Raw genomic sequence first — 72,089 nt, 5'->3', positions numbered from 1 at the left:
ACAGAGAGAGAGAGAGAGAGAGAGAGAGAGAGAGTCTGTCATTATAATCTCTCCATAGGGAGGTGTTGAGATTTGTGACGCTGGTGGTGGTGTGGCTTGTTGGATGCTGTGCTGCTGCTCCATCATGCGCTCTGCTCTAATTCTCTTTTTCATTACAGCCGGACGGACAGCAGCTGCTTCAAGGACATCATGTTTAGAGGGGTCAGACACTCTTTACGCTCTTTATCTCGCCGAGTGTTCAGCATATGGCCTGGCAGGGGGAGAACACAGCACTGTAACAAAGTGACAACTACATCCCAAATCCTGACACAACAAATGAGTCCTAAGCTGAATCCTGGCAGGCAGGTTTCAACTCGAAACTCAAGTCAAAGACTACAGGCAAGTCCCATTCCTGAGTCCTAAGACAGGCAGAGTCAGTACAGGCAGGTTTCAAGTCGAAACTCAATATAGTAAAGTCTCAAACCTGGGTCGGTACCACCAGGTAACAAGTTGAGTCTTGAGACAGTACAGACCAGTCTCAAGTTGAGTCTGTAGTCAGTCGAGGCCAGTCTTGAATCCTAAGTTAGTATTGCCAAGTCTCAATTTGAGTCTTGAGACAGTACAGGCCAGTATTGAGTCCTAAGTCAGCATAGCCAAGTCTCAATTTGAGTCTTGAGACAGTACAGGCCAATCTTAAGTTATACCTCAAATCAGTCAAGGCCAGTCTTGAATCCTTAATCAGTACAGCCAAGTCTCAGTTTGAGACTTGGGTCAGCACAGGGTAGTCTTAAATTGAATCTCAAGTCAGTCGAGGCCAGTCTTGAATCCTAAGTTAGTATAGCCAAGTCTCAAGTTGAGTCTTGAGACAGTACAGACCAGTCTCAAGTTGAGTCTATAGTCAGTCGAGACCAGTCTTAAATCCTAAGTCAGTATATTCAAGCCTCAAGTTGAGTCTTGAAGTCTCAAGTTGAGTCTGTAGTCAGTCGAGGCCAGTCTTGAATCCTTAATCAGTACAACCAAGTCTCAATTTGAGTCTTGAGACAGTACAGACCAGTCTTAAGTTGAATCTCAAGTCAGTCTTGAACCCAAGTCAGTATAATCATGTCTCAATTTGAGTCTTTTGTCAGCACAGGCCAATCTTAAGTTATGTCTCAAATCAGTCAAGGCCAGTCTTGAATCCTTAATCAGTACAACCAAGTCCCAATTTGAATCTTGAGACAGTAAAGACAAGTCTCAATTTGAGTCTATAGTCAGTTGAGGCCAGTCTTAAATCCTAAGTCAGTATAATCAAGCCTCAATTTAAGTCTTGAGTCAGTACAGGCCAGTATCAAGTTGAGTCTATAGTCAGTCGAGACCAGTCTTAAATCCTAAGTCAGTATATTCAAGCCTCAATTTAAGTCTTGAGACAGTAAAGACCCGTCTCAATTTGAGTCTATAGTCAGTTAAGGCCAATCTTGAATGCTTAGTCAGTATAGCCAAGCCTCAATTTGAGTCTTGAGACAGTATACACCAGTCTCAAGGTGAATCTCAAGTCAGTTGAGGCCAGTCTTGAATCCTAAGTCAGTATAGCCAAGTCTCAAGTGGAGTCTTGAGACAGTACAGGCCAGTATCAGTTTGAATCCTGAGTCAATTCTGATTACATGCAGGTCTCAAGTCAAATCGAGATAAAACAAGCAAGTTTAGTCTTAGATCATAATAGGCAAGTCTTAAGCTGAGTCAGCACAAATAAGTCTCAACTTAAGTCAGTACAGGCCAGAGTGAGAGCAAGCCACTCTTAAATGAAGGAAAATAATTCGCTAGTGGAAAGTAGGAGACCATCTGGGTTTTCCTGATGTTCAGACTGTGTTGTCAGTTTACGACTCTTCTGTAATCCTCTTTTCTTATCTGATGTTGTCAGAAGATATTGACTTCAGGAAACATTACTCTGTTAGAGCTCCTGTTCCTTAATTCAGTCCTACCTGCAGTCGTCATGGTGACTAAACAGATATGGTTTGGGAGTTGCTGTAATAAAGCCCCATACTGGTTATTCACTCTGAATAAGAGTATCTTCTAAAGGCTTGGAAGTAGATGTAAATCTGTTGAGTCAAGTGTGACAATAAGCATCTGTTTTCTTTCGGCACACAAAAACATGACTTTGGCGCATTTTATAAAATGAGTTCCATTTGTAACTCTCAGCATAGGCCAATCTGAAGTTACGTCTAAAGTCAGTCAAAACCAGTCTTAAGTCCTGTATCAGTACATCCAAGTCTCAAGTTGAGTCTTGAGTCAGTATAGGCCAGTTTCAATTTAAGTCTCAAGTCAGTCAAAGCCAGTCTTGAGTTATGAGTCAGTACATACAAGTCTCATGTTGAGTCTTGAGTCAATATAAGCCAATCCCAGGTTAAGTCTCAAGTCAGTCGAAGCCAATCTTGGGTCATGTTTTAGTACAGGCCAGTCTCAATTTGAGTCTTGAGTCAGAACAGCAAAGTCTTAAATTGAGTCTTAAGTCAGTCAAAACTATCTTGGGTCATGTTTCAGTAAAAGCCAGTCTCAATTTGAGTCTTGAGTCAGCACAGGCCAGTCTAGGTTAAATGAAATAAAAAGAGGTTGGAGAGGTGGGAAAATCTTCAGTACGTTTTTGGGTGAAATATAATTGAAACTACGGCGCACAAAAACTCATTTGGCCCCAATTTCATGGAAAGAGTCCCCTGTCCTCTACCCCCATAGGGCCGGCAAACAGCAGTCATAAGGTTTGACCTATGGTCACGGTGGAGGGCGGCGTGGGCGATGGGGAGCGGTTGCGACTCTTGAATGCCGAAAGAACTAAATCTAGGTAAAGCGACAGTCTTTACGCTGATCTGGAGTCAGCTGAGAGGAGCAGAAAACCAATCGGAGTGATTTGGTGCTCGCTCGCTGGAGGACGACAGATTTGTAATACAAACACCTGCCGTATGGCAGTACAGGTGTCAGGGAGGAGGTGAAATACTAGCTGAATGAAAAACTGGACCGTGGCTGTAACTCTCTCTCTCTCTCTCCCTGATCAACTAATAAAACCCCACAGGCGGCTGTGCAGTAACTGCCTCACGGTCAGCGCCGAGTCCACCAAGAGCCGAACATCGTTTATCCGCAACAGTGCACTGAAGATCAGCATTCAAACGACTCTCAGGCTGTGATCAGGAACACAAAGCGATGCCTGGGGCTGTTTTTGTGGGGAATGTGCCGCTAGGTCTTCTGATTTTAGACTAGTATGAGGGAGGAACCCTGGAATCTTTTTTTTTATTATTGCTGGAAATTATTCTTATTCCAGTAGGACATCTAGGGTTGAGTCAGAAGTACATTAGTAGATTTATAGTGGAGCCAAAGGTCTAGTAAGAAATGAGGAATGAGTAAAATGGCCTGTAGTGTATATATATATATATATATATATATATATATATATATATATATATATATATATATACTATATAAAATATATACAATGGGAGTGATTATTCAAGACACCTATGGAAAAGGTGGGGCTGGAATCCATTCTGATATCTATGGTTGAAGGTAAGATAGAGATTCAGTAGTTGAACCAAAGTAGAGCTTCATGTCAGAGGTCCATTAATTGATTTACTGTAGAGCCTGAGGTGCAGTAAGACATGTAGGGATGAGTCAAACATCTTATAGGATATTCAACATGGGAGTGATTACTTATTAGGACATTTAGGGCTGTTCCAGAGGTCCAGTTAATGATCTAAGTGGATCAAACAAAACAAAAAAACAACAAAATTGGAGATACTTGTTGTTCATTGGACAGCACTGATATGGTAGTTCAGTTGGACATCTAAGGGAGTTTGAACACCTGTAGTTGGTTTCAATGGTTTCTCCCTCTGTTTGGTTTGGTTTCACACAGGCATAAACCTAAATGCACCAAACCGCACACCAATAAACCACGCGAAGCGCATCGCCTACTCTGATTGGTCAGAGCTGTCTGACACGGGAGCAAGAAAGTAAATCTACTGAGAAGATTCTGTGTTTCAGCTTGTATCTGTGCAATGTGTAGCTGCTTTAACACAGAACTCTTCAAAATATTAACAGTATTTTCAATGGGATGTGCAGCACAGATGTTCACGTAGTAAACGAGTTGCGCGGCTGTGAGCAGTGAACGCTGCACAGGATGCATGTGAGAACAGCATGGAGCAGCAGAGAGAGTATTTGTTCAAAGCTGTGGCTAATCATATTCCAGATTAAACTGCAACTTATCAGCAGTTTAGCAGAAATAAAAAAAGCAGTATATGTGATAGCTGGGTCGGATCGAGACCGGATCACGTTCTCACCACAAGCGAACCGCTTCAGGGGTCGTTTGGGTCTTGGTCCGGTAGTTTTGATCTGCACCAGGTGCGATTACAGTTTCACACCTGCTCAGTTGAACCACATTAATGGTAAAAAATGAACCAGAGTCCGTTTTAACTGGACCAACTGTTGTGAAAACAGCTAGGTCTTGGGTTCTGTAGGTTATCTACAGTGGAGTTGATGATCCAGTACAACAACAAGGGTTGAGTAAGTGGTTCAGTAGGTAATGTTGGTGTAAAATTGGAGAAGGCAGTTCAGTAGGACATCTACTATTCGGTGGGAAGTCCTGTAAGTGATACACGGTCGAGATGGATCTACGGCAGACTGGAACCAATAATTGAGTTGAGTTTCTCAATTCTAGGTCTGTATTGGCAATCTAGTATGGGATCTCTCGGTGATGTTAGTTAGTTAGGGTAGAGTACAGTATGGGTTTAAGTGTTGAGCAAGTCAGGGAAACTGCAGACGATCTGGACCTCCAGTATCCAGTAGGGTCTAGAAAGGGCCAATTCTGCGTTAGAGTTATCAATCACATTCTGTATGATAGAATATGACACTTGTGACTCTAATCGTTCCCAGGAAACGTTGTGATTAGTGAAGGATTTACACTTTTCATGTTTCATAAAGAGATAGAGCTGAACCAGATCAAGAGTCTCTTTCATTCCCATTTAAGCACGACGACCTGATTTCACCAGCTTCTACGCACCTTGACCACCTGAGGATGCGTTATGTTCAAGAGGGACATCCTGGAGTGAGGCTTCACAAGGAGGACGTACGATAAAAGCAGTAGAACTGAGAGAGAGAAAGAGAAAGAGAGAGAGAGAAAGAGAGAGAGGGGCTGTTAGAGCTGTTAGACGGACGACTGTCCACTGGGCATGTTCCTGGAAATGGATGAAGAAAGAAACATCCATTTACACACACTCTCACAGCACAACCGCACAATTATACACACTGGAGAGAGGCTGTGTGTGTGCGCGAGTGTGTGTGTGTGTGTGTGTGTGTGTGTGTGTGTGTGTGTGTGTGTGTGTGTGTGTGTGTGTGAGAGAGAGAGAAAGAGAGAGATGCAGTCACTGAGGGCCATTATGTTCCCCTGGTGACCCGGGAGAACAAATTCATCCATTATAGGTGAGAGACGGTCAAGGTCAAAGCCACACAAACACACACACACACACACTCTAAACAGAAAACACAGCAGGGGTCAGTCCATCAACATTGAGTTAGAGGGGTCTCACACACACACACACACAGTGATTGAGAAATGTGCAGCGATAATAAAGACATTTTTCATAAACACAGTAGTTTTTTTATGGGAGTCCCTCACAAATATTACATCTGTGATGCTATTTGATGGGTTTACATTCACTATACTGGGCATCATACACTTAACTTGGGCTGTATGATTAATTGTATGTACCAGGTGAGCTCTGACTTTGGCACATTCTGGTTTTCATTCAGTCTGGTTTTCGCTCTGTAGAGCCCAATGCACACTGTGCTCCCATAGGAACGGACTCTGACGATTGACTGTTGTCTAGGTTTAGGTTTATTTCAGTCAGTGGTGCACCTGTGTTTTCCATTGCCAAAACATATAGCAACACGCAATACATTTACCTGAACACACCTCACTTCCTGACTTCCTGACCACCACGCCCATCACTGTAGATATATTCCTCAACTCTGATGCTATTTTAACAGCGATTTTGGACAAATGCATGCTCCCAACTTTGCGGGGAAGAGTTTGGGGTTGTCTCCTTCCTGTTCCACCATGACCAGAGCACACCAGTGAACAAAGCAAGGTCTTAAAATACAAGGTTGGTGTGGCACATCAGTGTCTGACCTCATAAACACACTCCTAAACCTTGTGGAGAGCCTTCTTAGATGAGTTAAAACTGTTCTGGCTATACAGTTTAGGCTGACATCAAATTGAACCCTATGGATTCTTATATTGGGGCTCTATCTATATCCCTCTATCTAGCCCTTATCTGGTGCGTTCATTAGAATAGGGGGTGTCTACAAACAATTGGACATTGTGAAAAGTGGATCCCTGTCTCTTTCTTTCTTTCTTTCTTTATTTCTTTCTATCCATCTATCCTTTTTCTCTGTTTCTACCAAATCTCTCTCTTCCATTATGTTGCTCTCTATTATTATCTCTCCTCTACTTACAGTAGATTCTCTTCACCTCTCTCTCTCTCTCTCTCTGTTTTTTTTTCTCTCTCTCTCTAAAAGTGAGTCATTGGCACACACTCCGTATTCATGCGCAAAACAGAATGGAAAAATGAACCAATACAGAGAGAGAGAGAGAGAGAGAGAGAGAGAGGCAGGAAGGGGCGAGAGAGCATTGGTACGAACAGGTTTTGTAAAGAGTGATGGTAATGCCTTTTTCGTTCTGCTCTCGTCTCTGTTCGGCTAAAATGGTAAAAGCATGTGTTTTTTTTTTCCTTCTCTCTCTCTCTTTCTCCATTTGCGTTGATGAAGTGCTTCCCACACCGCGCCTGCCTCTCTATTTCTCTCTCTCTCTTTCTCGTTTCTTTCTTTTTTCCCTTTCTCTCTCAATGCAAAACCCAACGTTCTTTAAAGCCATCAGCTGTAAAAGGGACGATGTTTTAAAGTGCCTCCATTCTTTTTTTATTTCGCCTTCTTTAAGCCACAGTTTGAGTCAGGGAGTCGCTGTGACCCTGCCTCAGACCGGGGGGACGGATAAAGCTCTTCCATTAGCCGCGATGCTGCGAGTGAGGGCCGTCCCCGCACTCCTGTTATTCTCTCTTTCTCTGAAAGGACGTCGTGTTCCTGCAGAAGGAGGGCGAGGCGAGGCGAGACGAGGCGAAGCCCGGTGCCAGGCTCAGGTGCATGAGCGAGATTCAAGAACATTACAGTCCAAACCCATACCAGGAGGTTTTAACCGTGCTGGTTTGGGCGATAATAGGCCCAATTCGGTCAAAATGTCCACGTCCCTGCCTCCAGCTGGACTCTGGATGAGTAATAGCAATAGTCTGGATTTCATTTCCTCTTCGCTCTTTATTAAAGTCGTTATTAAGGGATCACAATTTACTGAGTGGTCTCCTGTAGCAGTGGCTCTCAATCCAGGACCTGGAGTACTTCCCGTTCTCCACAGTTTAGTTTCAGCTCAGTTTAGTGGTTTCCTGCACTAAGGAAGCAAAGCACTTGTTCTTTTGCTGATCATATGGGTCACGCTGTAAAATCAAAGTGCCCTGGTTATTTAAGTAATGAGATAAGTTAATATCATACACTGTAATTTTTCGAGCTTGCAGCCTCTACGTTTTGTCACTCGCTTTGAACACTAGGGCTTATATAATGGTGTGGGAAAAAAAACAAGCGTGTAGATTAATCTAGAGTATTTGCAGCTACTTGACATCAGCGTGAATCGTGCATTTAACCCTCCCATTATGTTCATTTGTCAGGAACAGCAATGGTGTTCCAATTCCAATTTTGAACCATTGCATGGTTAACAATCCAAAAAAAATGGTTTAAAACCAAAAGAATCCTTACAAGCAGTGTAAATATATTTTTTACTAACTCCATTACTATTTATTCTATCAATATTTAGTGCAATGGTGTTCCTTACCTCTAACAGGTAGTGGTTCAAGTAGGATAATTCACTCGTTTTTCATAAAAAGAAAATACATGTTCAAACTTTTTTAATGTTTCACTACTTTATTACTTTAAAAGAAAGACCAACAAAGAAAACAGTAGTGTTACATAACATTGAATCATAACATTGCAATTGTGTTTTAGTTGTATTTTTTGCAGGAGGTGGTTGTTGCGAATACGTGAGACGAACCATTTTCATACACAGCAAAAACAGCTGAGAGTTGATTTTCACTCTCAAAGTGTAATTTTAACTCTTTCAGAGTTAAATGGTGTTCAGTGTTGGAGTTATTTGACAGAGTTAAATATTTCAGTGTTAATCCCACTAAACCCAATAAATAAATCCCTTCCATTGGGTAGTGTGTTATATTTTGTTCAATGGTTGTTTGTCTAGCCAATATATTGTAGGCTATAAGAGCAAGTTACCATCCTTTGTACAGTAAATTGTGATAAAGTGTTGGTAATGTACTAAGAAAGACAATGGAAAATGACATGCTAACCTGTCCTGAATAATAGTTAAATAATAAAAATTGAACACTTGCCTTTTTGCTTTTTATTTTATATGTTGATTACGCTAATTAATGCAAACAGAAGACGTTTCAAACTTAAAAAAAAATACTTTTAACTATTTTCCTAGATCTATAAACTTTAAAAGGAGTTTGCCCCAGTTTGTTCCACATCTGTATTTGATGTACTGGCTTGACGGCACTGTAAATGAGGGTCACTCTCAAGGTACTCTAAGTTTAAATAAAGGTTGAGTGATTGATTACATCTTAGGACTGTAATTAGCAGTGCAGTGGGAAGGTTATTTAGGGTCATTTTTGATATGATGTAAGGGGAAAAGTCCTCCCTAGTCTCATTCCACTTGAGGAAGTTTGAGTTTATGGGCAAAGGCTTGCTTAATGAGTGCCAGTGGTGGTGGTGGTGTTGCTAGGTGGTTTCTATGGTCTACGGTTCTCAAGGGTGGTTGTTCTAAAGTTGGTAAGTGTTTGCCAGGAGGATGTTTTAGAGTTGCTGAGTGGTTCCTATGGTGTTGCTTTACATAATTTGCCCCGATAAATCATTTTTCCACCGTTATTCAAGCTCAAAGTAGCTCCACACCTCCTTGCTAAAATTCAGAGAGCCCTGACATTTAAAACGAGGCATTAATAACTTAAAAAGTGCACAAGAAGCTTATTAAAAACACTGTTTACATTACGTAAAGCTAGATTAACAACAACAGTGGGCCAAGTACAGAGCCTGGTGGTACACCACAGAGAAAAGGCTGCTTATCTGAGACCTTCTGATACAAATCAGCCAAAAACAGTGTAGAGAACCGACTTAACATGCTTCCAAACAGGCCAGCCTGGTTCTTGAGTGATCTGTGAAAGTTCTTATGATCTACTATAATATAAAGAATCTTTAAAGAACCTTATTATGTATGATGTTTTGATGTGTTGTGTTTTGTTGTTTACCAGGTCCCTAGGACAAATTCTCAAAAAAAAAATTATAGAACAATTTACATAAGTATAACATTTAGGTATATAAGGGTAACATTTTAATCAGATACTGAAATTCAAAATGTGAATAAAAGAAAAGTTCAAAGTTCCGCGAAAAAAAAAGGTTCCCAAAAGACGTTCCTCTATTCACCGTAGATTCTGGTTCCGCGTTAACCACGCGTAACGTAACCCCTGCTGTCCACACAAAGGGCCCAAATCCCAAACTCCAGCAGCTGCCACAGCGTCCTCCGACCGTCTCCCTGGAAACCGGGGCGCCGTAGTTTGTTAAAGTGCTTGTTACCTCACTCATTTGCATAATTACACCCTGAACACTGCTGAGGATTGTGGGAAAGGGAACATCTGCTTGGAAACGGCAGCGCAAGCTTTAACTCCCCACCTGTAATTACGAAAGGGATTCATCTCTCTCTCCTCTCTCTCTCTCTCTCTCTCTCTCTTTCTCTCTCACTGATGGAGACTCATTAGAATTGAATGGGAGCTCGTCCAACCGAGCAACAGTAGCTATGCCAGAACACGTTAGTGGGCGGAGCCTGGAGAGAGAAAAGTGGACCTGATAACGGAGAGAGCTCAGAAGTTAGGGTGGTGTTTGATCCACATTACAGAGAGAGAGAGAGAGAGAGAGAGAGAGAGAACAGCACAGTCAATAGACCTGGGAGAGAGAGAGAGAGAGAGAGAGAGAGAGAGAGCATTGGTGCTGATGGCTGATTATTGTTATTGTGAATGGCAGAGGAAATGCAATTTTCTCTCTCTTTCTGTATGTGTGTGTGTGTGTGTGTGTGTGTGTGTGTGCGTGTGTATTTGTGATAGAGAGTGTGTGTGAGCGAGAGAGAGAGAGAAAGAGAGAGAGAGAAAGAGTGAGAGTGTGAGTGTCCACCAAATGATTATAAATACCAATTTACCCCTCTGCTGATAACTACACTGAAGAAAAGGCCTGTCTGCCCATCTGCCAATAACACACACACACACACACACACACACACACACACACACACCGGACATGGGCACACACACACACACACACACACACACACACACACACACACACACACACACACACACACACACACACACACACACACACCTCTGTCTGGGCCTCTTAAGCTAAGGGAAGGGAAGCTCCAGAATAAGCAAGGTCATCTCCTCATTGGCTGAGACAGCACTGACATTTCCATTACAGCGTCCAATCAATACCTTTCTCCAGATAAATAACAGAGAACAGCCTGACTACAGCTTTAACCGAGCCTGACGTTCCAATCCCAATCCCAACACATCCCGAGAATATTCCCTGCTCCAGACTGACCTGATCTGAACTCAGGAACCCAGTTATTAATCTCAACCGAACTGTAGCCTGATATCATTCTATCTACTGTATTTAATCTTTCATTCAAACTAGTTCTATTCCTGATCCATCCCTGTCCCTTCAATATCCATCCCAAACTATTCCCAATTCCTCCCTCTCCCTTCACTATCCATCCCAAACTATTCCTAATTCATCCCTCTCCCTTCACTATCCATCCCAAACTATTCCTAATTCATCCCTCTCCCTTCACCATCCATCCCCATCTATTCCCAATTATCCCTGACAGACTGTAATACACTACACAAAGCATAAGGGGTGCTCTATAATGCTCGATAATGTTCACATGATCCACAAGCTCACTCTGACAGACTGTAATACATTACAGGATGTGAAGAAAGAGCTCTATAATGCTCTATAATGTTCATATGATCCACACTCTCTCATTCTGATAAACTGTTATACACTACAGGATGCATGTTGGGTGCTCTTAAATGCTTTATAATATTCATATAGTCCACATGCTCCTTCTGGCCAACTGTGATACACTATAGGACATGAAGAGGGAGCTCTATAATGCTCTATAATGTTCATATGATCCACACTCTCATTCTGATAAACTGTACTACACTACAGGAAGCACAGCGGGTGACGCATCTTTCTTTTAAAGTGCTTTTAATGATTTTTCATGGTTTACTGTGTTGGAATGTTGCAGCTGTGCTTACTAACAGGAGTCTTCCTCACTTTCTCCCTCTCTCTTTCTCCCTTGTGGAAACATCTGTTGTTTATCAGTTTCCTTCATCCCCCTCTCTCTCTCTCTCTCTCTCTCTCACACTTTCTCTCACTGTGAAGGGTGTGTGTGTGTGGGGGGGTCTCGTCCGGCCGGGCCTGCTGTCACTCACCGCTCACCTGCTGCCGCGTCCCAGAGACAGGATTCGATCCCAGCGGCAACCGCAGCCCGACCAACGGCATGACAACCCCGCCGCACCGGCCGTAATGTATGCGTGAAGAAGATAGATGAGAGAAGGGGCATCCCGGCGGACAAGGGGCGGCACGAGAGAGAGAAAGCGAGAGAGGAGAGACGGGGTGAGGTAGAAAAAGACGAACGACGGGCTGATAATTATGAGGTAGAGGAGCCGGCCTCTCTCTCTCGGAATGCCTGAATCCATTAGCCTGATCTCCACTTCCTTACGAGTCTCTTTGAGAGAGAGAGAGATAGAGAGAGAGAAAGAGAGGGAGAGATCCGGCTTCTCCGCTAAGCCCTCTGTTCATCAGCGCCGTAGCTTAGCGTCCGCCGTCACCGGGAGAGAGGGGAAGATGATTCCAGCCAGACTCATTAACTCTGCCTGAAGATGTAGTGCTACTGTGCCTGTGGATACACTAATGACACCAGCGCTCCCATCCTGCTCCTATTTCCATCCTTTTCCAAACCTACTTTCAGGTAATTTACCTGCCCGAGGACTTTTGGGCCAGTTTGAGCTTCAGCTGAGTGAATGGTAGCAGTTCGTCTGCCAGTTTTTAGGAATATTAGTTTTAGAAACAGCTAAATTTAGCAATATTTGTCGCATTTCTAGTGTAGGTCAGTATTCTTCTATCCTGGAAAATGTACGGCTTTCTGAAGATGTTCAACATTCTTAAAACAACACCCTCGGAGCAGTATGCTTTTCAGCAACACCCTCAGAAAAACATTCTCAAAGCAGTGGCCTCACCAGGTCAGCACCATCAAATCAATACCCTCAGAGGTACCCTCACAACATGCTCAGAGAACACGATTTAGTACTCTGATAAAAACGCCCCAAGAGCAAAATTCTGAGAGCAATACCTACAGAGCAGTAGAGCATCCTGAGAATCGCCCATGAAGCAATACTCTCAGAACAAGACCCCCTAACATCACACTCAAAACAACACCCTCGAAGAAACACCCTTAGAATGACACCCTCAGAACAACACCCTCAGAGGAACGTGCAATAATATACTCTTAAAATCTCACACTCCAAACAACACCACCAAAGCAACACCCTTAAAGCAGTACTGTTTTCAGAGCACTCTCAGAACAACAAACACTATAAGAACACTATTCTCCGAACACTTTCAAAACAATATGCTCAGGGCAATACTTTCAGACGAACACTACAAGAGAAATACTATCTGAGAAATACTCTAAAACAAAAACTATCAGAGCAATACTCTCAGAACAACACTCTCAGGGGAATACACTTAGACAAACACTATAAGAGTAATACCCCCAGAGCACTCTCAGAACAATACACTCAAAGAAATACACTAAGATGAACTCTATAAGAGCAATAGTCTCAGAGAAATATTCTTAGACAAATACTATAAAAACAAGATTCTCAGAACGATACTCTAAGACAAACACTATAAAAGCAACACTCTCAGAACACCCTCAGAACAACACCTTTAGGGGAATACTCTCAGAGAAATACTTTAAGACAAACACTATAAGAGCAATACTCTCAAAACACCCTCAGAACAATACTTTTAGTGCAATACTCTCAGAGATATACTCCAAGACAAACACTATAAGAGCAATACTCTCAGAGAGATACTCTAAGACAAACACTATAAGAGCAACACTCTCAGAAAACCCTCAGAACAACACCTTTAGGGGAATACGCTCAGATAAATACTCTAAGACAAACACTATAAGAGCAATACTCTCAAAACACTCTCAGAACAATACTTTTGGAGTAATACGCTCAGAGAAATACTCTTAGGACAAACACTATAAGAGCAATATTATCAAAACAGCATTCTCAGAGCAATACTCTCAGAGAGATACTCTAAGACAAACACTCTAAGAGCAATACTCTCAAAACACCCTCAGAACATAACGTTTAGGGCAATACTCTCACAGAGAAATGCTCTAAGACAAACAGTATAAGAGCAATACTCTCAAAACACCCTCAGAACAATACTTTTAGAGTAATATGCTCAGAGAAATACTCTTAAGACAAACACTATAAGAGCAATACTCCCAAAACACCCTCAGAAGAATACGTTTAAGGCAATACTCTCAGGGAGAAACTCCAAGACAAACACTCTTAGAGCAATACTCTCAGAGAAATGCTCTTGAACAAACACTATAGGAGCAATACTCTTAGAACAACACTGTTTGAGGAGCACTCTTGGAACTTAGAAGAACACCTTCAGAAATATGCTAGAATAAACGGCACCACTTTAAAATAAGACTACCTTTATAAAGGGTTTATAAATGGTTTACAATTAGTTTATTAATTATCAGTTATAAAACATACGTAGAAAGGGCAACAATGACCTGTTGTTTGCCAAATAGTGAACCCACAGCCATCTATACTGTTGCCCTTTCTAATTATGTGTTATAACTGATTATTAATGATTTTTAAGGCATTTACAACCTAATTAGTAACCATTAATAAATGAATTGTAAACCATTTATAAACCCTTTATAAAGGTAGTCTTATTTAAAAGTGTTAGCGAATAAACTTTAAAGTGGTGTGTTCAGTGTAGTCAGCAGTTACCAAGTTGACCATGACAACACCGAAAGTTCAAACTGGTGTCAGGGACTGACTCAGGAGAAAGGACAACAGGGCAGTGGAAGGGAGAAAAGGTGAATGCTGGGAAGGGTCAGAAAGTGAGAGGAGGAGAGCGAGAGAGATGATGATAAAGAGCAGGAAAGTGTGGTTTGGTGTTTGTTTGGTGAGCTCGGTTCTCCAGGAGCCTTGTGCTGCTGCCGGTCTTCCATTTCCACTGCAACGCTCCTTATTGATTCCCATCTCCACTTAATTGATGTTGTCGTGTTGAAATGGGATGAAAACATCCACTCCCAGCTGCTCGCGTCCGTCCGCGAGAGGAAAGAAAACACAGAAGAGTGAAGCTCTCTTAAGTGTTCCTGGTCGGCTGTATCGATTTTTCCGAGGCGGTGCAGAAAGGCCGGAGAGGGACGGTGCCGGAGTGGCCGCTCGGTGTCCGGCATCCGCCACAGGACCTGATAGGGAACAGCCTTTGTTTGCTTTCACACAAAAACAATCAATCCACTCTCCCCTCAACCCCAAACCAGCAAAAAAAAAAAAATACTGTCCTGAAGGGAACTGGGTTCCACTGTGAACACTGTGGATCAGTTTTAACCCTCTATAACTCTTTATAACACCCATCTGTTTATACCACAGTAATCTATAACAAATACACATTATAATACCTACAGCCAAGCTGTTTAACACCCATTGTATCTACAGTTTAAAACACCTAAAGTTTATAAAACCTATAGTATATATCACACTTCATAACACCCACACATTATAACACTACTGCTATGACTACCTTGTGACAGGTGTAAAATTTCGTAGAGGGGGGATTATGGTGTGTGGTTGTTTTTTTACTAAGTTGGACACTGCCACTCTTAATCTTAATGCAAATCACAGTCTACAATGTTATAACACTACATGTTATAACACCCAAGGATTTTAACACCCATAGTCTATGGTACCCACAGTATGTAGCCTACATTATACCACAGTTAGTTGTAACCCTACAATATGATTGGGTAAGAGGTGTTTTATGAGTGACATTATCAACCGTTAATGCACTGTAATCGAAGCTCTCCGTGTTCTGTATTACTCCGCCACATACAGGTAATCTAGCAACGATGCAGCACTTACAAGCCAAATATAAACCAAATGCGATGTCATTAAACACCACTGGAGAGGTAATCGGTGGCCCACACAAATAAATACGCCCAGTAATTCGGAAATACACATTATTACACACATTATCAGCCACCAATATCGTGTATCGTGCCGCATCACAGCAGTGCCAATATTACATATTATAGTACGAACCTCGAGTGTATTATTGCTTAATTACAACACCACAAGCATGATACCACCAAGTGTAAAGTTTGGCTGAGGGGGGATTATAGTGCGTTTTTCATTAGTGAGTCTATGATACTCACAGTTTATAACTCCCACAGTACTGTATATAACACACACACACACATTATAACACCCACAGTATATACCACACTGAATAAAAAGAGAGAGAGAGTGACAGAAAGAGAGAGTTTGACATCCGTAACTCAAATTTATTTCCTGCCTTTCCCAGGTTTGTAGTGGAAGCCTGTCACCTCAGGACACGGTGGCTGCACACACAGACACACACACACACACACACACAGGGTTGAGTGTTACACAGCCCTTTCAGACAGACACACACCCGCACACACACACACACACACACACTCCGGGGGGTTTGAGGAGTGTTTTGTCCTCAGCAGTGAAACACCTTGGAGATCTCCAGCCTCCCAGCAGCTCTCAGCCTGATCTGACAGGCTTAGCGCAGTGTTAGCATGCGGCTAGCATCCCCTGCTGTCTACCGCCGGAGAACCGTGACTGTTAGAACCCGGCCCCAAGTCCAGGACATTAACGGCACTCCTGAGGACTGCAGAACGAATGGGCGTGGCTAAATGTTATTAGGCTGAATGAGGGAAGAGGCACTACATGGCCCAGATGTTTGTGAACACCCATTCTAATGAATGCATTCGCGCTAGTAGTTTGTCTCAGTAGCTAGCTTTGTAACTCTCCATTCCACCTTAAATGATGCAATTGATAATGAATAATCAATGCTAGTAATGAACTAGAACAGCTCTTTTTTTTTTTCGAATAGGCTGATAATATGGCTGCACACTGTCATATGTTATATTATTAGAATACGGAAAATAGAAAAATGCAGCATTTAAGGTGGAATAGAAAAATGTAAGTTAATAAAGGCGCTTTTTTTCATGACAAACGTAAAAAAAATCGCTAGTACTTCATCTCAGTAGCTAGCTGTCTAACTCTCCCATTCCACCTTAAATGGTTCAATTGATAATGACAGGTCAATGCTAGTAACGAACTAGGATTTTTTTTTTTCGAATAGGCTGATAATATGGTTACACACTGTAATATGTTATATTAACAGAAAAAGGAAAATACAGCATTTAAGGTGGAACAGAAAAATAAAAGTTAACAAAAGCTTTATCTTCATAACAAGCATAAAAAATCACTAGTAGTTTGTATCAGTAGCTAGCTTTGTAACTCTCCCATTCCACCTTAAATGGTGCGATTGATAACAACTGGTCAATGCTAGAAATGAACAGCTCTTTTTTGAATGGGCTGATAATATGGCTACACACTGTAATATGTTACATTAACAGGATAAGGAAATGCAGCATTTAAGGTGGAACAGAAAAATAAAAGTTAATAAAAGCCTTTTCTTCATAACAAGCATAGAAATGTACTTGTAGTTGTTCTTAGTAGCAAGCTATGTAACTCTCCCATTCCACCTTAAATGGTGCAATTGATAATGACTGGTCAATGCTACTAAAGAACTAGAACATTTCTTTTTTCAATTAAGCTGATAATATGGTTACACACTGTAATATGTTACATTAACAGGATAAGGAAATGCAGCATTTAAGGTGGAACAGTATAATAAAAGTTAATAAAAGCTTTATCTTCATAACAAGCCCCCAAATGCCTTAAAACGGCCCTGGGCTGCAGTATTTAAGCTGGAATAGAAAAATAAAAGTTAATAAAAGCTTTATCTTCATAACAAGCATAAAAAATTGCTAGTAGTTTGTATCAGTAGCTAACTTTGTAACTCTCCCATTCCACCTTAAATGGTGCAATTGATAATGACTGGTCAATGCTAAAAACAAACTAGAACATCTATTTTTTCAAATAGGCTGATAATATGGCTGCACACTGTAATATGTTATATTAACAGGATAAGAAAAATGCAGCATTTAAGGTGTAACGGAGGAATAAAAGTTAATAAAAGCTTTTTCTTAAGAACAAGCATAAAAATTGCTAGTAGTTCATCTCAGTAGCTAGAAGGAACACCCTCAGTTTAAACTCTACTTTTGAGACTTTATAAACACCACACCCTAAAAATGGGACATCCTTGAAACTATCATCTTTACAGGGTTAAGATCAAGTCAGGTCACTCACTGTCAGTTCTTACAGGACAAGCCTGAAACACACACTCACACTCACACACACACACACACATACAGTGTCTTCTGTGAGTGTGAAGAACAGCCCTGCTTGGAGGTCAGATGAGCATCACAGCACCACCTTACAGCAGGGTTCAGAGGCCATGGTCAGGGCTATTACACTGACATAAATCAAAACGTGAGAGCACCTGAGCCTCCCTCTGTTTAAATCCTCTCTCTCTCTCTCTCTCTCTCTCTCTCTTTCTCTCGCTCTCTCTCGCTCTTTCTCTCTGTCCATCTGTGAAAAATTCTTTGATTCACACTGACCTGAACTTTCCCACCAAACCTACAGACACATTTCCCTCCACTCTGACTCCAGACTCCTGAAACATCTCACTACATTCAACTGAACTACTCACTTCAGTTTCACTCTAGTATCCTAAATATCTTCAGGCTCTGAAACATCCACCACCTTTAACAACTGACTTAGACCAGAGACATCTCACATCAGTCACCTGAAACATCTCACATCTGTCTCACTTCAACCACCCTTAAACCACTCACTTTAGACTCAACCAAGTCACCTAAAACATCATCCTCCAGTCACCTGAACTACTTACCTCAGTCTTACACTAGTCTCCTGAAACATCTCACCCCATTCACCTAAAGTACTTTATTCAGTGTCACTCTAGTATCCTAAAATATCTCAGCCACCTGAAACATCTCACTTCAGACTCAATCCAACCACCTTCAACTACTCACTTCAGACTCAGTCGATTAACTGACACATCTCACTCTATTCTCACTCCAACCACCTTTAACTACTCACTTCAGACTCAATCCACCCACCTTCAACTACTAACTTCAGACTCAATCCAGCCACCTGAGACATCTCACTTCAGACTCAATCCAACCACCTTCAACTACTCACTTCAGACTCAGTCGATTAACTGACACATCTCACTCTATTCTCACTCCAACCACCTTTAACTACTAACTTCAGACTCAATCCAGCCACCTGAGACATCTCACTTCAGACTCACTCCAACCACCTTTAATCACTCACTTCAGACTCAATCCACCCACCTTCAACTACTAACTTCAGACTCAATCCAGCCACCTGAGACATCTCACTTCAGACTCAATCCAACCACCTTCAACTACTCACTTCAGACTCAGTCGATTAACTGACACATCTCACTCTATTCTCACTCCAACCACCTTTAACTACTCACTTCAGACTCAATCCAGCCACCTGAGACATCTCACTTCAGACTCACTCCAACCACCTTTAATCACTCACTTCAGACTCAGCCAGCTACCTGAAACATCTCACTTTAGACTCAATCCAGCCACCTGAGACATCTCACTTCACACTCACTCCAACCACCTTCAACTACTCACTTTAGACTCAATCCAGCCACCTGAGACAGACTCACTCCAACCACCTTTAATCACTCACTTCAGACTCAGCCAGCTACCTGAAACATCTCACTTTAGACTCAATCCAGCCACCTGAAACATCTCACTCTATTCTCACTCCAACCACCTTCCACTACTCACTTCAGACTCAACCCAGTCACCTGAAACACTCACTTTAGTTACCTGTAACAATCCACTTCTCTCTCAGTCTAATCACGTAAAACAATCTCACTTCTGTCTCACTCCAGTCCACCTTACTAAGTTAAAACATCTCACTCCACACAGAGTACACTCCTCAGTCCATTGAAGTCTGCGTGAGTCACAGGTTCAGTACACACTGGAGAGTTCGGCAGTGTTTAATAGACCTCCACTGGTGAATGTTTAGCTGTGACTCAGCAGCAGGGATGCTAGCTCTCATTTAAACGTATGGAAGTTTACAGTGAAGTAAGTCATCGTGCTAATAGAGGAACCCATTCAGCTTCATTATCGTCCTTCACAAGCTCTCATCACACACACACACACACACATACTGTATACACACTCGTGGAGAGTGAGCAACCGTGCTGGATGGCTCTGTTGGCCACTGTTGGAGCAGTGTGAGGTGTGTGTATGTGAGTATGTGTGTGTGTGTGTGTGTGTGTGTGTGATGAGCTTGGCTGGGCTCAGAGAATTGGATCTTTTAATCTTGCAAAGTGGGAGAAGATGTCTTCAGGCAGAACTGATTGAATTTCTGCTCCTTCTTTTCTCTCAGTCTGAGCAGAACCCAGTCAATAGCAGCGTTCATTACACCCAGTCGAGCACACCCACCTCTCTCTCTCTCTCTCTCTCTCTCTATCTGTTCATTTCATCATCTCACCATCGACAGTCCATCGTCACCACCGATCACTGAGCAGAAATCAAACTGCCCAGTCACTAAAGCTGCAGATTTTTAGAGAGTTTCACCCTGAAATCAAACCGAATTTTTTTCAGGTGATTGGAGTAAGACTAGAGTGAAATTTTTAGAAAACGTCAGTAAGAATGGGGAGAGATTTTCAGGTGATTGGAGTAAAACTAGAGTGAAATTTTTAGAAAACTTCAGTAAGAATGGGGAGAGATTTTCAGGCGATTGGAGTAAAACTAGAGTGACATTTCTAGAAAACTTCAGTAAGAATGGGGAGAGATTTTCAGGTGATTGGAGTAAAACTAAAGTAAAATTTCTAGACAACAGATTTTCAGGTGAGTGGAGGGAAATTGGAGTGATATTTCCAGATGACTGCATTGAGACTCATGTAAATCTTTAAGGGGCAAAAGTGTGAAACTAGAGTGAGATTTTCAGGTGAGTAGATTAAAACTGCAGTGTGAATTTCAGGTGAGTGGATTGAAATGACCGTACTGTAAATGTCGAGTCAGTAATATTTTCTGTTGAGTGGTATTAAAGTGGCATATGATTTCAAGGTAAGTAAAGTGTAACTGAAATGAATTTTTCATGTGTTTTGCTTGTGGTGAAAAGGGCGTTTGTTGCATTTAGGTGTATGCCTGTGTGAAACTAAACCAAACAGAGGGAGAAACACCCCAAGTAAACAAACTCATCAAATGATCTGGATCATAGAAACCAACTACAGGTGTGAAAATGCTCTTTATACTCAGAAAATTAAGTTCTAATTCAGAACTCCTTACAACCAAGCTGAGATGTTTTGTACAGTAAAGTAAATAAAAGTTTCCTCTATCCAATTTGTCATGCATTTCTTATTCAAGCAGCCCACGTTTGTTTAATCTCCCCTCAAACATACATAAGTAAGTATAAACTAGTGTTTTAATTGACACCGCTAATACAAATATAACTGCGTTTTACATTTCTTACATTCATTGTTTTATCTATATTTAAGTATTTTGCATAAAAAAAAACAAGTGTGATTAATCACAGTCAATCACAGAATACTGTGATTGTGAATAATCTGATTCAACTTAGTCCTTCTTGTACAATCACTCAGACACATCCCGGTGTTCTGCCGAATTCAGTACCTCCGCCAGGAAAAGCACCCCCTCTCGGGAGTGAAAAAGCACGTCTTCTTGGCTTTAACTTTTTTAGGAAAATGAAAATACTATGATATTTCCTAAGAAATAATGAAAAAGAGTCATGTCACCTGCAACCTCTCCAGTGAGGGGGTGCTTTTCCTGGCGGGGGTTCTCAATTCAGCAACACAGAAGCCTAGTGCCGAAATCTGCACCCCTGCCATGAAAAGCAGCCCTTATTCTGGTGGGGTGCTGAATTCAGCAACATAGTAGTGCCGAAATCTGCACCCCTGCCATGAAAAGCACCCTCTCTTGGCAGCGCTTACGCACCGCCTTCTTGATAAAAGCGTTTTACCTTTATTTACAAATACGCTCCGCAAGGGGGTGCTTTTCCTGGCGGGGGTGCTGAATTTGGCACAACACCGGCATCAAACAGAACAGCTTCTCTCTCTCTCGCTGCTGTGTGAGTGTGAGGTGTATATGGGATTGTGTGTAATTATCATTAGCTCTCTCTCTGCTCTCCTGTCTAATTAAACTCTCGCTCGTTAGTGTTCTTACGCATAATTAAAACCCTGCTCGGTCCATTCTGGCTGTAATACCATCGCTGTACAGTATAATAACTGAACATGTGCGGAGTGCTGTAGGCTGAATAAATGGGTGGGGCTAAACTGCTGTAGGCTGAATAAACGGGTGGGGCTAAACTGCTGTAGGCTGAATAAATGGGTGGGGCTAAACTGCTGTAGGCTGAATAAATGGGTGGGGCTAAACTGCTGTAGGCTGAATAAATGGGTGGGGCTAAACTGCTGTAGACTGAATAAATGGGTGGGGCTAAACTGCTGTAGACTGAATAAATGGGTGGGGCTAAACTGCTGTAGGCTGAATAAATGGGTGGGGCTAAACTGCTGTAGGCTGAATAAATGGGTGGGGCTATAAACTGCTGTAGACTGAATAAATGGGTGGTACTAAACTGCTGTAGGCTGAATAAATGGGTGGGGCTAAACTGCTGTAGACTGAATGAATAGATGGGACTAAACTGCTGTAGACTGAATAAATGGGTGGGGCTAAACTGCTGTAGACTGAATGAATGGGTGGGGCTAAACTGCTGTAGACTGAAAGGGTGGGGCACCCAACATGGTACTAGAGCCTCATTTCAACTGTACAGTATCCCCCAATATAAACGTATAAATAAATATACTTTTAAATATATACTTACATATATCATTATTGCATTTACACATAAAGATTCATTGTAATAACTCCTTTTGCATCAGTTTAATGTGGGAAAAAATAGTATAAAACCCCCCCACACACACACACAAACACACACACACACAGCCGCTAAAGGCATTTCAGGTGGTCTGGCAATTTCAGGCGAATAATTACACACCATGTCACAGAGCAGCAAATATATCACACACACACACACACACAGTAGGCAGTCTGCAGTGGTAGGAAGGTTTGTATCAGACAGGGTCAGCACCTTGTCCTTCACTGCAGAGAAAAGTGAAAAACACCCCATAACCCACTGAGCTCAACACCACAGTGGACGTTAGCCTGGTCATCAGCTGCTCAGAGGAGAGACAGGGGTTAAAGCCTTACTTCACTAAAGACGTGTCAGTCATTCATTTAATCATATGTGTATGCAGTATGTATTAGTGTAGTATCTATATGTGTGTATGCAGTATGTATTATCACAGTAAAAGTTTGTGTCTAAGCAATATGCATTAGTGTAGAATCTATGTATGTGTGCATGCAACATGTATTAGTGTACTATGTGCATATGCAGTATGTATTAATGTAGTAAAGGTTTAAGTATGTATGCAGTATGTATTAGTGTAGTATCTATATGTGTGTATGCAGTTTGAATTAGTGTAGTATCTGTTTGTTTTTATGCAGTATGAATTAGTGTATTATCTATATGTGTATGCATTATGTATTAGAGTAGTATCTATATGTGTGTATTCAGTATATATTAGTGTAGTATATGTCTGTGTCTATGCAGTATGTATTTGTGTAGTAAAGGTTTATGTGTGTATGCAGTATGAGTTAATGTACCATATGTATGTGTATGCATTATGTATTAGTGTTGTAAAGGTTTATGTGTGCAAGCAATATGCATTAGTGTAGTATATGTATGTGTGTATTCAGTATGTATTAGTGAAGTATCTGTCTGTGTCTATGCAGTATGTATAAGTGTAGCAAATGTTTATGTGTGCAAGCAGTATGTATTAGTGTAGTATTTGTATGTGTATATGCAGTATGTATTAGAATAGTGCCTGTGTATGTGTTTATACAATGTGCATTAGTGTAGAATATATAGGTGTATATGCAGTATGTATTAGTATAAACTATATGTATATATATATATATGTATACTGTAAACATTAGTGTAGTATCTGTATGTATGTGTGCAGTGCTTGTGTATGCGGTATGCATGTGTGTAATATATATGTATACAGTATGTATTAGTGTATTGTGTGTATCCACAATATGTGTTAGTGTACTACAGTATGTGTGTAAACAGCTTTTACCTATCAGCATATTTAATATATACAGTATTATTGTAGTACTTGTATCCTCGGCATGTGTTGGTGTATATATGTGTGTATATATGCAGTATGTATTAGTGTAGTAGGTGGTGCCGTAGACTCCTGTGCCACTCTGTAATTAATTGCCTGGATCTGCGGAGCGTGTAATCTCCTGCTCCGCATCACTGGTGCGCTGCATTGCACCCTGGGAGGTGTAGTCAGAGCAGGACTGATGGGAGCCATATGTAGTCCATTCATCACCAGGCCTGTCTGAGTTACACTCAAAGCAAAAGAGGAGCCTCAGGGCAAAGCCACACACACACACGCGCACACACACACACACGCGCACACACACACACACACACACACGCGCACACACTGACCCACATATTACTTACTCTTGCTGATGTTACAGCGCTTAAGCATGTTCACTGTAATGAACTTGACTGTGTGTGTGTGCGTGTGTGTGTGTGTGTGTGTGTGTGTGTGTGTGTGTGTGTGTGTGTGTGTGTGTGACAGTGCTATAGGAGATGGAGATAAATCACTCAGGGGGGTCGGTTAAAGATAAATGTGTCCATCAGCTGGTCAGAGGCTGAATGTATTAACACTGACCTTTTTAATGCTAAATATAAGCATCAGTCCAGTCAGAGTGAGTAATACCATATATACATTCAAAACTAATACATACCGAACTAATACATACCGAACTAATACATACCAAACTAATACATACTGATCTAATACATACTGAAATTAACAAACTAATACATACTGATGTAAGACTAACTGAAATCAGCCCCTAATAAACTAATACATACTGAACTAATACATACTGAGCTAACACAAACTGAAATAAGCCCTTAAAAGGCTAATACATACTGATCTAATACATACTGAAATAATACATACCGAACTAATACATACCAAACTAATACATACTGAGCTAACACAAACTGAAATAAGCCCTTAAAAGGCTAATACATACTGATCTAATACATACTGAAATAATACATACCGAACTAATACATACCAAACTAATACATACTGATCTAATACATACTGAAATTAACAAACTAATACATACTGACTTAAGACTAACTGAAATCAGCCCCTAATAAACTAATACATACTGAACTAATACATACTGAACTAATACATACTGAGCTAACACAAACTGAAATAAGCCCTTAAAAGGCTAATACATACTGATCTAATACATACTGAAATAATACATACCGAACTAATACATACTGAAAACAGCCCATAATCAACCCAATACACACCGAACTAACAGATACTGATCTAATACATACTGTAACTATACATGCTGACCTAATACTAACTGAAATCAGCCCCTATTAAACTAATACATACTGAACTAATACATACTGAGCTAACACAAACTGAAATAAGCCCTTAAAAGACTAATACATACTGATTTAATACATACTGAAATAATACATATTGAACTAATACTAACTGAAATCAGCCCCTATTTAACTAGTACATACTGAACTAATACATACTGATCTAATACATACTGAACTAACACAAACTGAAATAAGCCCTTAAAAGACTAATACATACTGATCTAATACATACTGATCTAATACATACTGATCTAATACATACTGATCTAATACATATTGAACTAACACATACTGATCTAATACATACTAATAAACTAATAAACTAATACATACCGAACAAATACATATTGAACTAACAGATACTGAAAACAGACCCTAATAAATGAATACATAATAAAGTAATACACACTGAAAATAACAGCCCCTACTAAAATAATACATGCTGAAAACAGTATATACTATACTAATACATACTGAACTAATACATACTAAAAGCAGCCCCTAATGAACTAATACATACGGAACTAATACATACTGAATGCAGCCCCTAATAACTAATACATACTGAACTTATATATGCTGAACCAATACATACTGAAAACAAAACCTGTTGAAGTAATACATGCTGAATTAAAACATTATGCATACAACACCCACTAAACTAATACATTCTGAATTAATACATACAGAAAATAACCTTTACTAAACTAATACATCCTGGAAACAATACCCAGCACATTAATACATACTGAAACCCTCCCCATTACACTAATACATGCTGATATAACATACCAACTTGTGCACTTATACATATATCCCTATGAAGAGATTTTTCGGGTGGGGTTTAACTGCTGTAGACTGAGTGGGTGGGGCTAACCTGATATAGATTGAATAGGCGGGGTTAGACTGTTATAGACTCATTGGGAGGGGCTAAACTGATATAGATCGAATGGGTGGGGTTAGATTGTCATAGACTCATTGGAAGGGGTTAAACTGCTCTAGACTGGGTGGGTGGGGTTAATCTGCTATAGACTGAGTGGGTGTGGTTAATCTGCTGTAGACTAAGTGGGTGGGGTTTAACTGCTGTAGACTGGGTGGGTGGGATTAAACTGCTGTAGACTGGTTGGGAGGGGCTAAACTGCTATAGACTGGGTGGGTGGGGTTAAACTGCTGTAGACTGGGTGGGTGGGTTAAACTGCTGTAGACTGGGTGGGTGGGATTAAACTGCCGTAGACTGAGTGGGTGTGGTTAATCTGCTGTAGATTGAGTGGGTGGGGCTAAACTGCTGTAGACTGGGTGGGTGGGATTAAACTGCTGTAGACTGGTTGGGAGGGGCTAAACTGCTATAGACTGGGTGGGTGGGGTTAAACTGCTGTAGACTGGGTGGGTGGGATTAAACTGCTGTAGACTGAGTGGGTGTGGTTAATCTGCTGTAGATTGAGTGGGTGGGGCTAAACTGCTGTAGACTGGGTGGGTGGGGCTAAACTGCTGTAGACTGGGTGGGTGGGTTAAACTGCTATAGACTGAGTGGGTGTGGTTAATCTGCTGTAGACTAAGTGGGTGGGGTTTAACTGCTGTAGACTGGGTGGGTGGGATTAAACTGCTGTAGACTGAGTGGGTGTGGTTAATCTGCTGTAGATTGAGTGGGTGTGGCTAAACTGCTGTAGACTGGGTGGGTGGGGCTAAACTGCTGTAGACTGGGTGGGTGGGGTTAATCTGCTGTAGACTGGGTGGGTGGGTTAAACTGCTATAGACTGAGTGGGTGTGGTTAATCTGCTGTAGACTGGGTGGGTGGGGTTAGACTGTTATAAATCTGGAAGGCTGGATATATGTGTTTTGGTATATTTTGGTGTTTTTTAAGGATTTTTGTATAGATCTAGGCAGAGGAACAGTCTTATCTCCACCTGAACATTAACATAAAGTACACACACACACCTTTAATAGACAGCAGCCAAGAGACATACATTGCTCTACACACACTGTCTGCTCATTCTTTAACGCACACACACACACACACACACGCACACACACACACAAACACACACACTGCATGTAAGGTAAGGGAATACCAAATTTCTGTTCACCATTCACTGAACCCTATACACGCTCCAACAGCTCCCCCTACTGTCCACAACAAACTACAGCAACCATTCACTCAACACTATTATTAATTTCATTTTATATACATATACTGATCAAATTCAGTTTACACCAATTCTCCCTCCTCTCTCTGCTCAAACTAAATATAAACAAACTGTACAAAAGATATCAAAAAGAAAACACATGAAAGAAATAGAGAGAGAGAGACAGAGAAAGAGAGAGAGAGTTGGTTGATCAAAACATTAAACTGTTATCAATCTAACACTAAATCTAATACTCAAACAACATCAAATAACAATTAAACACTAATCAAACACTTATACCTCTTCCAACAGAAAACAGTCAACACTCACCAAAACATTCATCCAACAGTAAACACCCATAAAACACTAATCAATCACTAACCAACAAACACTACTCAAACACTCATCACTCAGATAACAGTAAACACCCAACACCCATCAAACATTCATTCAGCAGCAAACACCCATAAAACACTAATCAATCCCTAACCAACAAACAATAATCAAACACTTTTCACTAATCCAACAGTAAACACCCAACACACATCAAACATACATCTAGAAGTATACATGTAAAACATTAAATTACCATTACTGCTAGTGGGTGCAGATTGGTTGGCATTACTGTTACTACCAATCGATTGGTTGGTGACGGCATTACTCTTACTGGGTGCAGATTGGTTGGCATTACTGTTACTATGAATCGATTGGTTGGTGACGGCATTACTGCTACTGGGTGCAGATTGGATTTCATTAGTGCTACTACGAATCGATTGGTTGGTGACGGCATTACTGCTAGTGGGTGCGGATTCTAATGCATTAGTGCTACTACGAATCGATTGGTTGGTGACAGCATTACTGCTACTACCATTCGATTGGTTGGTAACATTATTACTGCTACTGGGTGCAGACTGGTTGGTGACAGCATTACCACTACTGGGTGCAGATTGGTTGGCATTACTGTAACTACTAAACGATTGGTTGGTGACATCTTTGTATTACTGCCACTGATTGCTGATTCGCTGGCTCTACTGCTGTGGTGTATTAATTGGTTGACTGGTTGGTGACTGGTTGGTGTTATTGCTCTTGAGTGCTGATTGATTGGTATTACTTTCGCTTTATTGCTGTGGAGTGTTGATTGGTTGACAATACTGCTCCTGAGTGTTGATTGGTTGATGCGACAGCTACTGAGTGCTGATTGGTATCCCAAAGGGAAATAAAGAAGAAAGAGAGAAAGTCAGACAGGAGAGGGAGAGAAATTAAGAAGAGATTGGGAGAGCAGGGGGAGGGGGTTCTGGCTCTTGTCCCAGACTGTATGGTGGAGTGGGATTTTCTGGGCTCAGGCTAAACTGTCCTTGGGAAAAGTGCCACATCCCCAGCTTTACTGGCAGAGAGGGAAAGAGAGGGAGAGAGAGAGAGAGAGAGGGGGGGGAGAGAGAGAGAGAACCAACACAAAGCGCAACATGTTTAAAACAAGGCCTATATAAAGAAGCGTAAAATCAGGGTGTGTGTTTTAAATCTAAAATTTGTTACGGAGGATACTTAGACAAATCCTGTCGTGTTTGAGTAGATTTAACACCCTTCATTAAAGCGATACTTCTGAACAACATCACTCAACCAGCCGGCCAGAACCTTTTACACTGGAGCTATAAAGTTAATGTAGCCAACATTTAACAGAGAGCAATAGCCTAGCAATTAGCACTGAAGCTATGAGGCTATAATGTTGCTAATGAGTAATTGAAGCTTAAACCCCACCAATTAGCCATGGAGCTATTAGGCTAATCAAACGAACCAGTAATGCCGGCATATGTATGTCATCATTCAGCACTGGAGCTACAGAGCTAATGTAGCTAACAAGAAAATAAAAGCTTATTCTCCACCAATTTGCAATGGAGCTGTGAGGCTAATGTAGCTAACTGATAAAACATATATATACCCCAACATTTAGCACTGAAGCTATAAGACTAATATATCTAACTGGAAAAGCTATGAGGCTAATATAGCTATCAAGTAATAGAGACGTACACCTGAGCAAATAGCATTGAAGCTATTAGGCTAATGTAACTAACAAATTATAGAAAGTTATAGTGCAACAATTTTCACTGGAGCTATAAGATTAATAGCTCACAAATTAGCACTGAAGCTATGAGGCTAATTAGCAAGCAAGTAATGGAAGTATAAATATGTCAGTTATCATTGGAGTTATGAAGGTAATGAGGCTATAAATAAAATGGAGGCTAGTTACCCTGTAATTTAGCACTGGAGCTATGAGGCTAATGTATCTAACTGGTAACAAAGTCTATACCCCAATATTTAGAACTGGAGCTATGAGGCTAATGTAGCTAACTGGTAACAAAGTCTATAGCCCAATATTTAGAACTGGAGCTGTTAGGCTGTTGTGGCTAACTGGTAACAAAGTCTATACCCCAACATTTAGCACTGGAGCTATAAGACTAATGTAGCTAACTGGTAACAAAGTATATACCCCAACATTTACCACTGGAGCTGTGAGGCTAATGTAGCTAACTGATAAAACATATATATACCCCAATATTTAGCACTGGAGCTATGAGGGTAATGTAGCTAACTGATAAAACATATATATACCCCAACATTTAGCACTGGAGCTATGAGACTAATGTAGCTAACTGGAAACAAAATCTATACCGCAACATTTAGCACTGGAGCTATGAAACTAATGTATCTAAGTGGTTACAAAGTATATACCCCAACATTTAGCACTGGAGCTATGTGGCTAATGTAGCTAACTGGTAACCAAGTTTATACCCCAACATTTAGCACTGGAGCTATGAGACTAATGTAGCTAACTCTGAACAAAGTCTATACCCCAACATTTAGCACTGGAGCTATGAAACTAATGTATCTAAGTGGGTACAAAGTATATACCCCAACATTTATCACTGGAGCTGTGAGGCTAATGTAGCTAACAGGTAACAAAGTCTATACCCCAACATTTAGCACTGGAGCTATGAGGCTAATGTAGCTAACTGGTAACAAAGTCTATACCCCAATATTTAGAACTGGAGCTATGAAACTAATGTAGCTAACTGGAAACAAAGTCTATACCCCAATATTTAGAACTGGAGCTGTTAGGCTATTGTGGCTAACTGGTAACAAAGTCTATACCCCAACATTTAGCACTGGAGCTATAAGACTAATGTAGCTAACTGGTAACAAAGTATATACCCCAACATTTACCACTGGAGCTACGAGACTAATGTAGAAATCTGGTAACAAAGTCTATACCCCCACATTTAGCACTGGAGCTATAAAACTAATGTAGAAATCTGGTAACAAAGTCTATACCCCAACATTTAGCCCAGGAGCTATGAGACTAATGTAGCTAACTGGTAACAAAGTCTATACCCCAATATTAAGCACTGGAGCTATAAGACTAATGTAGCTAACTGCTAAAAAAGTCTATACCCCAAAATTTAGCACTGGAGCTATGAGACTAATGTAGCTAACTGCTAACAAAGTCTATACCCCAACATTTAGAACTGGAGCTATGAAACTAATGTAGCTAACTGGAAACTAAGTCTATACCCCAACTTTTGCACTGGAGCTATGTGGCTAATGTAGCTAACTGGTAACCAAGTTTATACCCCAACATTTAGCACTGGAGCTATGAGACTAATGTAGCTAACTCTGAACAAAGTCTATACCCCAACATTTACCACTGGCGCTATAATGCTAAAGTAGCTAACAAGTATCATATGTTTAAATATTCCACTTTGCACTGCACCAACTGCATGTATCTCTTGTATAATCTGTTTAATAGTTAAATAGTTCATAGTTCTATTAATTTAGCACCATAATCTGAAGTTCGCAGGCTGTGTGGCGAGTGGCTCTTCTGAAGGCCCAGAAGGCCGCCTCATAAAAAGCCTGATTAAACAGCGCGCAGAGCGGAGGATTGGGAGAAGCAAACAAAAATAATTAACCATCTGCACCAGCAACAATTACAGCAGCACCCAGAGACTAATTATAAAAGCAACAGATACTGCAGTGTGTGAGGGGGGGGGGACTGAGTGCCGTGTGTAAACACAAGCTGCATCGCGTAAAAATCCATCTGCAACATAATCAACATCCAGCAATCCCCAACCTGCAGACCCGCATTCATAACCCCATTCATAACTCTCCCACTACGGGGCTGCACTCATAATCCTGGAATTACAGGAATCCCTCTCAGACTACATTCACTGTATGTCCAAATATTTGCGGACACCCCTTTTAATGAAAGCATTGAGCTTTCTTCAAATTTAGGGTGCAAATGCACAAACACAGCTTGGCTATCCCTGTGCATACACTGCTCATACACATGCGATTAAACTAATGCATGGCACAGAAGTGCTGCTGGAGTTTTTTAAACACTTAGACCCAATGCCATAGTGTTTTTATATCATTATACCTCTTGTTTTTGAGTGTAACCCTTCCCTTTGGGGATTTCCCCCTAAGAACACAATCACCTGACTTGTGCAAAACTGCACGTAGAAATTCTGTGGTGAGATTTGAAGTAGGTGTATGCTGCATCGAAAAATCCAAGAATATCAGTGAACTGGAGGCCACTGCACACGAGAAAAGGTCTCAGGGCATTTTTACACAGGCATTGACAATTGGGTTGTGATGCTTTGTAATGCTTTTTGTGCTTTTGCATACCTCAGGCGACTCTGTTTGTGGCGTGCTTGCAGAAATGGCTTCTTTCGCATCACTCTCCCATACAGCTTCTCCTTGTGCAAAGTGCGCTGTATTGTTGACCGATGCACAGTGACACCATCTACAGCAAGTTGATGCTCAGCTTTGGAGGTGGTCTGTGGATTGTCCTTGACTGTTCTCACCATTCTTCTTCTCTGCCTTTCTGATATTTTTCTTGGCCTGCCACTTCTGGGCTTAACAAGAACTGTCCCTGTGCTCTTCCATTTCCTTACTGTGTTCCTCACAGTGGAAACTGACAGGTTAAATCTCTGAGACTGAGAGCTTTTTGTATCCTTCCCCTGAACAACTATGTTGAACAATCTTTGTTTTTAGATCATTTGAGAGTTGTTTTGATGAGCCCATGATGCCACTCTTCAGAGGAGATTCAAATAGGAGAACAACTTGCAATTGGCCACCTTAAATACATTTTCTCATGATTGGATACACCTGGCTATGAAGCTCAAAGCTCAATGAGGTTACCAAACCAATTTTGTGTCAAATCAAGTAGTCAAATCAATAAAATGATAAGGGTGCCCATACTTTTGCCGGCTGCAGGAATTAATAACCTGGCTGGCTACTGTCAGCAACTAGTGGGAGGGGCCTCCTTTTGATTGGGTTTCTGAGTTTAACAGTGTGGTTAAACTTTTCTTGCATTGACTATCGCAGAATTTAAAGGGGTTCACACAATTTATTGGTGCATTCAGTTCATAACCAGTCGTTTTCTGTGGGCCCAGGCCAGTTTGGGTCCCTAGGCACCTGATCGGTTTGCTCGCCTTGTTGCAAAGGGCCCGACCGGAACGCAGTCGACTCAGAGACGTCATCATTCCCAGCTCTGACATCTGAAATTCGACGTACACGGAATGCTGCATCAGTACTAAGGGCACTCTTAGTGAAGATATTGAATCGTTTTTAGTAAATACAGTAGTCATTTAAAGTAGCATTTGGTGTTTAATTTGAAGAAATAACTTAAATTTATATGAGTTGTGTTGTGCTATTTAAATTAGTCTGATTGGTTTATTGCAAACAGCTGAACGTTTGTACATTTTACTATGTAAATAAACATTATTAAACATCATTTGCAGTAGGGGCTGAATGATTCCGAGTGCAACTGTATTTATCACTGACAGTAATAAAGCCCAATAAACTGTCAATTCAGAGAGAGAGAGAGAGAGAGAGAGAGAGAGAGAGAGAGAGAGAGAGAGAGAGAGAGAGAGAGAGAGGGAGAGAGAGAGAGAGGGAGGGAGAGAGAGAGAGAGAGAGAGAAAGAGAGGGAGAGAGAGGGAGGGAGAGAGAGAGAGAGGGAGGTCATGCTAGTAAAGCGTAGAATTGGAAGTCAGTGAGCTGTTCCTCAACTGCAGTCTGTCACTCTAACTGCCTCTGGCACACACACACTCACACACACACACACACAGAAATGTGTATTGGGTCGTTTTGGAGCAGATGGGATGGAGTTGGATCTGAAGCCCAGTCAAGGTGACAGATGCTGGGGGAGCACAAACTGCTCTGGCCAGGGAGAGGGAGAGAGAGAGAGAGAGAGAGAGAGAGAGAGAGAGAGAGAGAGAGAGAGAGAGAGAGAGAGAGAGAGAGAGAGAGAGAGAGAGAGAGTGTGTGGGATTGTTCTGGGCTTGGCATGATTGGGGAAATATGGTGCTCAAGGCATCTGCAGTAACCACCTGGCAACAGAATCATCACAACAATCTCATGTCTACAGACACAACATACGATAAAAAAGTGTCAGCATCGTTTTCATCACCAGCATAACCATCATTGGCACCAGAACCACCATCGTCACAGTCATTATCACCACAATACTACCATCACCACCATACCCAGCATCAGTAACCACCAAAACCATTACCATACCAACAAGCTTTATAACCATGATCTCCACAACCATACCCACCATCACCAACATCATAGCCATTACCATCACCATGCCCACCACCTTCATAACCACTATCTCCACTATAACCATCACCACACCATCATAACCATCACCACTTCACTCCAACCTTCATAACTATCACTGCCACCACACCTACCACCTTCATAACCATGATCACAATCATATCCACTATCATAACCACTATCTTCACCCCTTCACTCCAACCTTCATAACTATCAAAGCCACCACACCTACCACCTTCATAACCATGATCACCATCATATCCACTATCATAACCACTATCTTCACCCCTTCACTCCAACCTTCATAACTATCAAAGCCACCACACCTACCACCTTCATAACCATGATCACCATCATATCCACTATCATAACCACTATCTTCACCCCTTCACTCCAACCTTCATAACTATCACCGCCACCATATCCACCACCTTCATAACCATGATCACCACTATCATAATTACTATCTCCACCATAACCATCACCACTTCACTCCAACCTTCATAACTGTCACCGCCACCATATCCACTACCCTTATAACCATCCCCACCACTATCACCTCCATAACCATCACCACTTCACTCCAACCTTCATAAACCTTCATAACTATCACCACCACCATATCCACTACCTTCATTACCATTATCACCAATATATCCACCATCATAACCCCTTTCACCACCATAGCACCATCACCACCACCATCATAACCATCACCATTTCACTCCATATATCCACCAAGCTAACCCCTTTCACCACCATAGCACCATCATAACCACCATCACTACTAAAACCACCACATTACCTACCCAATAGAACCACCTGACTCAGCAGCTCCTTCTGGTGGCAGTAAGGGTGCTATTAGGTGTGTGTGTGTGTGTGTGTGTTTTGGAGCTGTTACTGTTGTTGTGTTTGCAAACCGTTCTCCTCAATTATCCTCGGTGTGTGTACAGTGTCTTCCTTCCAAAACACTTCCACACACACATACACACACACACACACACACTCACCGCAAGGTGTTTGCTGAGTTGTTGGCACCATCTCAGAGCAGCAAGCACTTACATAAATAAATCCTGTTAAATACCCAACCTAACACACACACACACACACACACACACACACACACGGACAGAACGCCAAGGTGTTCACTAATATACTGGCACAGTAAGCTACCAGTCTACTGGATCATATGAATATTCATATTAGCTGGTTCTTAGTCAGAATGTACTAAAATGTTCTTTAACAGTCAGGACCACCACAGAGAAGCTATTACAGGTATTTGGGTGGTGGATCATTCATTCTCGGCACTGCAGAGACTCTGATTGGCACGAATTTTTATATTTTTTATGTTGACCCAAAATGCAAGCAACTTTAAGGGAACATTTTTTTAAACATGTTTAGTGGCAGTGAATGAGATCCTGCAGTTCTTTAAATGTTGTTCCGAGTTATTTTGGGACCTCTTGGATGAGTTGTTCATGCCCTTTTGGAGTAATTTCGGTCGGTCAGTCACTCCTGGGAAGGTTTAACAGTGTTCCCATGTTTTCTCCATTTGTAATTTATAGCTCTCACTATGGTTCTTTGGAGTCCCAAAGCTTTAGAAATGACCTTGAACCATTACCAGACCGATAGATGATCAATGAGTTTGTTTTCTTTCATCTGTTTGTGGATTTCTTTAGATCGGGGCATAATTTGTTGCTTTTTGAGATCTTTAATCTGCTTCATGTTGTCAGGCAGGTTCAGGTTCTATTTAAGTGATTTCTTGATTCTACAGGTCTTTCAGTAATCAGGCCTGGTTGTGGTTAGTAGTGAAATTGAACTTAGATTTTCAAAAAGTGTGATTTTTTTTTTTTTTTCATAAAGGGTAGGATAGATTTGGATAGTTGTTTTTTCCTTAATAAATGAAATAATAAATCACTTAAAAAGTGCTTTTTATATTTACTCAGCTTATCTTTGTCTGATATATTGGATAATCTGAAAAATGTAGGTGTCTCAAAAAATCTGTACAGGGTCAAACGCTTCAAAACAACTTTACAGGCGAAGGAAAAACTTCCACAATAACTTTTTACCACAAGTCAAAGATCATTTAGAAGAAAGTCAAGAAAGGCATTTTTGAGCACTGTTACAGTGATGGTGGTGTGTTAGTGTGGACTGAGTAAAAAGTCCTTTTTGAACATTTCTATTCATCCACTCTCCAAAAAAAAAAAAATGACATGATATAAAGACCACCTATCAGACTCACATTATATCAAAGCGGAAAACATTAAAAACATAAAAATTGATTATATTATAGGTTTTGTTCTGACAGCGATTAAATTAGATAATCATTTAAATCAAAATAAACACAGTAGACCATGGCTGTGGAAATTCTTTTTTTTTTTTTTATAATTCAGTAAAATCTACTTGAATACACTTTGAAACAAGAGTACAACAAAATAGAATATACTTCAAATGTTGAATAATAATACAAACTAGTTCATTCTGAACACGGATGCCTCGCTCTTCCTCCAGACCGGTGCCGAGAGGAGAGAAGTGAAGGGGGACAGACGGTGTGACCTTTTGACCTTTCCTACTGTGGGGGTGAGAACCATAACAGAGCGTGTGGCATTGACCGGTGATCCGGATGATCCGATTAATCTGAATGATCCGGACAGACTCCACACACTCCCTACGGCTACGGATGTACAAACGATGAGCTGCCCGTTAGCCAGCAATACTGCGCTACGTACAATGTGCTAATAATACTCGAGCTTAAAGCGACAGTTCAGCTAAAATCCACGTACATATTTTTTAAAATTCTTTTCTTCACTCTGGATCCAAATACCAGAACCGAAATACTAAATCATATGTGATTTAATCCTGATTGTCTAACTGATGGAGTTTTTTTTTTTTCCAGAACTGTCGCTTTAAATGTAGTAAAACTGGAATACGTAAATAAAGGTAAATAAAAAGTCTGATAAAGAAGAGTTCTAAGGCTGTGATGTCAGAGTCGCTCATTCGCGGAGTCAATATGTACAGCGTTTCTGCTTTCCTCTGCCGGGTCCAGAGAGAAAGATAGAGAGAGAGAGAGAGTTTAAAAAAAAATAAAATAATAAAACTCCCTCCAATTCCTCCCTTTTTCTCCCTTTTCTCTTCTCTGTGTTGCCGTCGCTCTCGGCCACACTGCGTTCACAGTGGCCTTTCTGGCGGAGCTGCTGGTTTTTGCATCAAAAATGCAAAAAAAAAAAAAAAAAAAAAAGTATTAATAATAATAATAAAGAGAAAAAAAATTCTCTTTCCAGGATATCAAAACGACGTATTTACAGGCTGAAACAGTTCGCATTTGGTTCGAGTCTTTCTTCTGTACAGGTCAGTCGCAGTCTGTAGTGCTTCTCAGATTTACTGTAGTGTCTGTAGTGTTTTAGGACTGTAGTGTATAGGCTGTTTTGGTCCCTTTTACTCAATTAATCGCAAGACCCCTCCTGAATTCTTAAAACCCTTCTGATCAATCCTGCCCACTGTACAAACTCTGCGTACACCAGCCAAACACCAGGGGGAGCACTGAGGCTGCACTAATTAGCTGGTCGCTGATAAGAGCTGCGTTCCTAAGTGTTAGGCACAATCCCATTTCTAATTTGTACCCCTTCCTTTGTCGTACCCTTGTTTTATTTAGCAATAAAGTTACAAGAGAAACTAATTCCCTATGAATTGGGACAAGGCCCAAATAATTGGACGATTGTGGGCGACAACCTAGCTGCTGGATTTAAGGTAAGATAGATAATTTAAAATTTTCCAAAGCGTCTGCTGCCTGGCAAAACATTTATTGTGGCTAGTTGGCAAGATAGCTACATTTCCCATATCACCTTAAATGATGCAGCCATTGCTGTCTGTTGTCCCATTTAAGGTGGAATGAGAAATGCTGCTAGGCATACTACTAGTGATTTTTTATTCTCGTTATGAAGAAAAACTTAGCATTAAACTATAGCAATATAGCTTATATTTTTTTGTAGAGGAAAAGGTTGCTTGTGTCTCCACATTGCCAGTCATTTCTTATAGCCCCTCCCCCTAGGCGTGAACGTGCAAAACAGCGGGATAGGGCTAAGTGTTTGGGCTAAGGACTGAAATGAGATTGGGCTTAAGTGTAGGCTGTAGACTAGGTAGGCTGCATTGCTTGGCCGCTGTACCAATGAAAGCGTTTGGCGCGATTTGGAGGACGCAACTGATGTATCCTTCCTGGCCATCGTTTACCCATCAACAATCCAAAAACTGGAGCCAGAATGGCAAGAAATGAAGACTCTGCTACAGAGTTTGTCTTAAAAAAAATTCAAAATGATTTCTGTGAGGAAATGAAAAATGCACACTTGCACGTCACCAGACTGTTTCAATTGTCTGGCCCCAAGACAATCCCACTAAGGACCCACCCTACCTTGACTACAGCCTACATCATTTGGAACGCAGCTTGTGTAGCAGTGTGTGTCTGTGTGTGTGTGTGTGTGTGTTTTCACAGTCCACCACCTCTAGCTCAGCGGTGTCGATTCTGGCTGGGTTTGAGCTGCTGTATGTCCAGCAGGAGGCACCCTATCCACTTTTGACTCTCCTACACGCTGGACCTGGATCTGTACCGTAGCTGAAGAAGGGGTGTGACTAGTGTGAGCAGAAACTGGATTCCGATTGGCAGCGATTTGAACTGTGGGGGCAGGGCTTCGAGGAAGGACAGGATTGGCTGTGTGGATTGGGCTCTGGGACGGGTTGGGATTAGGGTTTCTGACTGGGACCTGACTGAGACTGGGCAGGTTTTGAGGTGTGTGGGTGGGGCTTCTGGCTGAGACGAGGCCGGGATTGGTTGCATTCTGAAGCCGGGGAACGGGGCTCGTCTGGGCTGGACTCGCCTGGGCAGGCACTGCTAGCCTGACCACCTGTGCGGTGGGTGTGATGGAGCGCAGTGCCAGGGGTGCCCCCAGCAGGCTGAAGCCGGCGGGAGCTGCAGCGCCCCCTTTGGGCTGCAGCTGGCAGTGCGTGAGCTGCGCTGTGGGGATGGTGATTATCTTGGCAAGCTGCACTGTGATCTTCTCTCCGTTCTCCATTGCCGGAACCGTCTGGATCAGGACCTTCTGGGGCGGGGCAGAGCCTCCAGTCACCGTGGTGACACTAGTTGGCACTGTCGCCGCGGTGAGGAGTTGGGGGTTAGCAGACGGAACAGCGACCGTGGAGATCTTTTGGCCCAAGGAGGTCGTCATGACAACTGGCACCTGCATAGCAACGCGGACTGTCCTGCAGACAAAAACACGAAAGATTCACCAATTAATTTTTCTATAAAAAGAGTACGCAACATTCATTCACACTCTACTGGCCCCTTTGCACAGTACAGAATAAGTGTCAACTTTTTGTCCTATTATTTAATATTAAACAACAGTCCCGAAGATTTTTCTCTTTTTAATTAAAAGCAGGAGACAAAATATTCTGTTCAAAAAGAGGCACTAAAAAATTGTTAATAGCTGTATTATTAATAGCTGTTAATAATGTTTTACTTATAAGTAATAAAACATACTAGTTTATCAGATTTTTTATAAATACAAAATGCAAATCAGTCAGTCAGTCAAAAATACCACCTCCCTGGTGATGTTCAACCATCTGTCTCACCGCTTTTATAGGCACACTTCTCAACCCAATCAGCTCTCCATTCTGCCCCACCTCTAAACCCATACATCATACATTTTGACAGCATTTCATAAAATAACTAAATGAGCAAAGGAATTCTCTAAATATACTCTAAAACTTTCACTTTCAAAGAATTTCACACACAAAAATTATTTACAGTAATCTCCATTAAAAGTAGTCTTCCACATGCTCTATGCAATTACACACTCCCACCAGAGAGGTCTCCAAATCCCCAAATCCTCCAAACTTCCAGCCGGTCACTTTAAAACATACAATAATACACACACACACACACACCTGGGTGCACTGTTGTTAGAAATAATGGTGGCATGGGATGGCTGCGTTGCGTCCGTAGCCGTAGAGACCGTCACTATGCGCTGGAGGGGCGTGGCTGCGAGCGAGACGTTGCTTCTTTGGGAGGGGGTGTGCAGCACGGCCGAGCCCGTCCCCCTCAGGATGCTGTGGGTCTTGGCAAAGTCGGTGGTCAGCACTCGCTCACACGACACCTCGCTGGGCAGATCCTCACAGCTGGAGTCAAACTTATCTTCATCATCCTCCTCCTCATCATCGATTACCACAATGTCCTTGGGCATCTCCTTAAACTGATACACCAAGCGCTGCCCCTCGACTTTCGACAGAATCCCTCTCTGATAATAATACCTGAGAGAGAGAGAGAGAGAGAGAGAGAGAGAGAGAGAGAGAGAGAGAGAGAGTCAGTAGCTAGTATATGTCACAGGACATCTCCCCATAAGATATCATGATACACTGCTCTTGATATATTGTGAAAAAATAATAATAATAATTTATATATATATATATATATATATATATATATATATATATATTATTTTATTTTTATTTTTTTTTTCCCCTCTACGATACTTCACTCATCTTTACACTCATCTCTACTCATTCCTTATTAGGAATTATGGATTTATTGGGGTCAGATCTGCCAACCTTAAAAGAATTTGAGTACAAATTTCCCCAACCCCCCGCCAATGGTCCAAACAAACAGAACTATTTTGACAATAAGAAACAATATTTTATATTATTCAATAATGTGTTTGTCAAAAGTTTTATATTGTACTAGTTTGCATTTCCTATAGGATAATTGGTTGCTCAATTTATGAAATATATTAAAACATTATATATATATATATATATATATATATATATATATATATATTTTACATGAAACAAACAAAGCTTAAAAATGTAAAATCATTAGTGAAACTATCAAACAGTGATTGTATGTGTAAACCATGTGACCTTCCAGATTTACTTAAGCTTTTAATGATGGGTATTTAAATGTAAATAATCAATGTTAGATTGACAGAATTCAATTTTATTTCCTCAAATAAAATCAGAGAGAGAGGGAAACCACACATGGGAGTGAGTGAGGGAGTGTGTGTGTGTGTGTGTGTGTGTGAGAGAGAGAGAGAGACAGAGCGCAAGAGAGAAAGACAGACAAAGCAAGCAGAATGAGTGAGAGAGAAAGACAGAGAAACAGAACGTGACGGACAAACAGAGAGCGAGAAGAGAAAGAGCAATAGAGAGTCAGAGAGAGACGGACGGGTGAGAGAGCGACAAACAGAAAGAGAGAGAGAGAGAGAGACAGACAGACAGTGAGAGCAAGAACAGACATCAAGCAAGCGAGAAAGAGAAACTGGGATTATTCAGCATTAAAAAAAATTGATATATAACCATTGATTTGACGCTACATATTGATAATACAATATTATTCCACCCCTAGCAGTCTGCAGTGTGTAGCAGCTCACCTGAGGGCACGGCCCATGGTCTCGTAGTTCATGTCGGGTTTGTTCTTGTGTTTTCCCCACAGTTTGGACACAGCTTTGGAGTCCACCAGCTTGAAGATGCCCTTTTCTCTCTGAGTCCACTTTATATACCTGGGACAGGTGTTCTTATCCTGCAGCAGGTCCAGCAGAAACTCCCACAGGTATGTACTTCCTGCGGATCAACACACGGGTCCACACTTCTGTGAGCAACTGGACTTCCAAACGAAATGATATTAATAAAGTTTACTGATGGTAAATCAGCGAGGACTGACCTTTGCCCTCTCTGGATTTTTTCTTTATGCCCAAATCGGGGGATCCGTTTGAAATGGGGTGGGGCTTCGGCTTTCTCCCAGCTACAGCAGATCATCGCATAAACAAACAGAAAAATTAAACATCACCCAGTCACCACACTGAGAGAAAACAGAAAAAAAACTGTCATATAAGACACATACACTAGAGGGCACTGCGACACAGGGACCATACAGGCGGCTATGGCTGTGTTCCAATCGTGAGCAACTTACTAACACCAGAATATGGGAGAGAAAAAAAAAAAAAAGAAATTATATATATATATATATATATATATATAATGTATTGTGTGGGTTTGGCAGGTTGACAGAAAGTGATTAAGTGTTGCTATGCTAAAAAAATGCCACTAAAAGTTCTCTTTAGCTGCTGTTTCTAACTAAACATATAAAAGGAAAAATATATTCATTTTACTATTTACTTAAAAAAAAAAAAAAAAACATTAAAACCACCATTGCAAATATTTTTTTTATATGTATATGTATTTAAATGTAAACAAAAATGAATCGACGTTTGATTAACGCAAAACTAAGTAAAATAAGTTTGACTTATATTAGTGGTGTCAGTCAAAAAAAAAAAAAAAAAAAAAAAAATAATAAAGATAAAACAAAATTGTTATTCAACACGTTATTAAACTGACTATTTTTTTAAATGCTGGTATTTCCTTGAATGTTTGGGAAGAGGGCAGTCATAATAGTGTGGTGTGGTGTGGTGTGGTTTAGGTCTGGCAGACTAGAATCTGGTTTTTGCTGTATTATGATATCTCAGGCTAGTTTTGATAGTTTTTAAATATTTTTTTTTTACTAAACGTGTTTAAATGAGTTACTGTGTTTAACTAAGAGCTTCACTTGAGAAAGTATACACTAGTGTAGCTACATATTGTGTGTTTCTGTGAGTCAGAGTGAGCAGGTGTGTGTGTGTGTGTGTCTGTGAGAGAGAGAGAGAGAGAGAGAGAGAGAGAGAGAGAGAGAGAGAGAGAGAGAGAGAGAGAGTCTTCAGCACAGTGACTGTTTGTCTAAACATTAGAAGAAAATTGAGCATGGATGAGAAGTGATTCAGATCTCTACTCAGAGAACATCTGCAACATCTTACCTTTCCTCCTCCTGCTGCTCTCCAGCACCTGTGGCTCCTCTATGAGGGTCACCACCTCCATAGGCTCCGCCTCCTCCGTACTGACCTCCACCACCGTCTCTGTGACAACGTCAGGTCGCATTGCAGCGTGCAGAAATTCCGGAGTTGACACACATGGAGGCACAAACACCTCTGAACACACACACAAGATATTTCTATTAGAAAGTGCTAATGGACTAATGGAAGCTTATACCCCACCAATTAGCATGGAGCTAAGTGTACCTGGGCTGCGGCCTCCTCGTAAGCTGGACGGCGAGTCCATGTGCAGCAGAGCTTCGGCCGCCTCGATGGTTTTATCGGAACAGCTCAAGCTGTAGCCGCCGTGCACCGACGCCTCCACTAACACAGAAACACACACAGAAACACACACACAGTATTAATATCCTTGATAGAAGAAACATCCATCTGCATTTCTAGACAGCAAAGAAAGGCCCACGGAGTCTAAAACGCCCAGGTCTGCTATAGGACGAAAAAATATCAATAATAAAAACATAAAAAAAAAAAAAAAGTGCACAAAAATTTGCAGTCATGATTAACTCGATCAATATAATTATAATTAATATCCCACTATACATCTACACAAGCTGATCCATGACACGGTATGACGCATACGGAAAATAGAGACAGACACACAAACACACACACACACACTTCCCTTCACCTGTTGCTGTCCCTCTCTCCTGCTCTTACACCATCCACTGCCCATGTTTGGACATTCGCGCCTGCTGATGCACACTGGGGCTATGTTTAGATACACACAGACGTATGTGTGGCGTTTTACTGATCTTCAATGTGTGTGTGTGAGAGAGACGGAGAGTGTGTGTAAACACTGCTATGCTAACCTGATCCCAAACTTACAGGGCAAGCCACTTCTGCACTTCTCCACTTTTCCAACTTCCAGAATTACTCAGTTCAGATGGGGGCACAGTCAATTAGACTAGGGTTCGGTGTTAAATGCTATAAATTGCCTATTATTAATAGGTTTCCCCATGCCTGGAATACTGTTATACCAAAATATTAGCCCTAAACAGCAGTGTGCAGCTCATTCACGTTTTTTGTAATTGTGGGAACATGACTGTAAATATTTAATACTTTTAAAATCCTGATGTAACACAAACAACAACAATTTCATAACCAGTTTTTGAACAGCCTGTTCTACTAAGGGTGTCTTAACTAGTTACACAGAACGTAAAACTTTAGTATTGTAACATTTTAATGGTTACATTTTTAGGATTCACTTTTAAAAGAACTAATCAAACACACCTAAATGCTTTAGGTAAAAAAAGAGGAGATAAGCGAATAATGTGAGATTCACGCACTGACTTGTAATGATGCTCTCAGGATGTTCAGTAGCTTATAAGTCATATAGGGACTTTAAGCGTTAAAGCGATGGATAGAGTACATATTTTAAATGCCTGTCACTGTGAGATCTGGGTTAAGAAAATCTGTGGAGGGATTTAAAAAATAGTCTCTAAAATAGTCCCTAAAATCAAAAATCACTTTCACACCTAATGCAACTCTGATTGGGTGCACCTCATGTCCTGAATTAAACTTAGATCTGGAATATATAATCAAGAGGAAGATGAATGTTCACAAGCCATTTTTACACCAGTAGTGGCATAAAAGCAGTGTGTAAGACTGGTATGCGTAAGATCTGATCAAAAATGGGTTTAAAAAACGTTGTACAATTCTATTTGCACTCAAACCATTTTTAAAAGACACTAAAAAAGTTAACACCATCACAAATAAACGAATTAAACCCAAAAAGCTAAATCTAACCAACGTGCAGGCAACGTTACACACGCTCAGCTTCGTCTCTTCCGTGTTTACACTCACTTTCCCTCCACTCGCCGCAAACCCCGCCCTCCCCCTCTACGATTGGCTGCTTCCACCCCGTGCGTCTCTTCGCCCTGCGCACCTATTGGTCTACGCCGCCTCTTCCACTCGCACCGCGCATCGCATTGGCTGACATACGCGTCGATCCGCCGCCGCCAAAGCCATCGCACTCTTCCTCCGCCTCGTTGCAGAGTAAAACAAAAAAGCTTCCGCCACGCAAACGAGTTATGATCTATAAAAGCAGACTAATAATCACGAATCGCGATTAATTAACCGATTGGGATTAATCGAGTACCACCCAGAACGTTTGTTGCAGTGATAACAAGGCGCATGTGCTGACTTTAATTGGTTATTTAGCACAAGATTAGCACGGTAGGGTTAAGCAGTGGGTAGGTAGGTATTCATGCGCCGATTGGAATATAGTGCGTGGTTATACGTGCTATATGACTAAATGTTCTAATGTTTTAATTATATTAATCTTATTATTACGAGTTACTGAGGTTATAATTATATTTAGTTGCAAACAGGCGTTGTTAACACTGTAGCTAATATAGTTTAGATAGATAGGTATTGCAGTTTAGTGCAATATAAATATGAATTAAAGCAAGGGTTATAGTAAAGTAGCTTAGGTAAACTATCATTAGCTATCTAAGGGTGTGTGAGAGAGAGTGTGTGTGTGTGTGTGTGTATCTTGCGGGATAAAAATAAAGTGTGTATGTCTCTGCAAGCTGTGCCACGCTGTCTGCAGCGGAAGGACGTACACACTCGCTGCTTGCAGGCTTCTTGTTGGAATTACCCGTTCCACCTTAAATAGTGCAGCAGCTGCATTCTGGCGCTCAGGCGACTGCTCATGCCACTGCTGTACTATTTAAGGTGGAACGGACAATTCCAAAATCAACCTTCGTCACTCACTAAACAAACACACACACACACGCTTCCACATCAGGGGTTGTGACCCTCTAGCTACCAAAACACAACACACACACACACATATATTTATGCCCACAAAAACCACAATCAATACTAAACAAACACTAAACCCCCGCCCGCTGGCTCTCTCTCCCTCCCGTTACTCCTCTAACGCTATCTGCCCCATGTCCCGTTACTCTCCTCCCGAATGCCCTCCGCTTTCACCCCGCCTTCCTCACGCTCCTTTTCGCCCTCCGTCTCCGCCACTCTCCCCCCTCTCACTCCCTGTTTCCACCCCCGCCTTCAGCGCCCCTTTCCCGGTCTCTACCTGCCCGGATCAGCAGGTCCAGCTGGGTCTCGGTTCCCTCGTGTAGCGCCATGTTCCATAGGAGCTGCGGCACTACCGGTGATCCTTCCGCCCGGAAAGGAAGTCCCGCCCCTTTTACTGCTCCACCCACTAATGGGTAACGCCCACTTTTTGATTTATTTTATTTATTTATTTATTTATTTATTTATTTTACACCCCCTCCCTCCTCCTTGCTTTTTACCCGGATATTAATAAAATTAATAAATAAATAAATACATACACAGCTCTAGTTTTGCTATTTATAGGTATCTGTTCATAAAATTAACGTTGTTTTATTCTACAAACTACAGACAAAATTTTTCCTAAATTCCAAAAAATAGTCATTTAGAGCATTTATTTGCAGAAAACGAGAAATGGCTAAACTAACAAAATAAGATGCAGAGCTTTCAGACCTCAAATAATGCAAAAAAAAAAAAAGTTCATGCTCATGAAGTTTTAAGAGTTCAGAAATCGATATTTGGTGGAATAACCCTGGTTTTTAATCACAGTTTTCATGAATCTAGGCATGCTCTCTTCCACCAGTCTTACACATTGCTTTTGGATAAATTTATTTAAGTTCAGCTTGGGTTGATGGCTTGTTATCATCCATCTTCCTCGATTATATACTAGAGCTTTTCAACTTGGTAAAAATCAAAGAAACTCACCGTTTTTAAGTTTAGATTTAAGTTTAAATTAAATTAAATGTATTTTTTAAGATGTTTTTTTTATACGTTTTTATAGTGGATATTTAAATGTAAATAACAGAATGAATGTAAAAAATGTAAAATGCAATTATATTTGTATTAGTGGTGTCAATTAAAATACTAGTATATACTTGTGTGTTTAAGGTGAGATAAAACCAACATGGGGTGCTGGAATAAAGAATGCCTGACAAATAGGATAGAAACAAACTTTTTTTTGTACTTTATTGTACGAAACATCTCAGCTTGGTTCTAGGCTTTTCTAAATTAAAACCTTATTTGCAGAGTATAAAAATCTCAGGAAGTGTTTGGTTTTGCACATACGCTCACCATGTAGTAACTTAAAATTGTTGAACAAACCAAAAAATACTTTTCGATGCTGTACACTTGTGGATTCTGAGGCTGGTAACTCTGAGGAATGCATCCTATGCAACAGAGGTAACGCTTGCTTTTCCTGTCTAGAGGCAGTCCTGATGAGTGCGAGTTTCATCATATAGTTTTTGATGGTCTTTGCGACTGCACTTAAGGATACTTTCTAAGTTCTAAAAATATTCATTTGAGATTGACTGACCTTCATTTTCTAAAGTAAAGTTTTTTTTGTAACTTAGTTGAGTAGTTTTTGCCATAATATGGATTCGAACAAGGACTCTAATAGAGCTATTCACTGTATACCAACCATACATCTTCACAATATTTCAGTGAGAGGGTTTCTGCTAATGTCTGCTAGTGTCTGTGCTAATCAGTGTGTAACTCTTTAAGTGGTTCTGTTCAGGCTTACAAAACCTTGGCGCTTTTTTTGATCCAGCCTACTTTTGCACTATTGGTTTACGGGAAACTATGCTACTTCACAGACAATGTTATCAACAGAGGGAGTTGCACAGCAGCCCTTTTTTATTCTCTGGTTCTTATGGACACTTTAATAATCATTTCTTTGCTTTTAATCACCATGGCTACAGATAGACGGCATTCTTGCCTGGCATTATGATAATGAACACATTTGGGCTAAGGTTGGCCATTAATAAGTTTATTAAGTTTCAGTTCACCAATTACACATTTGATTTATTCTTTAAATCTTTGAGCCTAGTGCATCTCAAACTTTTTAACATTAACATTTTAATATAAGATTATAGTAATTATGGCTTTTGGAAAAATGTGTTTTGGGGAGGGCGGGTCCCCTCATATTACTTTTTCACTTTTATACTTTAATTAGTTCTGAAACAACAAGTACTTTTATACTTTCACTTGAGTAAAAATCTTGAGTTGATACTTCAACTTCTACGTAAGTATTTTTAAACCCCAGTATCTATACTTCAGCCTGAGTAAAGCATGTCAAGATTGGGGAGGGAAGGTGTGTAGGTGTGTGTGTGTGTGTGTGTGTGTGTGTGTGTGTGTGTGTGTAGGTGTGTTACCTGTCTCCACTGATTCAGTCTCCACTTCCTGTTCCTCGGCCACGTCCTGTATCAGCTCTGCATCATCAAACACCAACACCTCGTCCACACACTCCTCCACCTGCTCCACCACCACGTCTGCGTAATCACACACACCATCATACACACCGTCCACCGCACACACACCCTCCACCTGAAACACATGAAAAGAGAAGAAGTAGAGAAGTCTGAGAGGGGGAATGTTACAGAATCGGATTTTTGTCTTGTCTTGTCTTGTCTTGCAATGAAAAAACTCCAATTTAACAATATTAAGAGAACACTGAACATTTTTATTTCAAGCAGACGTACCAGACCAATACTTTTTACAATTACAAAAGAGCTCTTTTAATTTGACTAGTCATACAGGATGAAGACAAAGAAAGAATTGGAGAGAGAAGGTAGATTAAAGTAGCTAACTTTATCTTACATTACACACCTTTCACAGTTCACAATTGGTGAGAATGGGTGTGCGATATGGCACTAAGATAATATGACAAATTTTCAGGTTATTTACTTTTGGCAGTGTGGGCAGTGTGCCAAATCCTGCTGGAAAATTAAATCTGCATCTCCATAAAAGTCATCAGCAGAGGGAAGCATGAAGTGCTGTAAGATTTTGTGGGAAAACAAAACTGCACTGACTTTAGACTTGATAATAAAACACAGTGGATCAACACCAGCAGATGACATGTCTCTCCAAACAAACCATCACTGATCATCAGTAAATTTTACATTTCTTTCGAAAATTAAGGGAGAGTCTGGAGGAAGAGTGGAGAGACACACAGTCCAAACTGCTTGAGGTCTAGTGTGAAGTTTCCACCGATCAGTGATGGTTTGGGGAGATGTAGTGATAGAAGTGTATTAACTTTACCTGCTGTATATCATCCACTGCAGTAATGTACTCCACCACCCGTCCCCCACTGTCCACCAACACCACCGATGTCATCACCGACCTCCACCTTCTGAGAGAGAGAAAAAGAAAGAGAGAAAAGAGAAAGAGAGAAAAAAATCAGTAAGTGGCTTCTCAGGTTTACACCAGACAGCAGTTTAGCCCACCCATTCAATCAGCCTACAGCAGTTTAGCCCCACCCATTCAGCCTACAGCAGTTTAGTCCCACCCATTAATTCACCTAAAGCAGTTAAGCCCCACCCATTTATTCAGCCTACAGCATTTTAGCCCCACCCATTTATTCAGTCTACAGCAGTTTAGCCCCACCCATTTATTCAGTCTACAGCAGTTTAGCCCCACCCATTTATTCAGTCTACAGCAGTTTAGCCCCACCCATTCAGCCTACAGCAGTTTAGTCCCACCCATTAATTCACCTAAAGCAGTTTAGCCCCACCCATTCAGCCTACAGCAGTTTAGTCCCACCCATTAATTCACCTAAAGCAGTTAAGCCCCACCCATTTATTCAGCCTACAGCATTTTAGACCCACCCATTTATTCAGTCTACAGCAGTTTAGCCCCACCCATTCAGCCTAGAGCAGTTTAGTCCCACCCATTAATTCACCTAAAGCAGTTAAGCCCCACCCATTTATTTAGTCTACAGCAGATAAGTTTACTCATTCTACCTTCAGCCATTAAGCCCCACTCATTTATTCAGCCTACGGCAGTTTAGCCCCACCCATTTTTTCAACCTACAGCAGTTTAGCTCCACCCATTTATTCAGTCTACAGCAGTTTAGCCCCACCCATTTATTCAGCCTAGAGCAGTTTAGCCCCACCCATTTATTCAGCCTAGAGCAGTTTAGCCCCACCCATTTATTCAGCCTAGAGCAATAAACTATATAGTAAAGTGCATTAATGTATTAAACCAGTTTAAACTGCATTACACTAGCTATGAAAGAACAGTGTTTACACTGTATATAAAATGCAATTAACCAAAAAGTGTTAACAAGCAGTTAACTGCAAGCAGTGTAAACTCTCCTAATGTGAAACCGGATTAAATCTGCTGTTTACAGCTTCTGCTGGTCACTTTATGAGCATTAGCCTGTTAGCTAGCACTGCAGCTAAAGCTAAATAGCCCACAGCTGAGCAGAGAGCAGCCCCAGGGCTAGGCTAAGCTAAAGCAGCCCTCTCCCCGCTGATGGAGAGCCCTGTGAAGAGTGCAGGAGTGTGAACAGGTGAGTGGCGAGTGTGAACAGCGCTCACTTTACCTCAGTGCTGCTCTGCAGAGTGAGTTTCAGCTGCACTCTCTCAGGGTCTCTCTCTCTGGGAGTGTGTTTATCTGGACCTGGAGCTCCGACCCCGCGCGCCGCTCACTCACCCCCCGCTGACCCTCAGCGCGGAGGGCTCAGAGTGAGGGGACACACCGCCGAATTGAAACACGAGCCGCCGAGGCTTAATCTAATTTAACGAGTAATAAGAAAACTCCTCTACGACTAAACGCAAATACACACTCACATATATTATACACACACGCCGGTGACGTTCCACAGAGAGCGACTGCGCCTGCGCCACAACCCCTGCGCTTGAAATGAATGAGGGCGAGCTCCGAATTGCAGACACGTCCCCTAGTTAGGGCACTTAGAAGGGAGCTTAGAAGTTTACTGCGGCCATTTTTGCGGTCTTGTTCCAAACCGAAGTGATTAAAAAAAAATACACTGGCTAAGACCTGAGATGTAAGGTACAGTAACGAAGTAAAAGTACTGAACTACTGTACTTAATTATTAAAATGCTGTATCTGTACTATACTGGAGTATTATTATATATTTTTTCTTTTAATTTTTTTAAGCTCTGAATCTTTTTCTGCACAGTTTATGTTCGTCATTCTCTAGTCCTGTGTCACTGATTACAGGATGCTGCACACAGGATACTGAGTTAATGGATAATTCTGAGGTCAGCCATGACACTGAGGTGTTTAAAAACTCCAGCAGCACTGCTGTATCTGATTCCGCTCACTCGTACCAGCACTACACACACTACTAACACACCACCACCATGCCAGAGCAGCTATTCAGATATCTGGGGTTCAATAAACAGTCAAACACATCATATTAACTAACAGTTTATTATTAATGTACTCTCCGACTAAACACATTGTAACACAGAGTCTACAGAGTCAGAGAGCTTTGAGAACTTATAAATTAAAACTGAAACTCCAACAAGGATCAAATGTTCATGCTAAACTGTAACGCAGCAGATATGTCCACTGAATAGTTTTTTTTAAACAAATTATGTACTCATGTTTTAAATAATTTTGTAACATGGTGAGATGCAATAAGGTAAATGGGAAACAAAACATATGAATATGGTAACAAAGTAACATGGTAACAGTATAACAGTATTTTTTTCATATACTGATTTATTTAAGTAAGACTGACAATGTAACAAGGTAAGATGTAACATGGTAACAGTTACAAGATAGCAGGGTAACATGGAAAGAAAATAACAATCAAAGCAGGGTCAAGTAACTAGGTAACAATATAACAATGTAACAGGATAATGAAGTAACATACTAATATGATAATGGAGCAACGTGATAACAATGAAACAAGGTAACATAGTTCAAGATAACAAGGTGAAAATGTAGTAGGATCATGTAACAAGGTAACAGAATAGGTAATAGAGTACCATACAATTATAGTAACAGGGAAACAACAGGGTAACAATCTAACAAGGTAACAGGGATAATATGAAAACTATGCAACAAGGTAACATAATCACAAAGAATCAGGGTAACAAGGTAAGAGCATAACAACAAAACAGAAGAGTAACTGGGTAACAATATGATAAGATAGCAACGTAACAAGGTAACAGAGTAATGGAGTAGCATACTAATATGTTAATAGGGCAACCTGCTAACAATGAAACAAGGTAACATAGTTACAAGGTATCAGGGTATCAGTGAGCCGGGCCATGTAACAGAATAGGTAATAGAGTAACATAAAAATATAGAGTAGCATTCAATTATGGTAACAGGGAATCAACAGGGTAACAAGGTAACAGGGTAATGGAATAGCATACTAATATGGAAACAATGTAAAAAAGGTAGCATAGTTACAAGGTTTAAGGGTAACAGTTTTAGGCTAACAGTGTTACAAGGTAACCGGGTGGGTAATAAAGTAACTATATACTAATATAGTGTAACATACTAATATGGAAACAGGGTATCATAGTAACAAAGTAACATAGTATCAAGCTTGACTGTTTGACTCCAGGTTCCAGAAGTCAGTTTTCTTCACATCGCCCTTGTGTCCTTTTCATCTGCATCTTCAGCTAGACACACACACACACACACACACACACACACACAGACATTATTTATACACAATGATCTGGGACTCACTACCCACTAATATTTATCAGGCAGCAATTTGGATTTGATTATACACCAAGTGTCTGAAAACTCTTCTACTGAGTAAGTCCTACTGATTTAGGATTCCTAACTACAGTCTTGTCCACACAAATTGTGCACGAGTTTTTTTAAAACGTTTTTTTTTTTTTTTTTTTTTTTTATTATTGTATCTCCATTTTGTATTTCTGTCCACATGAAAATGGCTTTTTCAAAATTATGTTTTGGAAAATGAAGTGTAATGGGATGGAGTGATACAGACTAGTAGCTCTCCATCACAGAGGGTTGTTGAACCCAAATGCAGAACAGTTGGTCTTAAAGCATTACCTGCTTTAAGACCAACTGTTCTGCAATTGGGTACTACTAGTCCCAAGAAAAAAGGAAAGATTATTAACACAGCTCCTCAAACGGGATAGAACCTGTGTCGTCAGGGTGTGTCGCGGCCTATGGCCTACCCCTGGTCTAGAGAATCCCTTTTGTCTTGTGTCAACCTGTGGATATTCTGGAAAAGTTGCATGCATGCTTTACTACATCAGTGAAGAAGGAAGGGGACGGGTTTACTTTTATTAAAATGCTGCACGTGTCGGCTAAGACATTTTTAAAAACCTCCTCTATTGAGGTCCGTTGATCTGTAGAGCAGTGAAACTGTGTTCTCTGGAATGATGGTGCTCAACCCAATACTTTTGGGAAGCATTGAAGAGACGGAACTAGTCATCCACCTTCATTACCTGGCCTTACTGATGCTAAGTCTATGAAGTCTATCCACATACTTTTGTCCATAGAGTGAATTTTACTAACCCGTTTTATCCTTTCAGTTACAGTTGCCTTTTATGAACCAATCAGATCACTCCTCTCCACTTTTCCACCACCAATGTAAATTTTAAGATTCCCATTTTAAGATTCCAGAGACATATGGTGAGCCCATGTGGTGTTCACCTCTGGAACAGCTGGTTAAATAGCTTGATTGTTACAAATGCATGTTGCACGAATTTAGTGCTGCTGCGACATAGTTAAATAGATAAATCTTAACATCTGTTTGTGTTAATCCCTCTGAAATATCAATATCAAATATTAAAATATAATAAAAAACACACCTCCAGTCTCCTCCACAGACTCCAAGGCTGCTGTGTAATCCTCCAGGCAATCATCCTGCGCTGTGTTCTCCTCCCGACCAGCAGGGTACATTATGGACTGTTCAGGTTCCACGTTTCCCCCATATAAGGTGTCCTCCAGACCAGCATTATGGAATGGGGAGGTTTCAGGACCCTCAGCACCCTCTAAACCAATGGGAGAGTATTCGTTTTCCACATGTCCAACATGTGAAGTGTCCTCCAGACCAGCAGGGGGCATTGTAGAGGCTTCAAGTTCAGCATGTTCAGAGTGTGAGTCAGAACACTGATAGCAGTGCGGTATCTCCTTGTTGGAGGTCGCAAAATCTTCGTAAACTTGCTCCAGCTTGACTTCCTCGGCCAAAACCACCCTCCGCTCCTCTGCTCGCCCAATGGGGGGCGCTAGTGCTGCTGAGCTGCTCTCGTCCCCCACTGAAGCAGCAGCCATCTCTGCCACAGAACTGCTAAGAACCTTCACAGCGTCCAGAACCTCCAACACCGGAGCCACTGCAAGAATATCATGCCAGGAGTGAAGTTAAAGTGATGAACATGTCTTGTCTCTGTTTTTAAGAGATAAATACCTTTTCCACCAGGGGGCGACACATGAACACATTTTTCACGAGAAGCCAACCTTGCTTGCAACATGGCGGTGAAGTAGTGACTATTGTTGATTGGCTGTTATTTTGATGCTAAGTGTTGATTGGCCGTTTTTTCTGGTCGCTGTTGTAGTGTTAATTTGTTGGCATTCTGACTACTTAGTGCTTAGTGTCTAATTGCTGAAGCTTTTGACTACTAAGTGTTAATTGGCCAGTATTTAGACAGTTAAGTGTTGATTTGCTAAAGCTTTTACTACTGAGTTCTGATTGAGTAGAGTTTTGGCTACTAAGTAATGAATGGCTGGTGTTTTAGCTACTAAATGCTGAATGTAAGCATTCTCTCTACTAAGAGCTGATTGGATGGCATTCTAAGTACTAAGCATTGATTGACTTTTTCTGTTTGCTGTGTGTATATTGGCTAGTGTTCTGACTACTGAGTGCTAAATGGCTGACATTTTGTCTACTGAGTGATGACTGGCTGACATTCTGTCTGCTGATTTGCTATGGATGGCATTCTAAGTACTAATTATTGATTGGTTGTTTTTCTGGCATTCTGGCTACAGACTGTTGATTGGCTGACACTCTGGCTACTGAGGGCTGATTGACTAGTGTTCTAGGTACTGAGTGCTGAGTTCTAGTCTTCTAAGAGCTGTTTTGCTGATGTTGATTGGATGTTACTGGATGTTGATTGGCTGAAATGTTGACTACTAAGTGATGATTGTCTGGCTACAGAGTGATGCTCAACTAGTGTTCTAGCTACTTCTTTTGTTCCATCTACTGATTATTAGATAGACTAGACAATTGGCTGTTGTCATAAATTCCAGAATTCCAGTGATACTGACTACTAAGTGTTGATTGGCTACTGTTCTAACTGCTGAGTTTTGATTGGCTGACATTTTGTCTACTGAACGATGACTGGCTGACATTTTGTATACTGAGTGCTGATTGGCTGACATTTTGTCTACTAGGTCCTACATATTGTCCTACATATAGGGTCGGTTTCCCAGACAGGGATTGAGCTTGGAATATACATCATTTTAAATGGAGCTTTCTCAAAGAAAGGAAAATTTAGTCTAGGATTAGACTTAATCACTGTCTGGAAAACCGACGTACAAACCCTAAAACCAGGCCCAATAACCCAGCTTAACTGATCTGTGGAGGCGGCACTGCTGTTGTACTACCTTCTGCCACTAGATGTGAGCAAACAGCAAGTAATATTGTACACATAGGCTTTAGTAGTGTAGTAGTGTAGTCACTCTGTGTGTGTGTACAGAAAAACTCTGCAATGGTGATATAGATAAATGAACTTTATTTAAACAAGAATAAGCTTTTAACTTAAGAAGAGTGTCAGATCTACTTGAACCAGAGACTGTAAAAATGAACTTACAAAAGACAAACTAAACTTATAACGCTAAGAAAAAAATGGCAGTGACCCCCAACTGGTTAAAAAAGGCCATAATTGGCTAATTCTTTTTGGAATGCTTCAGAAAAGATGTAAACAGAATCAGTCACTGTGGTTTGCTGTGAAACACCCCTTTCTAGATAAACGTACCCAGTCTGAATTCTTCCAAGAAGAAAGCTCCCTCCAGGAAAGTTATTAAACCAAAAGCCTAAAGCTTGAGACTTTGGGTATAAAACATGTTTTTACGATTGTGTATCATAAACCTGGTGGAGGGATACATATCCAATATGCAGGGTGATGTATGGCAAAAATAGTCCCTAAAGAAAACTGGATTTTGTCAGATTTTACACTGTTTTACTACGTATAAACCTCAGAAGACACATGTAAGTTGACTGCTGGGTTTTTGTATAGTAAATAAAATGGTTTTATTTTTGGTCTAGTGATGGCAAACAATGCCTGGACCCATTTGTAACCACTGTAAAGACAATTTCACACCAAACCCCAAATCTGAATGAGTTTATCTTACATTAAGTTGTGTGTAAGGCACTGGGGTAGAACTACTCTATTTCACACACTAGAGGAGAGAGAGAGAGAGAGAGAGAGAGAGAGAGAGAGCAGCAGTTTAGCCCCTCCCATTCAGCCTACAGCAGTTTAGCCCCACCCATTAAGCATAGAGAAATTAAGCCCCTTCATTCAGCCTAGAGAAGGAAAGCCCCATCCACTCATGCTTCATGAGTTAATCCCACATATTCAGTCTACAGCAGTTTAGCCCCACCCACTTAGCCTAAAGCACTTTAACCCGCCCTCATTCAGCCTACAGCAGATTAGCTCCACCTATTCTTTTTTCACCCAGCCTTTTTACCTTCAGAGGCAGGACCAGTACAACCAAGGACACCAAAATACCACCATACTGGTAGAGAAAGAGTAGAACTGTGCCCTCTGCTGTCTGCCTTTGAAAACGTTTCTCTTTTAGCCTACATTTTGAACCAAAACAGCAGGGGGCGATGTGATAACTCTCCTCCTTCTCCTCCTCCTCTACAGACATAACACCGCTACTGTACACAGGTCTCTAAATGATCATTGCAGGGGTCAGGTGGTCTAGGGAGCTGGGGCTTCTTCTACAGCAGGCGGCTCACCCGTTGCCTCGGCTGCTTCCATGGCCACGCTAACCAGATCTTCAGCAGCCTCTTTGACTTCAGGGGGCGGTTCTGTTGCTATTGCAACCACTGTCTGAGCAGCTGGCTCTTCTGTTGCGGAAACATCCGCTGGGAGGTTAGGCCCCGGGTCGGAAGCCTCTGACGCTGCTTCAGTTGCAGATTCCACGCTTTCCACAGCCTCAGACACTGCGTTTACTGTCATCACCTCAGCAATGGAAGCTGGCTCATCTGCTGGAGCTGAAAGGAGTTAAAAGGAAATGTTTAATTTATAAATTGCTGGTCATAGAGAGGAATAGAAGAACTAGAGTGAAGGACATCTTAGCCTCTTAACTTCTTCCTGACCTTACTGGCACTTGAGGCACAATGACTACCACATGTAACTCATGCACCAACCCTCTAAACTAATTCTGCTAGACTGCAAGCACAATTTCTGCTTCCCATTTAAATGCAGTTCTAAAACACACTTATTCAAAACACTAAACACAATCTTCTGCATTTGGCACAATTTTCATGAAGAAACTGTTGTTCACACAAAATCTAAGTTATTTGACTCGTCACATGGGCAAACACCTGTCACACAGGTTTGCAATTAGCAGTCAGAGCTTTAGCATTAAAGGGCAACAGGTGAGCTCCTCTGCTTTGGAGCAATGGATTCCAACATTGGAAGCAAGAGGCAGAGGACTGAGGATAAGAGGAGGAGGTCTGGGAGGACAAGGACAAGGACGAGGAAGACGCTAATCTCTGATGAGGTCCTGGTCAGTTTGGTTGACCATGTGGTCCAACAATGTTTGGGAAATGTATTCCTACTTTGCATTCCTACACAGTATTTACAGTATTTTGCTATTTGTATTTGTATGGTTGATGTAGCACAGTGGATACCACCACTTCCTGCCAGCTAACAACTACACTGTGTGTGAAAGACTGCGGTTCAATTCCTGACCTGGGTGACTGAATGCTGCGCTACACCAATAATAGTTCTTGGGAAAGACTCCTAACACTACATTGGCCCACCTCTGTAATCAGTGTTCAACTAGTTTTTATTCAACTATTTCTATTCATATGATGATTTGTGAGTGTCATCTGATAACAAAATGAAAAGATTTAATAGTGTGTGTGGACTACATTATAACTCTAAAACTGGTTTAATCCTCAGAACTTACTTGTGAGTTTGGTCTCGATGTCTGTGATGCGGTTGCTGTACCTCACACTGTCGGAGTGCACAGTCTTATACGCCTGTGGAACCATAAAAAAACATTGATGAATGGAAAATGCTGTAAGCTGGGGAAGGAAAACAATGGAGGTAAATTCCAGATGTCTTTGCACTTCAATCACTCAGTGTAAAAGGATGGGCAGGACTACATTCAGCAGAACTATGTTCCACAGAACTATGTTCCTCAGCCTGAGGCCTTCTGTGCCTAAGGTTAAAGCGACAGTCCTTTTGCCAATCTAATGCTTTAATTCAACACAGCTCATAGACAGAGGAATGACAGACTTACATAGAAGAGAGCAGCAGTCAGAGAGCCTCCTCCCAGTACCATGATGGCCAGGTTTGAGCCTGAGGTAGGAATTCCAAAGGACATGTGACGGGCCTGCAGAGCTGGATATACACACACATACACACAATGTTTATGTTATGCATTGTATATGGAAAATATTCATGTATATGTCCTTACTATCAGTAATGAACTAAAGTGTGTGAGCGCCACACTACTTCTGCTTCAGACTCTAACACTTCCACTTCAGACTGTAACACTTCCACTTCAGACTGTAACACTTCCACTTCAGACTGTAACACTTCCACTTCAGACTGTAACACTCTCACTTCAGACTGTAACTCTTCCACTTCAGACTGTAACACTCTCACTTCAGACTGTAACTCTTCCACTTCAGACTGTAACACTCCCACTTCAGACTGTAACTCTTCCACTTCAGACTGTAACACTCCCACTTCAGACTGTAACACTCCCACTTCAGACTGTAACACTCTCACTTCAGACTGTAACTCTTCCACTTCAGACTGTAACACTCCCACACCAGACTGTAACACTCCCACTTCAGACTGTAACACGTCCACTTCAGACTGTAACACTCACACTCCAGACTGTAACACTCTCACTTCAGACTGTAACATTCCTGCTACAGACTGTAACACTCCCATTTTCAATTTAATTCAATTCAATTTTATTTATATAGCGCTTTTTACAACAAAAGTACTTTCAGACTAAATAACTGCAATTCCAAACTGTAACACTATCACTTTAGACTGTAACACTTCTGCTTCTGACTCTAACATTCCTGTTACAGACTGTAACACTTCCACTTTTCAACTGTATAACTACCACTTCGGACTGTAACACTTACCCTCCAGACAGTAATGCTGCCACTCCAGACTGTTACACTTCTCCTCCTGAGTGATTATCTTTTGGCCATCTCAAGCTGACCTTTGTTATGAATCTGTGGCGTGGTGTGTGTTCCGACTGCAAACTGGTGTGTGTGTGTGTGTGTTTACCATTTGGACAAACATCAGTCTGTCATTTCCTCTTCCTGTGTCCAGTACATCTCATTTACTCTATTTTGTGTACCTGCCTGTGTGTGTGTCTTATTGGATTTTCAGCAGCATTTTTAGATCACAAATAACCCAGCCTTAGTGACTCACCCCCCCCCCCCCCACCCCCCAACCCATTTGTGTTAAAGGAACAGAGTGTACAGCAGTGCTCCATCTCTCTCACTCTATTCTCCTTTCATCCTCTCCTCTATCTGTTTATCTCTCGCTCTTTCTCATATTTCAGACTGTACTCAGGTAAGGAACACACCTGCCTGAGCTGACAGCTGGCATGACACACTGTAACAGTAAAGCAAAAACTGGAGCCTAAATCTAGTCGTAGACTATGTATTACACAAGAACTTGAGGAGGAAATGAGTTTTATACTTTATTTACTATTTAGATAATTTTATATTTGTTGCTCTGGGTGTTTAGAGCAGTGATTAAGCCTTTTAGAGCTGTGATTTGTGTGTTTAAAGCTGCCACTCCCTCTTTATAGAGAAATGATTCTGGTGTTTAGATCAGCCAATCAGTACACAGTCCAGTGTTTGGAGCAGTTTGGGTATTCACAGTTGAAAGTCTGCTGCATGTGTTTCTAATTTTGAAGTGTTTATAGCATTGATTTAGGTGTTTAGAGATGCAAGTTTGGTTTAAAAAAATGATTTTATTGGTTGGAGAAGTGATTCTGGTGTTTTATTAAAGTTATTTGGATGTTTGGCATGGTGACTTTGGTGTTTTATAGCACTTACTGTATGTGTCTCTCTGTATCTAGAGCAGGTGTTTAGAGCAGTTATGTAAGTATTTAGTGATGTGTTTTTGATGTTTAGATCAGCTGGCGTGTTTAAAGTGGTGATTCAGTATTTGATGTTTAGAGCAGTGATTTAAGTTTTTGTAGCAATAGGGGTGTTTAAAGTGGTAAGTCAGTGTTTGATGTGGTAATTTAAGTGTTTATAGCACTGATAATAATATTTAGAAAAGCTATTTTGTATGTTTGGATTGGTGATATTGGTGTTAGGAACAGTTTGTGTGTTTAGAGTGGCGAGTCAGTGTTTGATGTGGTAATTTGAGTGTTTTTAGCACTGATATTAGTATTTAGATCAGATGTTTTGGGTGTTTGAAGTGGTGAGACAGTGTTTGATGTGGTAATTTAAGTGTTTACAGCACTGATATTAGTATTAAGATCAGCTATTTTGTGTGATTGGAGTGGTGATGTTGGTGTTTGGACCAGTTTGGGTGTTTATAGTGGCGAGACAGTATTTGATGTGGTAATTTGAGTGTTAATCGCACTGCTATTAGTATTTAGATCAGCTATTTTGTGTGTTTGGAGTGGTGATATTGGTTTTTGGACCAGTTTGGGTGTTCAGAGTGGCGAGTCAGTGTTTGATGTGGTAATATGAGTGTTTATAGCACTGATATTAGTGTTTAGATCCGATGTTTTGGGTGTTTAAAGTGATGATTTTGATGTTTGGACCAGTTTGTGTGTTTAGAGTGGCGAGTCAGTGTTTGATGTGGTAATTTGAGTGTTTATAGCACTGATATTAGTATTTAGATCAGCTGTTTTGTGTGTTTGGAGCAGTTTTGGTTATTATCAGTTGTAACTTTGCGTTTTCTATAATTGATTGTGTTTATAGCACTGATGTGAGTATTTTGAGCAGAGATGTGAATGTTTGATGTGGTAATTCTAGTGTTTGGGTGTGTGCAGTGTGGTGAGTCAGTGTTTGGCGTGGTGACTGAGCAGCGATTGCACTCCTGGGTGAATCGAGGCAGCAGCTTTACGTTATTTTCAGGCTGTAATCTGATTTATTTCAGTGGCAGCAGAGGTCAAGGTGGACACGCCGGTCTGCTCTGCTAACAACCTGATCCATCATCATTAAAGAGCCAAAACACACATGCACACACACACACACACACACACACACACACACACACACACACACACACACTCAGAGCTGGCTGGTTGTGGTTATGTAATGGTGGAGATGCTGTTTGTTTATGTCTGATCTGATGGCGGTTCAGCAGGTCTGTGAAGGTCTGGGTGGAGGAATGTGTTCCTAAATCAGTTCACATCAAATCAGTGTGTGAATGCGTCAGCTCAGTCATGCTGAAAAGAGCTGCATCAGCACACACACTCACACACTCACACACACACACACACACAAAAACGTACACGTGTGAGCAGTCTGAGCATGTTTGTGTGTGCTGGGTTTGAGGAACGTCCTGCAGCGAATCAGAGCTGCAGGAAATTAAAGTTTAAACTGAACAGGCCTCCAGGGGATTGTGTGTGTGTGTGTGTGTGTGTGTGTGTGTTTATGAAGCAGCTCTGGAATTTTGTACAGAATGAGCTGTAAGTCTGTGGGAATGAGGAGGAGAGCTGCAGTCCGGAGCTGCAGAGCTCACACTGATCAAACAACACTGAAACCCTAAAATCTACACCATCTGTCCCAGGTTGTGAAGACCTTAAGGACAGACAGACAGACAGACAGGAAGATAAATCAACAAACAGAGAGATAGATCAATATATAGACAATGTAATATGGATAGATAGATAGACAGATTGATAGCAATTACACACGCACTTTAACAAATATATAGTGTAAAAGTTACAGCAAATTTTGGCAATGTTAGATAGATGTTTGGACGGAAGGACAAACGGACAGACAGACAGACAGACAGATATACAGACAGATAGATAAATAGATTATCAAACATTCAGACAGATAGAATGTAAATAGACTATCAAATATTATGTATTTTATATTTAAATATTTAATAAACACTATTCTATTCTCTGTATACATAACAATGTAATACCACCAGGACATATATTTGTTTTGTATTTAAGTGTTTATAACCACACTTATGAAAGTCTCTACATATATAAAGACTTCATAATGCATGATTAAACATGGGTCTGGTTATATCAGTATTCACAACATAATTAGGAACGCTACAAATACACAATACAGTTCTAGTGGTACTGGAAAAGGCTTCTGCGTTTCAGAGCAAAAACAATAAGAGTTCTAATAGTATTTGTAATCTTTTGATGCCGTGCAGAACCATGTCAGATCAAAGACCCACGTAAAAAAACACAGAGCAGGACCATTTACACATTCAACTGGATGTCAGATGAGTTGTTATGGATCTATACAGAACCACTGACCCTACTTACGAACCTATGAATTGTTATTATTACATATAAACTACGGTTATATTATATTTTTATATAATTTATATAATATATATTTATCATAAAAAGTCTGAAATATAACATTTATAATATTTAGCTGTCAGTATTACTGTGTTAACCTGTGATTAATCTGATTTTTTTTTATTTATTATTAATTATTTTCCCTCCTATTTGTCCACAATGTCCTGCCATATTGGAGTCTTTTTAGAGAGCTTGGTGGAATATGGATTCAATGTAAATGTGGACACAAAGTTAATGGAGGAAGGGAAATGCGATAGATTTTTGGTTTTTAGTTTTAGTTTTTGTAAATCGATCAACAACCCTGATTAATTATTATCATCTTTGAATTGTACACAGCTGCTACCTAAAGCTCTTACCTGCAGCAGGTACAGGTGTTCTCCTGCCTGCCACCGCCCGCAGACCCCCCCGCAGACCCCCACACAGCAACCTGCACAACATCCTCGCCCACCGCACAGTGTGTCCCTGTCTGAGTGAGCAGAGAGAGTGTGTGGTGTGTGCGTGTGTGTGTGTGTAAGTGTGTGTGCAGTCTCCAGCCCTGATGCTCCTCCTCCTTCAGTTCTTCCTCTCGAAGCACCGCCCATATAATTACTTTCACTAAAGGCAGATGAGAGTGTTGACATGGTTCTACTCAATATGGACCAGCAAAACCAGCATCAAACCACTAAAATACAGTGCTACAACAGCAAAACCAGCATCAGACTAGATCAACAAAACCAGCATCAAATCAGTATAAATCAATGTAAGACTCATCCAAAGCAGTCCCAGACCAGCAGAATCTGCTTCAGACCAGTATTAACCAGGGTAAGACCAGTCCAAAGCAGTTTTAGACCTGCAAAGCCAGTATAAGCCAGTATAAGACTAGTATAAACCAATACTAGCCCACAAAACCAGCATCAGACCAGTATAAACCACTGTAATACCTGTCCAAAGCAGTGCCAGGGTTGCAAAGCCAGTATAAACCAGTATAAGACCAGTATATACCAGTACTAGACCCACAAAAACACAAGCCAAACAGCACAGCTACAAACAGAGCAGCAATGGAACTATTTTAATAATAGAACTGTGGTGTAATCGCAATAATACACTCGAGGTTCATACTATAACATGTAATATTTGCACTGCTGTGCTTACACGTGATATTACACATTATAGCACTACCTTTCGTGTGTTATTGCATAAATACTGAGCTTCATTCACTATGAAAACAATACATTTGTAACGGGTTAGTGGGGGAGGTGGACTCAAATGCAGAGTTGTTATATATTTATTTATTTTATTATTATTATTTATTTATTTATTTTAATTTTAATTTTAGTCAATATATATTATATTTATATGTATGTCTGCATGTGTATATGGAATCTGGAATGGAGTGTTTGAACTGGGATTTGAACTCCCAACCTTCGGGACTGCAGACGGGTGTGCTACCACTGCACTACTTAGAGTGTGTGCAGTGGCTTTGGATGATGGCCTGAAATGTGGCAGTGGAGAAAAAGGGCGGGAAAATCAAACAAATGGCCTGCCACATGGCATGGCCCAAACAAAAGGAAATTAAATCAAATAAACAAAGAAACATAGGAAAAAAACTGAGATCTTTTCTTTCTCTTTTTTGTGGCTTCTTTTAAGATCTCTTTTCCTCTTTCTTTTTTTTGTGAGCCTTTGTTTTGAGATCTTTTATTCTTTTTTTGTGGCTTCTTTTAAGATCTTTTTTTTTTTTTTTTTTGGAGCCTTTGTTTGTTTTGAGATCTTTTCTCCTTTTTTGTGGCTTCTTTTAAGCTCTCTTTCTTTTTTTTTTTAGTTGCTTCTTTTAAGATCGCTTTCTTCTTTTTTTGTGGCTTCTTTTAAGATTCTTTTCTTTCTAAACTCTTTTTTCTTTACCCACTGTTACCGGTCACCCCTCTACAAAGGTGTGATGGTGAACTGAGGTTTGGCTGGGGTTTTTAAGCAGTCTTCACAGCTGAGCCTCATTTGCACTAATTACTGTTGGGGATTCTGGGACTTGGAGTTTTTTGCCCCAGATCCACCAGCTCTCCCATTGCAGTGTCTAGGCCCTCTGCTGGCGGTTGGCGGCACATGCACTTTCTTACAACATTAGTATATAACATGAGTCCAAACTATGTTGCAAGTAATTAAATGTCAATTTAAAGAAGGCTCTACAGAGGCTCTAGATTTTGCAGTGTAATTTTAGCGATACAAATGCTTTCAAACTATTTCAGATAATGAATACACTCTTACAATCTAGAAGCAAGACAGAGTGCACATCTGATGGCCAGCAGAGAGCAGCACTGCCATAAATGCACAATACAAATTCATTAGTATAAAAGTTGATAATCATCTTTGTATTCTAAATGAGACTGATTAAGGTATTTTTTGAATAAGGAAAAAAATCAAACAATTGTTTTAGGGGGGTTTCTGTTTAAGACAAAAAAGTAAATTTTTGTGATCTGTAAAGATTAAAAATGAAAAAGCGTGTGTGATAGTGTGTGATAACACCACGTAAGGCCTAGAATTGATGGCCATGTGTCCACATACTTTTGTTCACTACTTTTAAATGGTAAGAATAGCAACAGTTATCAAGCAAAGCATTAAGCTATGATTATATAAACAGCAAGATAATCATGTTTTTTGTATCAGTGTGTGTGTCCCAATTGCTTACTATTTACTCATTTGTTTTGAGTATAAAGTATGTAATATAGATAAAAGCGTTAAGTATACTCAATGTATATCAATGATACATATTTAGTACTGGTAAATGAGGAGCTAATCACGTCTGGAACAGTTATTAGATAAAATGTACAAATAACAATAACAATGTAAGTACAGTGCTGATGGCGGCTAGAGAAACCATTTTTTTTTTTCAAATTAGTTGTCCTCAAGATATGAGATAATCATTTCTACTTTATTAAAAACCTAAAGCAATAGTTTAATTTAATAATATTTTTTGCTACATGAAAGAGTAATATAATAATAAATATTTATAAATATTTTTATAAAAACAATAGGATTAGAAAAATATAAGATCACCTGCCTTCAGCTATACTGCATGTTTATTTGGGCCATTCCACTGAATGCGTTTTTTCCAACTGTGAAACTAATAACACATGTATTTAACTATTCAAAACATGGACTGGTTAATCTCAGTCTTTTAAGCTAAATTCCTTGATTTTGTGGGAAAAGTGTGGGATTGTGGGTTTTCTAACCATCAATAATCACAAGTAAGAAAATTGGACTGTATTGATGTGTTTGACAATTTCATATTAGCTTGTGCTTAGCTTTTAGGCCTTGTGTGCCCTAGCGTTAAATGACCCAGAGTCAGTGGCATCTTCACCAATATGACCTGTGTAAAAATGTTATGTTTGCACAGCAATAGATTTATTTTAATGCTTTGGCCTTGAGCTCTGGGTAAAGTTAGGTGATAAAGCATGTCATATGCAAGTAACAGGAGTAGTTTTATGTTTAGGAGACAAATGGTTTTCTTGCCTAGACCACTTTACTTTTTCTAACTGTGATTCCTAGAAAACCCACAAAATAATGTATTTAGCACATATCCTGCTGATGTCTGCGCTTTACAAATGGTGTGACAGACAAGCAAACGCTAAAACAGGATCAAGTGAATATCAGAGTTTATGAAGAGTGAATATGTTTAAAATAAAAATTAATCAACAGCATATTTTAGATTTAGATGCTCAGAAACGTTGTTTTTTTAGTCATATTTACATTTTTCAGACATTAAGATCCAACATTATTGAATTATGGTCGGAAATGAGTATCGGTTTAAAGTCAAATCCTGGCATTGTCTTGATGTCAAGCTCCAACAATAAGATGTAAAATTTTGTTTAGAAATTAAAGTCTGAGATCTGTCAAAACGTCTGCTTAACATCAAGCTGCATTGTAATATAGAAGTTGAATTTGGAAATGAAAAACTGGTTTATGTCAAATTCCAAAGTTTCAAGATTGGACAGTTTCTCATTCAGAATAAAGAAAGATTGTTTATCATAAACTTATATTACAGAAATAGTTTGTATACTTTGTATACTTGTATACTTTATACTTTGTAGTGCTGTTTAAAATCTTAATAGCACATTTTATTAACTATATAGTTCACTATCAGACACCCAAAATGCATCACAAAATGTAGTGTACAGACGATGTACGCTAGTATTTACAATGTATACCATAATGCAATGCCTTAGTCAGCGTGACACAAATCAAGATAGTTTGTTGTTTGGTGCTTCCTTAATCAGTTCACAATGTAGCAGATGTTACATAGTGAACAGTGAAGAAGCAGACGAGTGAACCATTCTGAACACTGTTTTGTTTATTGAAAAAAAATTTTTAACAGGTTGTTGTGGGGGACATTCTTCCTCCTCTATTTTTTACAGACTCCCCACAGTAATAAGCTGTGTTACTGCTGCCACAAAATGGATTGATAATAAAATAACTGCATATCACTGCAGGACGGATACTGTTGGATGGAAATCAGTCAGATATCTGTCAGAAACAGATTGATTAACATCAAACGTTAGAAAAAAGTTTTTCCTGTTAAATATTTGTTCAATTGAGGTTGGCAATAAAAATCAGGCTGACGTCAAAACCCAAAGTTGTCTTGATTTTAAAGCCGATGTCTGTAAGTTTTGGGATTTGGGGGGATTAGGCCCTTCTCTACTGAGAATAGGTAATTGCACTGAGCATTTGAAACAATCATTTTTAACTGGGGAGAGTGCGCAGTTGTAGCTCAGAAAACGAGCCAAAGTGTCAATAAGCAGTGTACAATTGTAGCGCAGAATATGAGCCCCTAAAGCGAAGAGAGTGTATAGTCCATAGCAAGCATAACAACATCAAGCTGACATTAAGATTCTACCACATGTTGGCTTTTGGTCACCATACCTTAAAACACAGTGTTGCAATTTTACGTCAGTTTGACATCAGGATGGAATGTTTGGGTGCCGTTGGATTTTGGTTACTAAACATCACAACACAAACAATAAAATATTAACGTATAATGAGGTTTACCCCTTGATGGGATGATCAGGATGTGATGTTTGGATTATACTGGATTTTGGTAATTTAACATTATGACTTAAAATCACGACCAACATTCAACCAGATATCAATGTCTATTGTTGTTGGTGGCCAGCTGAGAAGATAACCTGAGCAAATACAAAAATCAGTTTATAAATGATAATTTCATTTATTAGGGGAAAAAAAGCTATTCAAATCATCCTGGCCCTATGTGAAAAAGTATTTGCACCCTAAACCTAAAACTAAACTGACTGCGATCTGCAGCCTCCGGACATTACACTAGGAGTGATGAGGGGAGAAAGCGCCATCTACCCACCCAGAGAGAGCAAGACCAATTGTGTTCTCTCAGACTCTGGCTGCTGATGGAAAGCTGCACTGCCAATATTACAAATTATAGCACTCCTTCTCGTGTATTTTTGCTTAAATAATGTTTGAAAGCATAAACCTGGATATATATAAACATGCATACTCTGATCTGACTACTCTTCTTTTCTTTTCATTTTTGTTTTCACTTAACTCTTGCAGCAGCAGTCATGAAGTGGGATAAAGAAGCTGCAAAGGCTACAATCAAGCACCATGGAGCATAACACCTTACTGAGTACTGTGCAATTTTAAAATGCAGTATTTAAATGGTTCATATATAGATGACTATTTATTTCTTTTTTTCTACATCAAGATTTTGTATTTAGTTTTTTTTATTGTAACATTTTGTTGCTAGTCATGCATATCCAGTGGTAAATCTACACTAATACTTTGCAAAAACTTGCATGTCTGTTTCTCTGTGGATGCCTTTAGAACATGGATGTATTTTGGATGTGTCTTTGCTCAGTAAGATATACGACAAAGAGAAAAAGAACAAGCAGTGCTTTTAAAAGTAGTAGGTACAGTAGATGAGTAGTCTGTATTGTATGCATTTTATGTCTGCAGAGTAACAGATGACAGTGTGAGACCCAGCAAATTCAGACAGAAAAGACATTACACCATTACTCACTAGAGCTTTGTGAATAACAGAGCACTGACACAGCCTGCTTTGAAAAAAAAAATCCTGCATGTAAACACTACCCAGTTACCCAAACAAAATGACAGCTAGTACCTATTACTGGTATTATTTGCAAATATATATGTAATATATACACAGAACAGACACATATCAAAAGTCAGAAACTAGCATAGTCTAAACACAAGCAGAGCAAAACAGAACAGAGTACCAGCAGAGCTACAACACCAGGTCAAATGCGTTTATTATATGTTTTTTTAAGGACAGAATAGCCAATATTTTCTCATTTCAGGGTACATATTAATTTACATTCGCATAAAAACAGAATGATTTTACACTGATTATACAGCAATTTATTTTTTTAACAGTCAAATCATATAGAAGCAGATCATTCAGAAATAAGAAATCAAGTACACCCAAGTTACAGTACTAATTATGTAGCAAAAATCAAAAGTTAATTGTATGCATAATTTGTTCAAATATTGTGATTTGTAATTAGCTTTTTTATTCTTTGAACTGAACTTATGATTAATATTATTTGTGTTACTATTTCCGTAATTCATCATTTGTCCATACTGGACTGATTACTCCATCCCATGCTTTAGTGCGAGCTGCAACATTTGTGTAACCTTTGTCTAACAGGAATCGAGCCTGCACTCCAGGACCAATTGCCACACCTGACTTATATTCACGGATGTCGTACTTCTCAGATAAATCTTGATTTGTGATTTTCTTAAACTTAACAACATATTGGTATTCTCCATACTGTTTATTAGCATCTTTTGCGCTACTGTAGAATCCCACCCAAGAGTTGTAAAATACATTTTCCCAATCAGTAAAGGACTTCTTAATGAAGAGACGTGCACAGGCATAGCCATCTATAGTGTAAAGCTGCAGACTGGCATCATTACCTATGAGATCAGTAGGAAGAACACCATTGGCATCATTAAACTTTGGACCTGTCCAGATGACCTCATTTTTGTCAGAAGTCAGAAGTTTTACTTGAAGGCCAGAATTTAAGTAAGTGCTTGTGTCTTCGGTTCCAAAAGTTTTTCCATTGAGAGAATAATCTGTCAGTAATCGGTCATCTTTGTAAAGACCAATCTTGTTATCTTCCACTAAGCTCTCTGGTATCTCACTCCATGAGATCCTTGCGTAGCCCTTTGATGTAGATTTGACTTCTAGTTTTATGTCTCTGGGTGTCTCACATTGAAGGTTTGGGTCGACTGAACGTGGAAAACGGTAAGTTTTGCTTTTGCTATTTGAGCAGAATTGGGATAGCGAAAATTGAAGGATTCTATAATTTCTGTCATACCCTGTCTCTGTCAAAAATGGTGATAATCCACTTTCACTTCTATATAGATTATTAAGCTGTTGCGCATTGTTGTCCTGATTAGCAAGGTTTTGAATTTGCTGCAGGAGTGATGTGCTTACCCTATAGGTGTTCTCTGGGTCATATCCACTGCCTCGGTTTCTATCTCTATAGTGCTGCGTAATATAAACTTCCTCAACCCTCCGTGGATTGTTGTTCTGAACTCTAATAACAAGTCTGTCAATGTTTCTTAGTGGATTGTTTGGTGAAGTGTGGTAATCTCTTGTGACATAAGAAGGAAACATGGATCGCACTTCTACATTATTAATATTGCCGACACTATAGTACGTACTGAGGGAAGGGCATTGTGGGAAGGTACTTCTGCCGCTATTTTGATCAATTTCATAGTTTCTATAACGGTGAAAGCCAAAATCTCCTCGATTTGGGTTCTGATGTAAAAGGTTAACATTGTTATTATCAATTTCAATATTGTTTGCAAACCAGTGCAGGAGCAAGAGGCCATGTCTGGGATATTGTCTGCCAAACTGGGTGTTTTGTAGATCCTGTATTTTAGTCAGGTTGTTGATGGAAGTTACACTGGACAAGACCAGGCACAGAGTGAAGCAACACAGGAGCGCTCCCGTCTTCATCCTTAAGCCTGAAAAACAAGAATTGGATTTGGCTTTGCATTAGTGCAAGATAAGCTTCAACACAGTGCAAGCATCCCCCATACTATAAACAGTATATAGACATGACTGAAAGATTAGCTGTGTGATTGACACTTGGATCACTGACAGAACCCTTCCCTCTCCTCAATTATTAGAGGGCTATCAGTCAACTTTTGTTAAATAAATGCATGCTATTTTACTGTTTGATTATTTTCACGATTGCTACAGACTCAGCAGTACAAAACATGCGAATAGACAAACTTTGCCTACCCCACAACAATTCACAGAAGGCATTTGCCATGTGTTTGCAACAATCACAGACCATACATTAAGGGTTTAGTTCTCAGATAAAAAGGATAGATTAAGGGTTTAGTTCTCAGATATAAAGGATAGATTAAGGGTTTAGTTCTCAGATAAAAAGGATAGATTAAGGCTTTAGTTCTCAGATATAAAGGATAGATTAAGGCTTTAGTTCTCAGATATAAAGGATAGATTAAGGGTTTAGTTCTCAGATAAAAAGGATAGATTAAGGCTTTAGTTCTCAGATATAAAGGATAGATTAGGAGTTTAGTTCTCAGATATAAAGGATAGATTAAGGCTTTAGTTCTCAGATAAAAAGGATAGATTAAGGCTTTAGTTCTCAGATATAAAGGATAGATTAAGGGTTTAGTTCTCAGATATAAAGGATAGATTAAGGGTTTAGTTCTCAGATATAAAGGATAGATTAAGGGTTTAGTTCTCAGATATAAAGGATAGATTAAGGGTTTAGTTCTCAGATGTAAAGGAGAGATTAAGGGTTTAGTTCTCAGATATAAAGGATAGATTAAGGCTTTAGTTCTCAGATATAAAGGATAGATTAAGGCTTTAGTTCTCAGATATAAAGGATAGATTAAGGGTTCAGTTCTCAGATATAAAGGATAGATTAAGGATTTAGTTCTTAGATATAAAGGATAGATTAAGGGTTTAGTTCTCAGATATAAAGAATAGATTAAGGGTTTAGTTCTCAGATGTAAAGGATAGATTAAGGCTTTAGTTTTCAGATATAAAGAATAGATTAAGGCTTTAGTTCTCAGATGTAAAGGAGAGATTAAGGGTTTAGTTCTCAGATATAAAGGATAGATTAAGGCTTTAGTTCTCAGATGTAAAGGAGAGATTAAGGGTTTAGTTCTCAGATATAAAGGATAGATTAAGGCTTTAGTTCTCAGATATAAAGGATAGATTAAGGCTTTAGTTCTCAGATATAAAGGATAGATTAGGAGTTTAGTTCTCAGATATAAAGGATAGATTAGGAGTTTAGTTCTCAGATATAAAGGATAGATTAGGAGTTTAGTTCTCAGATATAAAGGATAGATTAGGAGTTTAGTTCTCAGATATAAAGGATAGATTAGGAGTTTAGTTCTCAGATATAAAGGATAGATTAAGGCTTTAGTTTTCAGATATAAAGAATAGATTAAGGGTTTAGTTCTCAGATATAAAGGATAGAATAAGGCTTTAGTTCTCAGATATAAAGGATAGATTAAGGCTTTAGTTCTCAGATGTAAAAGAGAGATTAAGGCTTTAGTTCTCAGATATAAAGGATAGATTAAGGCTTTAGTTCTCAGATGTAAAGGAGAGATTAAGGGTTTAGTTCTCAGATATAAAGGATAGATTAAGGCTTTAGTTCTCAGATGTAAAGGAGAGATTAAGGGTTTAGTTCTCAGATATAAAGGATAGATTAAGGCTTTAGTTCTCAGATATAAAGAATGGATTAGGGGTTTAGTTATCGTTATATAAAATGCAAATATACATAAACACATTTAATATGTATCATCTGTATCTATATATAACACATTTACAAGCATACATCCATATATCCGTAGATAATTATATACACACAAAATAATAATAATAATAAAAAGTGACCTACACACATGAAAAGTTGACCTGTATTGTTCCTGACTGTGGACGATACTAAATTAATAATACCCTAGACTAGTTAAACATCACT

The 72,089-nt window shown here is 40.2% G+C and overlaps 3 protein-coding genes across 4 annotated transcripts; all 3 read right to left on the bottom strand.

Annotated features, from left to right (window-relative positions):
- Positions 1–36,066: 36,066 nt before the first annotated feature.
- On the bottom strand, positions 36,067–50,253 carry elf2b (E74-like factor 2b (ets domain transcription factor)). Of its 2 annotated transcripts, XM_007232786.4 has the most exons (9): positions 49,952–50,253; positions 48,667–48,757; positions 47,781–47,952; positions 42,802–42,918; positions 42,541–42,711; positions 41,415–41,495; positions 41,125–41,314; positions 39,644–40,006; positions 36,067–38,959 (listed from the first exon to the last, which is right to left on the bottom strand). In XM_007232786.4, exons 2-9 carry the CDS (start codon positions 48,739–48,741, stop codon positions 38,206–38,208), a joined length of 1,923 nt encoding a protein of 640 aa, XP_007232848.2. In that variant the 5' UTR covers positions 48,742–48,757; positions 49,952–50,253; the 3' UTR covers positions 36,067–38,205. The 2 variants fall into 2 exon arrangements, with proteins under 2 accessions (XP_007232848.2, XP_007232849.2); XM_007232787.4 differs by lacking the exons at positions 47,781–47,952; positions 48,667–48,757; positions 49,952–50,253 and adding an exon at positions 45,653–45,761.
- A 793-nt stretch (positions 50,254–51,046) lies between these two features.
- Positions 51,047–62,573, bottom strand: mgarpb (mitochondria localized glutamic acid rich protein b). Its single transcript, XM_022681679.2, has 6 exons — positions 62,460–62,573; positions 57,850–57,950; positions 57,514–57,586; positions 56,333–56,590; positions 53,184–53,705; positions 51,047–52,013 (listed from the first exon to the last, which is right to left on the bottom strand). Exons 1-6 carry the CDS (start codon positions 62,539–62,541, stop codon positions 51,976–51,978), a joined length of 1,074 nt encoding a protein of 357 aa, XP_022537400.2. The 5' UTR covers positions 62,542–62,573; the 3' UTR covers positions 51,047–51,975.
- Positions 62,574–68,521: 5,948 nt separating this feature from the next.
- On the bottom strand, positions 68,522–70,084 carry LOC125787864 (uncharacterized). The gene has a single exon (XM_049472671.1). The coding sequence runs from the start codon at positions 70,082–70,084 to the stop codon at positions 68,669–68,671; it is 1,416 nt and encodes a 471-aa protein (XP_049328628.1). The 3' UTR covers positions 68,522–68,668.
- Positions 70,085–72,089: the final 2,005 nt, after the last annotated feature.

This window comes from Astyanax mexicanus, chromosome 25, assembly GCF_023375975.1.
Source record: "Astyanax mexicanus isolate ESR-SI-001 chromosome 25, AstMex3_surface, whole genome shotgun sequence".
Classification (NCBI taxonomy): domain Eukaryota; kingdom Metazoa; phylum Chordata; class Actinopteri; order Characiformes; family Acestrorhamphidae; genus Astyanax; species Astyanax mexicanus.
The sequence above is the reverse complement of the archived record's forward strand: the minus strand, read 5'-3'. Positions and strand labels throughout refer to the sequence as shown.

Excerpts from the sequence above, each read along its gene's own strand:
- LOC125787864 (XM_049472671.1), bottom strand. The coding sequence starts at position 70,084 with ATGAAGACGGGAGCGCTCCTGTGTTGCTTCACTCTGTGCCTGGTCTTG.
- mgarpb (XM_022681679.2), bottom strand. The coding sequence starts at position 62,541 with ATGTTGTGCAGGTTGCTGTGTGGGGGTCTGCGGGGGGGTCTGCGGGCG. Across the intron at positions 57,587-57,849 it reads TGACTGCTGCTCTCTTCTAT|GCGTATAAGACTGTGCACTC; the intron begins GTAAGTCTGTCA and ends ATGGTTCCACAG. Across the intron at positions 53,706-56,332 it reads GGAAGCAGCCGAGGCAACGG|TGGCTCCGGTGTTGGAGGTT; the intron begins GTGAGCCGCCTG and ends ATATTCTTGCAG.
- elf2b (XM_007232786.4), bottom strand. The coding sequence starts at position 48,741 with ATGACATCGGTGGTGTTGGTGGACAGTGGGGGACGGGTGGTGGAGTAC. Across the intron at positions 42,919-47,780 it reads GACTGAATCAGTGGAGACAG|TGGAGGCGTCGGTGCACGGC; the intron begins GTAACACACCTA and ends TTTCTGTGTTAG. Across the intron at positions 41,315-41,414 it reads AAAATCCAGAGAGGGCAAAG|GAAGTACATACCTGTGGGAG; the intron begins GTCAGTCCTCGC and ends GTTGATCCGCAG.